This window comes from Triticum aestivum, chromosome 2D (assembly GCF_018294505.1).
Source record: "Triticum aestivum cultivar Chinese Spring chromosome 2D, IWGSC CS RefSeq v2.1, whole genome shotgun sequence".
Classification (NCBI taxonomy): Eukaryota; Viridiplantae; Streptophyta; class Magnoliopsida; order Poales; family Poaceae; genus Triticum; species Triticum aestivum.
The window spans coordinates 224,857,036-224,929,124 of NC_057799.1; positions in this window are offsets into that span (position 1 = coordinate 224,857,036).

The window sequence follows — 72,089 nt, forward strand, 5'->3', positions numbered from 1 at the left end:
ATTTAGTTTACCAGTCTGTTTAAAAACCCAATAGTTTTTGTTGGTGTGATTGGCAGGCTTGTCAGGGGTGCCATGAATCTGGCAAGGTCTCTCTAGTATTTTTTCCAAGTTGGATGGATCATCCTATTACCTTTGAACGGCTTCTTCTGCTAACCGGATTTAGAGCCACTGAATCCGGCGTTTACCGCCGTATCCTCTGTTTCTTTGTTGTTGTTCTGACGCTTGTTTTTGCTGCGTCGTGGCCTTCCATTGCCATCCCTGGCCTCAGACGTGCCGGGGTCACTGGTATTGTTGCTTCTACGAGCCAACCAGCTATCTTCGCCCATGCAGAAGCGGGTCATAAGTGCAGTAAGAGCTGCCATAGTCTTCGACTTTTCCTGACCGAGGTGTCGGGCGAGCCACTCGTCACGGACACTGTGCTTAAATGCCGCTAAGGCTTCAACGTCCGGACAGTCCACGGTTTGGTTCTTTTTAATTAAGAACCAATTCCAAAGTTTGCTAGCTGACTCTCCGGGTTGCTGAATTATGTGACTCAGGTCGTCAGCATCCGGTGGCCGGACATAAGTGCCCTGAAAGTTGTCCCGAAAAGCATCCTCTAAGTCTTCCCAACTTCCAATGGAGTTCTCTGGGAGGCTGTTCAACCAGTGCCATGTTGGTCCTTTCAGCTTTAGAGGGAGGTATTTAATGGCGTGGAGATCATCTCCGCGAGCCATGTGAATGTGGAGAAGAAAATCTTCAATCCATACGGCGAGATCCGTCGTTCCATCATATTGCTCGATGTTCACGGGCTTGAACCCCTCCGGAAATTGGTGCTGCTTCACCTCATCGGTAAAGCACATGGGGTGGTCGGCACCTCTGTACCGGGCGACATTGCAACGGAGTTCGGATGACATCTGTGTTCGGTGCTGACCCCGGACTTGGTTAGGTTTGTCGTGCCAGGCTTGATGGCCGTCATCTCGTGTGGGGGCACGTCCTCTTGATCCATAGATTGATTTGGTCTGGCCGGCTCTATTGGTCATGTCCAGACGCAGGTCGTACGTGTAGCCCGGAGCCGCCACTTCCTTGCCTCTACGACGAGGGGGCACAGGCTGGTGTTCGACATAATTAGCCGTTTTGTCCCGTCCACGTGGTGGTCGGTCTGGTTGATCAGCCTGATTGTATTTTGACGGTATTGGCTCGAAGGCCTCGTCGTCGAATTGTGGCAGTAGCCTGCACTCGGGATAACTCTTTGTTTGGCGCTCAAAGCCATATCCTTCTTCGACGGCTAGGACCTTAGTCCATCTGTCGTTGAGCATATCCTATTCAGCTCGAATCTGCTGTTGTTTGTTTTTCAGGCTTCATGCAGTGGAGTTGAGCCATCGCTTGAAGCGTTCTTGTTCGAGGGATTCCTCTGGGACGATGAAATCTTCGTCACCGAGGCTAACATCCTCTCGGAGACAGGTAAGTAGTTACTATCTTCCGAATCCTCATGATCGGCAAGTTCATCTGTGTTGAATTGACCCTCTTCTCTCTCATCCTGCTCGAATGTAGGCTCAACGGGGTGGTCGGAGTCTTCGGCATTGTCCGGAGTATCATTATTTCCGGTGTCGGTATTGCTTTCCCTTCCCCGACGCGATCGTGAGCGGCGGCGCTTATGCCGGCGCTTTGGTGGTTCATCGACGGGCTTATCCTCAACTGGATCTTGAGTGCCATCGTCGTCCTTCTTCTCAGGCGTGTCCACCATGTATACATCATAAGTAGAAGCAGCCGTCCAACGCCCAGTGATGGGCGGGTTTTGACCTGGTTTGGCTTCAACATCGTCGTCCATGCCATCGATGTCTTTGGAGGCGTTGTCTAGCATGTCGGTTAAATCTTCGACAGTGGCTATTAAGTGGGTGGTGGGTGGGACGTAAAATTCCCTACTCTGAGCCCCCAGTTCAAGCTGGGCGTAGTTCGAAGGTGACACTTCCGTGATGGCGAGAGATTGTATCAAGTCCAGCGTTTCGTTTAAGAGCGAGAGCTGGGTAGGCGTCTGAGGATCTACGGAACTAGGATCAGCGATAACCACTTGATCGAGCCCGAAGGACGCAAACCTCAAGAGTTCAGAGTTCGAGTCTGGAGGTGAGTCCGGCTTCCCGATATCGGGAAGAGTCCCGTTTGACTCCGGGTCCGCTGATGGCGTGGTCGCATCTGGGTCTCCGGCTAGAAGCTCCGTGATGGGAGGGAGTCCGGCGGGGTTCACCCTCCCGTCTTCGGATGAAGTGGTCCGCCCCGGATCTAAGGTCGAGGTAGGCATGAGCGTCGACCCCTGGATGGGATCTGATAGTAGATCCGGAGGGCCTCCTTCATGTGGATGGGGAGCGGCGGCCGAGGCCGTGAACCCCTCGAGGATCAGGTCTCCTCGGAGATCGACGATGTAGTTCAAACATCCAAACCTAATCTGGTGACCAGGTGTAACGCCCACGATGCGGCTATATCTCCCACGTGTCGAGGCACGACTTAGAGGCATAACCGCATAGTGGTTTTGTCGCAAGAAGGGTCATCTTCACACAATCCCATGTAATGAACAAGAATGGGATAAAGAGTTGGCTTACAATCGCCACTTCACACAATACATAAATATCATTCATACATCATCCAAAATACAAACATATAGACCGACTACGGTCAAAATCCAGATGAAAATAAGACAACCCCAAATGCTAGATCCCCGATCGTCCCAACTGGGCTCCACTACTGATCATCAGGAAAAGACACATAGTAACGACCACGTTCCTCGTCGAACTCCCACTTGAGATCGACGCCATCATCTGCACTGGCATCGTCGGCACCTGCAACTGGTGTTGGAAGTATCTGTGAGTCACGGGGACTCAGCAATCTCACACCCGCGAGATCAAGACTATTTAAGCTTATAGGACAAAGAGGTGCAAAGAGGTGGAGCTGCAGCGGCAAAACATATATGGTGGCTAACTTGCGCAAATGAGAGCGAGAAGAGAAGCAATGGAACGGACGTCATCTAGCAATGACCAAGAAGAGGTCCTGAACACCTACTTACGTCATACATAACACAGACCGTGTTCACTTCCCGGACTCCGCCGAGAAGAGACCATCACGGCTACACACGCACTTGGTGTATTTTAATTGGGTCAAGTGACAAGTTATCTACAACCGGACATTAACAAATTCCCATCTGCCTCATAACCGCGGGCACGGCTTTCGAAAGATATTACCCTGCAGGGGTGTCCCAACTTAGCCCATCATAAGCTCTCACGGTCAACGAAGGATAAACCTTCTCCCGGAAAAACCCGATCAGTCTCGGAATCCCGGTTTACAAGACATCTCGACAATGGTAAAACAAGACCAGCAAAGCCACCCGAATGTGCCGACAAATCCCGATAGGAGCTGCACATATCTCGTTCTCAGGGCACACCGGATGAGACATCCTACGAGTAAAACCAGACCTCGAGTTTCCAGGAGGTGGCCCCGCAGTCTGCTCAGTTCGGACCAACACTCGAAGGAGCACTGGCCCGGGGGGGTTAAAATAAGATGACCCTCGGGCTCGCGAAAACCCGGGGGAAAAGGCTTAGGTAGCAAATGGTAAAACCAAGGTTGGGCCATGCTGGAGGAGTTTTATTCAAGGCGAACTGTCAAGGGGGTCCCATAAATCACCCGACCGTGTAAGGAACGCAAACTCAAGGAACATAATCCCGGTATAACAGTAACTAGGGCGGCAAGAGTGGAACAAAACACCAGGCATAAGGCCGAGCCTTCCACCCTTTACCAAAATATATAGATGCATTAATTAAATAAGAGATATTGTGATATCCCAACATATCCATGTTCCGACATGGAACAAACTTCAACTTCACCTGCAACTAGCAACGCTATAAGAGGGGCTGAGCAAAAGCGGTAACATAGCCAAACAACGGTTTGCTAGGAAAGGATGGTTAGGGGCTGACATGGCTAAAATAGGAGACATGATATAGCAAGTGATAGGTAGCGGAGCATGGCAATAGAGCGAACAACTAGCATAGCAAAGATAGAAGTGATTTCGAGGGGTGGTCATCTTGCCTGCAAGATTCTCAGAGTTGTCGAAAGCTTGATCCTCGTAAGCGTACTCGACAGGTTCCTCGTTCACGAACTCGTCTCCCGGCTCTACCCAAGACAAGAACACAAACAAACGGAACCACAATCAACAACGAGAAATGCGCAAGCAACATGATGCAAGACATGTATGATATGCAAGTTATGATATGCGATGCATATGCGTGCTCCGGAAGGAAAATGATGAACATGGCAGTAACTTGACAAACCAAGCATGCCACTGGAAAGATGAGATGATTTCGGTCGAAATCGATATAAAGATCACCGGAATCGGATGCACGGTTTGCAAATGGCAAGCAAAACAAGAATGACACTAATCTGCGATAAACAGCAAGATAGCACTTAAAATGCAACAAGTAACAATGCTACAGCACCCCAACATAGCAACAAAGCACATGGCAGTAATCTACAGGAGATGCTTGACAAAAGATGAACACTGAGCTACTGCTAGTTCACAACATATCAAGCTCAAACAAGCATGGCAAAAGTGCAAAAGATTACAGGTTCACAGACTTAGTGAAAAACTGGACATGGCAGAAATCAGCATCAGGTAGCAATGTTCAGAGCACGAAATCAACATGCTACAGGAACTTAACATAGCAAAACAAGGCATGGTAGTGTTCTACTAAATGCACATGACAAAAGTCCCTTACTGACCATAAGCCAAAAAGGACCAGAAGATATGATGGCAAGCATGTAAACATAGCAAGTTTCGTTATCAGGTTTCAGACTTAGCAGAAAACAGAGCATGGCAGAAATATTAATATGTAGGCCTCTTTGTGAGCTTGATGCACTCACTACAGAGCAATGCATGAAAAACCAAGCATACCTACAGCAAGATGGCATGTTTATGAAGCTATCCATGGCAAGAACAATTACATAGCATGTGTGGATCAACTACAATAAGCTTGGCAAAAATGCATGTCATGTTAAGAATCTGCCAGAAATATTTTATAGCAAAAGTAGAGCAAGATTGAGTCATGCTATGGTACTCTAAAATTGCAAACAATTGCAGGAATGGATCAATTACAACTATAGCTACAAAACATCCTTACTGAACATCTCCAAAATATGCATGGATCTCTCTGTAGCATCCAGTTTACATGGCAACAAAATTACAGCAGACAAGACTTAGAGAAATCACTAAGTCCCTGAAATCAGAAATATTACGGGGCCTACTTTGCATGCTTGTGCTAGTCACCACAAAGATCACAAAAATACATGGACTATACCACTGGAAAGATGGCATGGCACACTTCAAAACACATGTAGAGCTCATGCTCAAAAGATGCACAGAATAAATGATACAAAAATGACAAATCTCCAAGTTCTGATAAGAACCAGAGATTAACAGCAACTAGCCCTCTTCCAACGAGGATTTGGGCATCAAGATGACCTCTAATGAAAATGGTGCAATTGAACAAAATGAATAGCATCACGAGACGAACAATTTGACATATTATACGCGCGAATCGGAGCTACATGCACAAAGTTACGGCATCTCGAACAGAGCAAGATACTGAGAATTATTGAGGACTTAGGCAAAAAACAACCTCGAGGGGGGCGAAGTCAACGCGGGCTCGGGGATCCAGATCGAGCCGAGCTCGCGGCAGAGGCGCGCCGGCGGGGAGACCCGGAGGAGCTCGGGCTCCGGCCGGCGAGAAGGAGGCCGGCGGGGCGTCGTGGCACGGGCGGCGGAGGCGGGGTGGCGCGGCGCCGGCGGGACTCGGCGGGGCGGCGCCGGCGACGGCAGAAGGCGGCGACGGGAGGAGCTGCAGCGGCGGCGGGGTCGGCGGGTCGCCGGAGGCGGGGCGCGGCGGCACCGCGGCGGCGGGGCGGAGGCGCGAGGCGGGCGCCTCGGAGCGGCGGCGGCGGAGATGGGCCCCGCGGGCCCGATCCGGGCCCGGCGGGCCTGGCGCGGCGGAGACGGCGGCGGGGGTGACGTGGCGCGATGCCACTGGCCGGGAGCGGCGGCGCGTTTTGTCCGGCGGCGGCTGGACACGTCCGCCCGCGGAGAGGCGATTTAGGGTTACGGGAGACTGTGATTTCGTTTTCGGGATGCCCACATATAAATAGATAGAGGGAGCTAGGAGACTCCAAATGAGGTGCGGTTTTCGCCCACACGATCGTGATCGAACGACCTAGAGCATGGAAGAGAGTTTGGTGGGTTTTGGGCTGGTTTTGGAGGGGGTTTTTGCTGGATACTCGAATGGACTTTGCGGAGGCCCGGTTAACCGTTGGAGTACCAAACGACCTCCGAATGGAACGAAACTTGACCGGTAGACTCCGGGCGGTATATTAAGACCACTTGACAAGCCTCGGTCCATTCCGAGAAAGTTTGACACACGCACACGAAAGAAAATCTAGAGGGGTGCACCGGAGGAGATAGGAGCGCCGGATTGGAAAACGGACAACGGGGAAAATGCTCGGATGCATGAGACGAACACGTATGCGAATGCAATGCACATGATGACATGATATGAAAATGCATGACATGACAAAATACAAAACGAAAGACAAAACCCGACAACGGAGGGAAAAACAAAACACATAGCCGGAAATGGCAAGAGTCGGAGTTACAAATATGGCAAGTTACATGCGGGGTGTTACAACACTCCACCACTACGAGAGGATCTCGTCCCGAGATCTAGGACTGAAAGAACTCCGGATAATCGGAACGGAGATGGTCCTCGCGTTCCCAGGTGGCTTCCCGGTCGGAATGGTGCGACCACTTCACTTTCAGGAATTTGATAGACTTGTTGCGAGTCTTGCGCTCAGTTTCTTCAAGAATAGCAACGGGGTGCTCATGATAAGACAAATCTTCTTGAAGGTCAATCTCTTCGAAGTTGATAGTGCGCTCAGGCGTCTTGAAGCACTTGCGGAGCTGTGACACGTGGAACACATCGTGCACGTTCGCAAAGTTGGAAGGAAGTTCAAGTTGATAGGCTAGGTCGCCTCTTTTGCCAATGATCTTGAAAGGACCCACGTATCTAGGGGCAAGCTTCCCTTTGATACCGAAACGACGAGTGCCTTTCATTGGAGAGACGCGGAGGTAGACATGGTCTCCGATCTCGAAAGCCAAATCACGATGCTTACTATCATAGTAACTCTTCTGGCGCGATTGCGCGGCTTTGAGATTATCACGGATGACTTTACACATTTCTTCAGCTTCAGTGATTAAGTCATTGCCGAGAAGTTGGCGTTCACCAGTCTCTGACCAATTGAGAGGAGTACGGCACTTTCTGCCATATAAAATCTCGAATGGGGCCTTGCCCGAACTCGCTTGGAAGCTGTTGTTGTAGGAGAATTCAGCATATGGAAGACAATCTTCCCATTTCATGCCAAAGGAAATGACACAAGCCCTGAGCATATCTTCAAGAATTTGATTGACTCGCTCGACTTGGCCACTAGTTTGAGGGTGAAAAGCTGTGCTGAAGCGAATGTTTGTGCCCATGGCCTTCTGGAAGGAGTCCCAGAACTTAGAGGTGAAGATACTTCCACGATCCGAAGAAATCAATTGTGGAATGCCGTGCAAGGAGACAATTCTGGAGGTGTAGAGCTCTGCCAGCTGAGCTGCTGTGATGGATTCTTTGATAGGAAGGAAATGAGCCACTTTAGAAAGCTTGTCAATGACAACGAAGATAGCGTCATTTCCGCGCTTGGACTTGGGAAATCCAGTCACGAAGTCCATTTCGATATGATCAAACTTCCATTCTGGGATAGCAAGAGGTTGGAGGAGACCAGCTGGTCGTTGGTGTTCTGCTTTCACTCTTCGGCAGACATCACATTCATTCACGAATTGAGCAATTTCTCGCTTCATTCGAGTCCACCAATACGACTGCTTGAGGTCATGATACATCTTCGTACTTCCAGGATGAATGGAAAGGAGAGAATTGTGCGCCTCGTTCATTATGACTTTCCTTAGATCACCTTTCGGAACCACAATCCGGTCCTCGAAGAACAAAGTGTCTCTGTCATCAATGCGATAGCACTTGTATTTGGAAAGACCCTTGTCGATACCACGTTTCACCTTCTTCACCATGGCATCAAGGAGTTGTGCCTCACGAATTTGATCTTCCAAAGTAGGAGATACTATGAGGTTGGCAAGAACGCCTTGAGGAACAACTTGGAGATTCAGCTTGCGGAAAGCTTCACAAAGATCCGGTTGGAAAGGCTTGAGAATTAAGCTGTTGCAATAAGCTTTCCTGCTTAAAGCATCTGCAATGACATTTGCCTTGCCTGGAGTATATTCAATACTCGGATTGTACTCTTGAATCATTTCGACCCATCGAGTCTGCCTGAGATTGAGGTTGGGCTGAGTGAAGATATACTTGAGACTCTTGTGATCAGTGAAAATGTCCACTTGTCTTCCCAACAAGAGATGTCTCCATGTAACCAATGCATGGACAACTGCCGCCAACTCAAGATCGTGAGTGGGGTAGTTCTTCTCGTTGGGCTTCAACTGCCGAGAGGTATAGGCCACAACTTTCTTCTCTTGCATTAACACAGCACCGAGACCTTGGAGAGAAGCATCACAGAAAACTTCATACGGCTTGGATTCATCAGGAGGAGTCAAGACAGGAGCTGTGACTAGTTTCTGTTTGAGAGTGTTGAAAGCAACTTCACACTCAGGAGACCAGACATATTTCACATGCTTCTGTAGGAGGTTGGAAAGAGGCTTTGCAATCTTGGAAAAATTCTCAACGAATCTTCGGCAATAACTTGCAAGACCCAGGAAACTGCGGAGCTGCTTGACATTTTGAGGAGGTTCCCAATCCAGAACTGCGGACACCTTCTCGGGGTTAACAGCGATGCCTTTGGCGGATATGATGTGACCAAGGAAAAGAACTTCATCGAGCCAAAACTCACATTTGGAGAACTTCGCATAGAATTGATACTCTCTGAGCTTGTCGAGCACCAATCGCAAATGTTTGGCATGATCCTGCTTATTCTTGGAGAAGACCAAGATATCATCGAGATACACCAGAACGAATTCATTGGTGTAGGGGTTGAAGATGAAATTCATCATCCGAGAGAACACCGGAGGAGCATTGACAAGGCCGAAAGACACGACAGTATATTCATAAGAACCAAAGCTTGTTCTGAATGCTGTCTTGGGAATATCTTCTTCACGAATGCGAATCTGATGATAACCCATACGAAGGTCAAGCTTCGAGAATACTTTAGCACCTTTGAGTTGCTCGAATAGCTCATTGATGTTGGGAAGTGGATACTTGTTCTTGATTGTCTTCTTGTTCAATGGACGGTAGTCGACACAAAGTCGGTCCGTGCCATCCTTCTTCTTGACAAAAAGAACACCACAACCCCATGGAGAAGAACTCGGTCTGATCAAACCCAGACGTTCTTGTTCATCGAGCTGCTTCTTCAATTCCTTCAGCTCGTTTGGTCCAAGCTTGTATGGACGCTTGCAAACGGGTACAGTACCAGGCTCTAGTTCGATAACGAACTCAACTGGCCGGTGCGGAGGCATACCCGGAAGCTCTTCTGGAAAGACATCTTGATACTCGCAAACGACTGGAATTTGAGAGATGGCATCCAATTCGCCCTTCTCATTGAGAGAGAAAAACCGAATGGTTTCGTCACGAGCGGCAAAAATAATCACATCCTCAGACGAGTGTGTCAATTGAATTTCTCTGGCAGCACAATCAAGTTGAGCCTTGTGCTTAGAAAGCCAGTCCATCCCGAGAATAAGATCAATATCCGAGTCACCAAGGACAATTGGAGAAGACTGAAATTTATAGTCGCCCAACTTGATGGATACATCGGGAGCAACCAAACTAGACGACAAAAGCTTACCCGGAGAAACAACTTGCATAACTTTGGATAAAATCTCTGTGTCAACATTGTGCTTCGATGCAAATGGGTATGACAAGAAAGAATGCGATGCACCAGTATCAAAAAGAACTTTTGCAGGAATATCATTAACTGAGAGATTACCCATTATCACATCAGTAGATTCCTCCGCTTGAGCTGCATTCATCATGTTCACCTTGGCAAACTTTGGATTATGCTTGACCACTGCATTGCTGGAAGATCTGACAGGAGGAGGAGGAGGAAGACGCCTCTGGTTGAAGCACTTGTTAGCATAGTGACCTTTCTGCTGACATTTGTTGCAAGTCACCTCTGAGAGTGGACGGTGATAAGGAGCATTGGACTTGGGAGCTTGATTCTGAGACTTGTTCTGATAGCCAGAGTTGGAAGAGTTGGAAGAACTATGGCCACCTTTGTTCTTCTGCTGGTAAGGCTGACGAAACGGAGGAGGAGGCAACCAGAACTTCTGTTGCTTAGCTGACACAAGTGAGGAAGAAGAAGACTGAACTGCGTCCCTGACTCTCTTCTTAGAAGCCTCACACTTGAGCTGAGCAGCCTCTTGCTTCAGTGCCATATTGTAGAATTGATCAAACTGAGTAGGCTCAACAAGAACGAGAGCTAACTGCAGATCCTCTTTAAGGCCACCTCTGAAGTGATAGATCATGCTCTTCTCATCAGGAACGTCTTGCTTAGCGAAGCGAGCAAGTTTCTGAAACTGAATGTTGTATTGATACACAGACATGTTTCCTTGCTTGAGATTGCGGAACTCCTCACGCTTGCTCTCAACAACACTTTGTGGAATGTGGTGCGCTTTGAAGTCCCGACAGAAGTCAGTCCAAGTAATCACACGACCTCCTCTGGAATCTTTGTATTGCTGAAACCAATCAGCAGCTTGGTCCTTGAGCTGGAAAGAAGCGAACTTGACAAAGTCCTCAGGCCTGACATTGCTACATTCAAAATGCTTGTTGATGTCCACGAGCCAATCATCGGCATCCGTGGCCTCGGCACAGTAGCTGAAAGACTTGGGCTGATTTGCGAGAAACTGGTTGAGAGTGGCAAAGTGAAACTGATTGTTGCCTTGACCTTGATTGCCTTGATTGCCTTGCCCTTGAGTACGTTCTTGCAAGAGTTGCAGAATCATCTGAGCATTGGCGTTGGTGGCTGCCATGATTGATTGCCATGCCTCCGGAGGTGGAGGTGGTGGCGGAGGGATCGCTTGACTCCCTTCATTTCGATCCGGATTCTGACGCGTTGGCGGAGCCATCCTGAAGAGGGTGACATCCGTTAGCATCTTGATAGACAAAAGATAAGTAGAATCAACGGATAGAAATTGCAACATATAGTCTTCACAATAAACATTCGAACGAAGATGAACGAATGAATTCCGTAGTAAATCATCACACTTCCATAAGTTGAGAAGCCACTTGAAAAGATATGGAATGAACATATGAATTCGAAGGAACTCGAATACCACAATACAAAATAAAACCAAGTATTGGCTTGCAGAATAAGCCGGAACAAACATATGATAGAAATTTCGTCCGAAGTTTTCGTGGTGGGGCCCACACGGGCTCAATCGTACAGCACCATCATGTACAAGGCTGTGCACATGACATACGAAGCGTCCCCGAGTCGGCAAAGCCATGGACTCTTTAAGACACAACGAGACCACTGTAAAATCAACCGTATACAGGCGGACCACTAGACGTCGAACCCCAATCTCATATCATGCGTCTGTCGGAAAGAAATCCTAAGGCTACTTGAATTCCCACTTATAAACTCCCGAAACTTTCTGGTTATGCAATCTGGTGTAGGGGATACAGGGGACACAAATATATATCACCCAAACTAACAATCCCTAGATCCAGCTGTATCCATCCGTCAACACATAACCAAGAAACCTTCGGAAATCGTTTACCTCAACCTTCGAAAAAACATCCGTTATACAAGTTATGGCAATACTCCCGAACTCCCGCCCCAGTACTGGGTGGCGTCGAGGTGATCTCACCAACAACTGCATAAAAGAGATTTCGATGTCGGCGAAACTCAGGTATTCCAGAACTGCAACGATAAAATTGTGACGACAACACCTCGGAGCTCAACTCCCCGGGACACTGCCACAACCCCTAAATGACAGGAGGCACCAAGAACAATGTTCTCGTCACAAATCGATCGGAACGATTCCAAGATACCCGCGTGATCCTAAAAAAATTTTAGTGAAATTTGAGGAGAGAATAGTCAAAACTTCTACGTCAGGAGACCTCACCAGAGCGACGAAGGGACTGAGGAGTAAAAAGAATCCTACTCTCCGATATATATAATCCTAAGACTCAAAACATTTTTATTCTAGACTCAACAACGCCAGCGATTCGATCAAGCAGGGGGCTCCTAAGTCGGGGATGGCTCTGATTACCAACTTGTAACGCCCACGATGCGGCTATATCTCCCACGTGTCGAGGCACGACTTAGAGGCATAACCGCATAGTGGTTTTGTCGCAAGAAGGGTCATCTTCACACAATCCCATGTAATGAACAAGAATGGGATAAAGAGTTGGCTTACAATCGCCACTTCACACAATACATAAATATCATTCATACATCATCCAAAATACAAACATATAGACCGACTACGGTCAAAATCCAGATGAAAATAAGACAACCCCAAATGCTAGATCCCCGATCGTCCCAACTGGGCTCCACTACTGATCATCAGGAAAAGACACATAGTAACGACCACGTTCCTCGTCGAACTCCCACTTGAGATCGACGCCATCATCTGCACTGGCATCGTCGGCACCTGCAACTGGTGTTGGAAGTATCTGTGAGTCACGGGGACTCAGCAATCTCACACCCGCGAGATCAAGACTATTTAAGCTTATAGGACAAAGAGGTGCAAAGAGGTGGAGCTGCAGCGGCAAAAGCATATATGGTGGCTAACTTGCGCAAATGAGAGCGAGAAGAGAAGCAATGGAACGGACGTCATCTAGCAATGACCAAGAAGAGGTCCTGAACACCTACTTACGTCATACATAACACAGACCGTGTTCACTTCCCGGACTCCGCCGAGAAGAGACCATCACGGCTACACACGCACTTGGTGTATTTTAATTGGGTCAAGTGACAAGTTATCTACAACCGGACATTAACAAATTCCCATCTGCCTCATAACCGCGGGCACGGCTTTCGAAAGATATTACCCTGCAGGGGTGTCCCAACTTAGCCCATCATAAGCTCTCACGGTCAACGAAGGATAAACCTTCTCCCGGAAAGACCCGATCAGTCTCGGAATCCCGGTTTACAAGACATCTCGACAATGGTAAAACAAGACCAGCAAAGCCACCCGAATGTGCCGACAAATCCCGATAGGAGCTGCACATATCTCGTTCTCAGGGCACACCGGATGAGACATCCTACGAGTAAAACCAGACCTCGAGTTTCCAGGAGGTGGCCCCGCAGTCTGCTCAGTTCGGACCAACACTCGAAGGAGCACTGGCCCGGGGGGGTTAAAATAAGATGACCCTCGGGCTCGCGAAAACCCGGGGGAAAAGGCTTAGGTAGCAAATGGTAAAACCAAGGTTGGGCCATGCTGGAGGAGTTTTATTCAAGGCGAACTGTCAAGGGGGTCCCATAAATCACCCGACCGTGTAAGGAACGCAAACTCAAGGAACATAATCCCGGTATAACAGTAACTAGGGCGGCAAGAGTGGAACAAAACACCAGGCATAAGGCCGAGCCTTCCACCCTTTACCAAAATATATAGATGCATTAATTAAATAAGAGATATTGTGATATCCCAACATATCCATGTTCCGACATGGAACAAACTTCAACTTCACCTGCAACTAGCAACGCTATAAGAGGGGCTGAGCAAAAGCGGTAACATAGCCAAACAACGGTTTGCTAGGAAAGGATGGTTAGGGGCTGACATGGCTAAAATAGGAGACATGATATAGCAAGTGATAGGTAGCGGAGCATGGCAATAGAGCGAACAACTAGCATAGCAAAGATAGAAGTGATTTCGAGGGGTGGTCATCTTGCCTGCAAGATTCTCAGAGTTGTCGAAAGCTTGATCCTCGTAAGCGTACTCGACAGGTTCCTCGTTCACGAACTCGTCTCCCGGCTCTACCCAAGACAAGAACACAAACAAACGGAACCACAATCAACAACGAGAAATGCGCAAGCAACATGATGCAAGACATGTATGATATGCAAGTTATGATATGCGATGCATATGCGTGCTCCGGAAGGAAAATGATGAACATGGAAGTAACTTGACAAACCAAGCATGCCACTGGAAAGATGAGATGATTTCGGTCGAAATCGATATAAAGATCACCGGAATCGGATGCACGGTTTGCAAATGGCAAGCAAAACAAGAATGACACTAATCTGCGATAAACAGCAAGATAGCACTTAAAATACAACAAGTAACAATGCTACAGCACCCCAACATAGCAACAAAGCACATGGCAATAATCTACAGGAGATGCTTGACAAAAGATGAACACTGAGCTACTGCTAGTTCACAACATATCAAGCTCAAACAAGCATGGCAAAAGTGCAAAAGATTACAGGTTCACAGACTTAGTGAAAAACTGGACATGGCAGAAATCAGCATCAGGTAGCAATGTTCAGAGCACGAAATCAACATGCTACAGGAACTTAACATAGCAAAACAAGGCATGGTAGTGTTCTACTAAATGCACATGACAAAAGTCCCTTACTGACCATAAGCCAAAAAGGACCAGAAGATATGATGGCAAGCATGTAAACATAGCAAGTTTCGTTATCAGGTTTCAGACTTAGCAGAAAACAGAGCATGGCAGAAATATTAATATGTAGGCCTCTTTGTGAGCTTGATGCACTCACTACAGAGCAATGCATGAAAAACCAAGCATACCTACAGCAAGATGGCATGTTTATGAAGCTATCCATGGCAAGAACAATTACATAGCATGTATGGATCAACTACAATAAGCTTGGCAAAAATGCATGTCATGTTAAGAATCTGCCAGAAATATTTTATAGCAAAAGTAGAGCAAGATTGAGTCATGCTATGGTACTCTAAAATTGCAAACAATTGCAGGAATGGATCAATTACAACTATAGCTACAAAACATCCTTACTGAACATCTCCAAAATATGCATGGATCTCTCTGTAGCATCAAGTTTACATGGCAACAAAATTACAGCAGACAAAGACTTAGAGAAATCACTAAGTCCCTGAAATCAGAAATATTACGGGGCCTACTTTGCATGCTTGTGCTAGTCACCACAAAGATCACAAAAATACATGGACTATACCACTGGAAAGATGGCATGGCATACTTCAAAACACATGTAGAGCTCATGCTCAAAAGATGCACAGAATAAATGATACAAAAATGACAAATCTCCAAGTTCTGATAAGAACCAGAGATTAACAGCAACTAGCCCTCTTCCAACGAAGATTTGGGCATCAAGATGACCTCTAATGAAAATGGTGCAATTGAACAAAATGAAGAGCATCACGAGACGAACAATTTGACATATTATACGCGCGAATCGGAGCTACATGCACAAAGTTACGGCATCTCGAACAGAGCAAGATACTGAGAATTATTGAGGACTTAGGCAAAAAACAACCTCGAGGGGGGCGAAGTCAACGCGGGCTCGGGGATCCAGATCGAGCCGAGCTCGCGGCAGAGGCGCGCCGGCGGGGAGACCCGGAGGAGCTCGGGCTCCGGCCGGCGAGAAGGAGGCCGGCGAGGCGTCGTGGCACGGGCGGCGGAGGCGGGGTGGCGCGGCGCCGGCGGGACTCGGCGGGGCGGCGCCGGCGACGGCAGAAGGCGGCGACGGGAGGAGCTGCAGCGGCGGCGGGGTCGGCGGGTCGCCGGAGGCGGGGCGCGGCGGCACCGCGGCGGCGGGGCGGAGGCGCGAGGCGGGCGCCTCGGAGCGGCGGCGGCGGAGATGGGCCCCGCGGGCCCGATCCGGGCCCGGCGGGCCTGGCGCGGCGGAGACGGCGGCGGGGGTGACGTGGCGCGATGCCACTGGCCGGGAGCGGCGGCGCGTTTTGTCCGGCGGCGGCTGGACACGTCCGCCCGCGGAGAGGCGATTTAGGGTTACGGGAGACTGCGATTTCGTTTTCGGGATGCCCACATATAAATAGGTAGAGGGAGCTAGGAGACTCCAAATGAGGTGCGGTTTTCGCCCACACGATCGTGATCGAACGACCTAGAGCATGGAAGAGAGTTTGGTGGGCTTTGGGCTGGTTTTGGAGGGGGTTTTTGCTGGATACTCAAATGGACTTTGCGGAGGCCCGGTTAACCGTTGGAGTACCAAACGACCTCCGAATGGAACGAAACTTGACCGGTAGTCTCCGGGTGGTATATTAAGACCACTTGACAAGCCTCGGTCCATTCCGAGAAAGTTTGACACACGCACACGAAAGAAAACTAGAGGGGTGCACCGGAGGAGATAGGAGCGCCGGATTGGAAAACGGACAACGGGGAAAATGCTCGGATGCATGAGACGAACACGTATGCGAATGCAATGCACATGATGACATGATATGAAAATGCATGACATGACAAAATACAAAACGAAAGACAAAACCCGACAACGGAGGGAAAAACAAACACATAGCCGGAAATGGCAAGAGTCGGAGTTACAAATATGGCAAGTTACATGCGGGGTGTTACACCAGGGGCGTAGCTGTCGACCTGCTCGAGGTAACCGGTCGAGTTGGCACGTAGCATGAAGCCGCCAAACACAAAGAGTTGACCAGCGAGAAAGGTCTCCCCGGAAACAACATCGCCGTAATGGCTAAACCCTACGTCCTACTTGATTGTATTCTAAGAGTATAGGGGTTACAAGAGTTGATCTACCTCGAGATAGTAATGGCTAAACCCTAGCCGTCTAGCCTATGATTATTCTGATAGCCTCTACAGACTAAACCCTCCAGTTTATATACACACCAGAGGGGCCTAGGGTTGTACAAAGTCGGCTTGCAGAGGAAGGAAATATTACGCCTGGAAGCCAAACTTGCCGTTCTACACACATAGGAGTCCTTCCCGGACATGGGGAGAATCTTTTGCTTTGTCTTCATGGCCCATCAGTCCGGCCCATATCAAATAGTCTGGACACCCAAGGACCCCCTAGTCCAGGACTCCGTCAGCGACCTCACCCTCTACAACTGGTGGAGAGACGCTACTAGCTCCATGCCGATGTCGCTCCGGAAAGCCCTTGCGTCCCTGGTCCTGCTGGTCACTTGGGCCATTTGGAAGCATCGCAACACTTGCATCTTTGAGCTAAGGTAACCCTCCACTAGCTACTTGTTTGCTTCGATCCAAGATGACATGCGCACCTGGGCCACTGCCGGTGCCAAAGGAATCCAAGCTGTAATCGACGCGCTGTAGACCCAATTGTAACTGGGCCGAGAAACCCACTTCTTCTGCTCATGAGGACCCCTGGCACGCCTCATAGTGTACGAGCTAGGAGTCCTTGTATTCCGTCTACCTATCAATGCAATGATACGCCATCTTGGTGTATTGGAGAAAAAAAGCATGAAACAATTAAAATTATACTCCCTCCGTACTAAGCTTGAGACATTTATTTTGGGATGGAGGAAGTAGTAAGTTCGAGACGTATCAGTGTCCCAGATCGGCGAGGAGTTTGACCGGATGATGGAGCTCACGATCAAGAGGTCGCCGCGAGCGTAGCTCGGTGCCGCCATCATCACATCAAGGAGGATCCACGCTCACCATGGTGCCACGCATCAAGGAGTTGCCCACCCCCACCCTCGCACCACCATGTTGTCGAAATCAAATGCTGGTTCAAGGGATTCCCCATCCTCGCCACTCAACCACACCTTAGAAATCATACATTTCATGAAGGGGGTGAAGGAGAAGCCGTCGTCACTGCCTCGGTGGCGTCCGGTGAAGGAGCAACCCGACAACATCACCGCCAACATGCGCGGCCGCATCCTCCACTACCTTTAACGCGGCGGTGGCTCATCATCCTCTCACACACACAGGACGACGGCCAACAGGGCGAAGCCGCGCCGGGATAGATGGAACGCGTCGCGCAAGGCAGCATTCACTGACATGGACCTGACTTTGGGAGGGGCTGAGGACCGGTCCAGGACCACCATGGAAACGTCCGACCGACATTCACGTTGCCTCAGCGACCTGGGTGGGCCAACTAGGGTGGCCTCCTCAGGAGGAGGCCAAAGATGTGTTAGTGGAGCTGGCCATCCAACCGCATGCAGAAAATGTACGCCACATTTCAAACGCGAATTGAAAAAAGGGCCCCAACCTCACTGGAACGGGCCTGTTCCCCTTCCCCTGCTACAGGAGTGCGTGAGGAGATCGAGAGGCGACCGCGTCCTCCCTCCATCCGCCGGCGATCCTGAGGATTCCCCTTCCCTCCGCTGGCTGCTCCAACGGCGGCGGAAGGGGCGGGGAACCCCGACAACTCGCGCCTGGCGTGTACATAGGGTTAGGGTTAGTAATTTGTGTGGTGTCGCTCTAGTGGCGGCGACGTCGCGTTAATCAGGTTTGCCCCATCTCCTGCCTTGCCACAACGGTGTCATTTGAAGTGTCGCCGGAGAGGTGTGGGCCGTAGATTCCTGCCGCCCCAGCAGGACGGTGAGGTTAAGGATTCCGAGTGCTGCTGCCGAGGCGATGGTGATGGCAGCACCATGGAACTTTGTTCTCCGCCTTCGACCTTGTCACATTGATGTCAGCTCTAATGTCGGCGAGAAGAGCGGGACATCTCGTGCTGGAGCAGTCCGGTGCCATTGTTCCTTCTGTGTGCAGCGTCAATGACTTTCGCAGATCGAACTCAAGTAAGGCACAAGGATGGAAGTCCGAGGCAGGCATATCCGGCATGGCTACCCCGAATTATCAGCGGTAGGCGGCAGATCTAGAGCCGGAAGCGCTCCGGGCCTCTCCCTCGCCGACGTGCCTGAATGGATATGGTTTCATTGCTCGACGGCGAACCATCTCATCGGTCATCAAAGCGCGGATTGCGCGAAGAGGTGCTCCATCATTCATATCATATGGAGGTCTATGCCCTTCCTGTCGGCGGCTTTGATAGCGAACGGGGTCAGTGGCAGGCTGTGCGGCGGCTTAGCTCTGAGGTCTCTAGGGACCAAATTATAATTTTGTCTTTTCTAGGGGCGCTCTTTGCTGTTGTGCTATTGGACGTGTCTCTTATGTTTCCTTTTGGATGTCTCTGCGTATCTACGGGGTCTTGCATGATTTCCTTAAGTTGAATATACGCAACGCTTTCTAAAAAAGACAAAATTTAAGAATTCGATATATTACATGCAAATCGGACAAAATCAGACAAGTTAAAACTAAATTCTAAAAATAAAAACTAAACTACGCAAGGTACTCGTCAGTGGCCTCGTACGCGTGACCTCCTTATCCGGTGGCACCTCACTCATCGTCACCTTCGTTATCGGAGTCGCCGTCAGAGTGGTTTTCCTTCCAGCACTGGAAGGGCGTGTAGGGGCCACGTGACGGGGTCCTACACCTAGGGTGACTAACGGAAAGGAGCCAGGCCTCGACCTTGATCAGGGCCCACTAGGCCTAGATAGCATGAATGAACCCTAAGGAGAGGGCGGCAAACGTGTACCGCAAGGCAGACGGTGGTGGGCAGATCAATCCAATATCTTCTTCGTGTAAACCCGAGACCTCTCATGTCTATATAAAGGGAGGTCTAGGGCCCTCATCACGGATCCCTCTAGAACAAACTCTCGATAGACATATCAAACACCATTGTAATCCTCTACACGAGGTATCCCCTCACCATGAATACTAAGACAAAGCAGGATGTATGGTATTACTATTCTGAGGCGTGAACTTGGGTAAACCGTGTGCACAGACTCCGTTCTGGTACTTCTGATTTCGTCATGAACCCTATCGAGGGATCTAACAAGAATTCGCTTCGTCAGTTGGCACGCCAAGAACGGGCGACGTTGATCGGAGAACGAACCCGACGTGGAGAATCATCAGAGGCCGGCGATCTCTCGCCAGGCCAAATCATCATGTTCGGCCATTTTAAGCTGATCGCTGACGGATCGGGGCAATTTCTCAACATCTCACCATCACGCTACATCAAACACATGTATGACATGCAAGGGAAGGCCTAAGAGGTCTATGGTCGACCCGATCACTCCTCTTGGAGACGCATCACACTATATCGCCAGTGCCACGGGGGTGTCCTACGAGACCTCCGTGAACATGATATTCACAATGGCTAACAAGCGCCAAAACCAGAAGCTCGCTAGGCGCATGATCTATGCGGTAGAGGACACGACCAGCTAATGACTATCATTGTCCCAAGAGACGATCATCTTCGACGTCGAGGACCACTCCGAAGACGTCGTGCAACCAGGCAAACAAGTCCTGGTACTAGATCCCATCTTCGGGGGCTGCCACCTCACACGCGTCCAGATGGACGGAGGAAGTGTCCTCAATGTCATCTTCATTGATACCATGGAGAAGATGAACATATCCTTGGCGGGATCGCAGAGGTCAGACGTGGGCTTCCACGGAGCGGTGCCGGGCCGCCCAGTACGCCCTTTAGGCCGAATCAAACTTCAGGTCGTCTTCAGAGATGAGTCGAACTACTGAAGAGAAACAATGCAGTTCGAGGTCGCCCCCTTCTAGAGCGGCTATCACGCGATCTTGGGCAGGCCCACCTATGTGAATTTCATGCTGGTCCCGTCCTACGCCTACCTGTAGCTCAAGACGTTTGGCCCTAATGGCACAATCACTATCCGGGGGAGCAGAAAGAAGGCCTACCAGGCCGAAGTAGCAAACGTGGAACTTGCCCAGGCCGCACTGGCCTCTGCCGAGCTTGCTAAGATAAGAAAGCTGGAAGGATCGATACGGTCGACTAGAAAGGGGGGTGAATAGGAGACTACAAGTTTTAATCTTTCTTGTCAATTTTAAGGTTTAGCGGACAAATAGGGTTCACTAGATATGCAACTAGGTGAACACAACCTATATTACAAGCAAGCTTAAAGCTAAATATGCTAGGAAACGAATTAATTAGCAAGCCAACAAGCATATAAAGCAAAGTAAAGTGCAGGAAAGGATTAACCACAAGTGAGACGAGGACGCGGATTTTATCCCAAAGTTCACTCTTCCTATGGGAAGAGCTACTCTCTGTTTAGAGCGGTGCCGGAGCCAAAGCTTGCGGAACGCCACCGAAGGCTCACCGTAATCTCTTCCGAGTCACCCCCAACAGATGAGCCTCGAATCACTCGGGGTTGGTCTTGAAGGCGACCACCACACCTTTACAAACTTCTCTGGAGCACACCACAAGCAAGGAAGCTTCTAGAGGAACCTCTAACCGCGTATGAGCCCAATCTCCAAGAGTAACAAGTTAATGGTGGATAAATATTGTGGGGAATGCGATTTTGTTTGGTCAAAGTGTAGACTAGGTCTTGCTCTCCCAATCCCCAAAGTTTCAACAACTCTGGGTGGAGGGATTGAGAGTATTGAGAAAAGTGAGGTGTAGCAATGGTGGAGCTCAACAAGACATTAGGGTTAGGCATGGAGTAGGAAGAAGGGGGTTATATAGAGTGTTCTTGGCTGGGTAACTGTTTCTGCCCGTTGGACCCTGTATGCACGGGCTAAGTCATCCCCGTGTGCACGGGGTATCGAGGAACTTACGTAGCACCCCGTGCGCACGGGGTACCCAAAAAGTTCCGGACTATCTCGTGCGCACGGGGGTCAAAAGATCATGTGCACACGGGGTATCCAAAAAACTCTTGTTGCACACTTCCTGGATACCACAACTAGCACACTACGGATATTTGGTGGTAGGAGTGGGAAGGCTAGTGTATAGGTTTTGACGATGGCATTCCCACACGACATAAATCCACAAAGTCCCCTCTTAATAGTGCGGTCTTTCTTAAGACTCGAGTCAAACCAAAAAGAAAACCTTCAAATCACCGGTAAATCACACCTTTGATTTTTTTGAATTGGGGGGTTGCATACCTCCATCAAGAATAACTTGGAACCAATATCCTGAGATATACTTTAGCAACCAATATTAGTTCCACTAACCATATTTTCATCACACCAAAATATAATTTAAGTGACACTTGCATTTTCAATCTCCCCCTTTTTGGTGCATTGATGACAACATGGTTAGGACATGGCATCAAAGATACAACTAAGCAAGTAGACACGCGACAATGGTTGATCATAGGAGCTCCCCCTATATGTGTGCAAGAATAAAATGATATGCTTGAGTATGCACCAGGCACAAGCATATGAGGACATGAGATCAACAAACTAAAACCTATAATGGTGCCTAGATCTCATGCAAAGGTGCGGCGAGCAAGTATCGTGAGACAACACAATAATATCATAAGCATAATAAGCAAATATAGGATCCATGATAAATAAATAGAGTCTCACGAACTAACAACGAGTAGCTCACAACCACACCACCGAAAGAAAATAAGAGTATCTCAAGCCAATTAAACACAAGCAAAAAAGCGAAGAACCATGAGGCTTGAGATCTCAACACAGTTCAAAGAAGACTCCACTGCTACTTGTGAGCTCTGTTGGGATTTCCCCGACGAGGAGAGGATGATACAGTACAATAGAGATATGTATTTCCCTTAGTTATGAAACCAAGGTTATCAATCTAGTAGGAGAACCAAGCAACACTATGTAAACAACACCTGCACACAAACAAGCAATACTTGCAACCCAACGCGTAGAGGGGTTGTCAATCCCTCTACGGCTACGAGTTAGCTTAAAAGCTATAGTTTTTGATAGATAAGTCTGACAAAAGTACAAAGCAAAATAAATAAAATAAAATTTCAGCAAGGTATTTTTGGTTTTAATATATGATGGAAAATTGACCCGAGGGCCATAGTTTTCACTAGAGGCTTCTCTCAAGAAAATAGCATACGGTGGGTAGACAAATTACTATTGGGCAATTGACAGAAAAGCAAATAATTATGAAGATATCCAAGGAAATGATCATGTATATAGGCATCACGTCCGAGAGAAGTAGACCAAAACGAATCTGCATCTACTACTATTACTCCACACATCAAACGCTATCCAGCATGCATCAAGTGTATTAAGTTCATGAAAGAACAGATTAACGCCTTAAGCAAGATGACATGATGTAGACAAGATAAATTAACGGATAAAATAAATCCCATATTGTTACCCTTAATAGAGACGATACATGTGTGTCATGTCTCTTTCTGTCACTGAGATTGAGCACCGCAAGATCGAACCCATCACAAAGCACCCCTTCCCATGGAAAGATAAATCAATCTAGTTGGCCAAACCAAACCAATAAATCGGAGAAGAAATACGAGGCTATAATAATAATGCATAAAAGAGTTCAGAGAAACTCAAATAATATTCATGGATAGATCTGATCATAAACTCACAATTCATCGGATCCCAACAAACACACCGTAATAAGTCTGTTGGCGTTCTGGGAACCAGGGTACCCAGACTTGCCTGCCCGCGGCCCACGGCGTGGCTCACTTGACGGCCTGGTACGACCCATCTACAAGACCGTCAAGAAAAGACCCTCGCGAGGGGCCAAGCCTCACGAGGCGGACGACACCAAGACCTCTCGAAGGAGCGGCCTCCCTAGGAGTGGAGATTTCTATGCAGGTACCCAGCCTCATGAGGCTACCATGACGCAAGCCATGACGACCAAGGCAGGCGAGCGCCGGTGGGCGTAGAGGAGGCACTTTCATCTTTGGTGCTAAGGAGGCAAGGACAGGCGTTGGTTCCTGAGGAATCTGGCAAAGGTTTCCATTCCGGTGCAACGAGACCAAGACCACCAGTGCGGCAGGACGAATGTCATTGTCGAGCCCACCACTTCGTCACGACCAGAAGCTTTGAATGCGAAGACCACCTTTCGTCAGGATAAGATTTACTACTTGCCCCCTTTGAAATTGGCCACTGTGGGATCCCTTCCCGCCTACATTTTGGGGGAAGAGGACCGAGGCCACCATAAATAAAGTTTAGCCACCACCGTAGAAGGGGGTCGACTCATTCCCTCACCCTTGAACCTCGTGAGGTTGTTCTGAAGGAAATATACCCTAGAGGGAATAATAAAGTTGTTATTTTATATTTCCTTATATCATGATAAATGTTTATTATTCATGCTAGAATTGTATTAACCGGAAACTTGATACATGTGTGAATACATAGACAAAACAAAGTGTCCCTGGTATGCCTCTACTAGACTAGCTCGTTAATCAAAGATGGTTAAGTTTCCTGACCATAGACATGTGTTGTCATTTGATGGACGGGATCACATCATTAGAGAATGATGTGATGGACAAGACCTATCCGTTAGCTTAGCATAATGATTGTTAAGTTTTATTGCTATTGCTTTCTTCATGACTTATGCATATTCCTCTCACTATGAGATTATGCAACTCCCAAATATCAGAGGAACACCTTGTGTTCTATCAAACGTCACAACATAAGTGGGTGATTATAAAGATGCTCGACAGGTATCTCCGAAGGTATTTGTTGTGTTGACATAGACCAAGATTAGGATTTTTCACTCTGAGTATCGGAGAGGTATCTCTGGGCCCTCTCGGTAATGCACATCACTATAACCCTTGCAAGCAATGTGACTAATGAGTTAGTTACGGGATGATGCATTACAGAACGAGTAAATAAACTTGTCGATAATGAGATTGAACTAGGTATGAAGATACCGACGATTACATCTCGGGCAAGTAACCTACCGATGACAAAGGGAATGACGTATGTTGTTATTGCGGTTTGACCGATAAAGATCGTCGTAGAATATGTAGGAACCAATATGAGCATCTATGTTCCGCTATTGGTTATTGATCGGAGATGTGTCTCGGTCATGTCTACATAGTTCTCGAACCCGTAGGGTCCGCACGCTTAACGTTCGATGACGATTTGTATTATGAGTTACGTGTTTTGGTGACCGAAGATTGTTCGGAGTCCCGGACGAGATCACAGACATGACGAGGAGTCTTGAAATGGTCGAGAGGTAAATATTGATATATTGGACAATAGTATTTGGACACCGGAATGGTTTCGGGATGTTTCAGATATTTATCGGAGTACCGAGGGGTTACCGGAACCCCCCAGGGAAAGTAATGGGCCTACGTGGGCCATAGGGGAGAGGGGAGGCAGCCCACAAGGGGTGGCCGCGCCCCCTCCCATAGGGAGTCCGAATTGGACTTGGGGAGGGGGCGCGCCCCCCTTTCCTTCTCCTCTTCCCTCTCCCTTCTCTCTTTCCCCCTCCATGAGAAGGAAAGGGGGGTGAATCCTACTAGGACTGGAGTCCTAGTAGGACTCCCCTCTCCTTGGCGCGCCCCTGGTGGCCGGCCTCCTCCTCTCCCTCCTTTATATACATGGGAAGGGCACCCCTTGGAGACACAACAATTATTCTCTTAGCCATGTGCGGTGCGCCCCTCCACAGTTTACTCCTCCGGTCATAGCGTCGAAGTGCTTAAGCGAAGCCCTGCGTAGATCACATCACCATCACCGTCACCACACTGTCGTGCTGATGAAACTCTCCCTCGACCCTCTGCTGGATCAAGAGTTCGAGGGACGTCATCAAGCTGAACGTGTGCTGAACTCAGAGGTGCCGTACATTCGGTACTAGATCGGTTGGATCACGAAGACGTTCGACCACATCAACCGCGTTAACCTAACACTTCCGCTTTCGGTCTACGAGGGTACGTAGACACACTCTCCCCTTCTCGTTGCTATGCATCTCCTAGATAGATCTTGCGTGATCGTAGGATTTTTTTTGAAATTGCATGCTACATTCCCCAACAATGGCATCCGAGCCAGGTCTATGCGTAGATGATATGCATGAGTAGAACACAAAGAGTTGTGGGCGATAATAGTCATACTGCTTACCACCAACGTCTTATTTTGATTCGGCGGTATTGTTGGATGAAGCGGCCCGGACCAACCTTACATGACCACGTTCATGAGACCGGTTCTACCGATTGACATGCAACTTGTTTTACATAAAGGTGGCTGGCGGGTGTATCTTTCTCCAACTTTAGTTGAATCAAATTTGACTACGGCCGGTCCTTGTTGAAGGTTAAAACAACACAGTTGACGAAAAATCGTTGTGGTTTTGATGCGTAGGTAAGAACGGTTCTTGCTAGTAGCCCGTAGCAGCCACGTAAAACTTGCAACAACAAAGTAGAGGACATCTAACTTGTTTTTGCAGGGCATGTTGTGATGTGATATGGTCAAGACATGATGTGATATAAGTTATTGTATGAGATGATCATGTTTTGTAGAAGTTATCGGCAACTGGCAGGAGCCTTGTGGTTGTCGCTTTATTGTATGAAATGCAATCACCATGTAACTGCTTTACTTTATCACTATGTAGTAGTGATAGTTGTAGAAGCAATAGTTGACGAGACGACAACGACACTACGATGGAGATCAAGGTGTCAAGCCGGTGACGATGGAGATCATGACGGTGCTTTGGAGATGGAGATCAAAGGCACAAGATGATGATGGCCATATCATGTCACATATTTTGATTGCATGTGATGTTTATCTTATATGCATCTTATTTTGCTTAGTACGGCGGTAGCATTATAAGATGATCCCTCACTAAATTTCAAGGTATAAGTGTTCTCCCTGAGTATGCACCGTTGCTACAGTTTGTCGTGTCGAGACACCACGTGATGATCGGGTGTGATAAGCTCTAGGTTCACATACAACGGGTGTATGACTGTTTTGCACGTGCAGAATACTCAGGTTAAACTTGACTAGCCTCGCATGTACAGACATGGCCTCAGAACACTGGAGACCGAAAGGTCGAACGTTTATCATATAGTAGATATGATCAACATAGAGATGTTCACCGTTGAAGACTACTCCATCTGATGTGATGATCGGACATGGTTTAGTTGATTTGGATCACGTGATCAGATGACTCGAGGAATGTCTATCTAAGTGGGAGTTCTAAGTAATTTGATTAATTGAACTTTAAGTTATCATGACCTTAGTCCTGATAGTATTTCCAAATTATGTTGTAGATCAATAGCTCGTGTTGTAGATCCCCTATGTTTTTTGATATGTTCCTAGAGAAAACTAAGTTGAAAGATGATAGTAGCAATGACGCGGACTGGGTCCGTGATCTTAGGATTATCTTCATTGCTGCACAGAAGAATTATGTCCTTAATGCACCGCTAGGTGACAGACCTATTGCAGGAGCAGATACAGACGTTATGAACGTTTGGCAAGCTCGATATGATGACTACTTGATAGTTTAGTGCACCATGCTTTACGGCTTAGAACCGGGACTTCAATAACGTTTTGAACGCCACAGAGCATATGAGATGTTCCAAGAGCTGAAATTGGTATTTCAGACTCATGCCCGTGTCGGGAGGTATGAGACCTCTGACAAATTTTTGCCTACAAGATGGAGGAGAATAGCTTAGCTAGTGAGCATGTGCTCAGAATGTCTGGGCACTACAATCACTTGAATCAAGTGGGAGTTAATCTTCCAGATAAGACAATGATTGACAGATTCTCTAAGTCACTATCACCAAGCTACTAGAACTTCGTGATGAACTATGATGTGCAAGGGATAACGGAAAAGATTCCCGAGCTCTTCACGATGCTGAAATCAGCGAAGGTAGAAATCAAGAAAGAGCATCAAGTGTTGATGGTTAACAAGACCACTAGTTTCAAGAAAAAGGGCAAAGGAAAATAAAGGGAATTTCAAGAAGAATGGCAAGCAAGTTGCCACTCCCATGAACAAACCCAAAGTTAGACCCAAGCCTGAAACTAAGTGCTTCTACTGCAAAGGAAATGGTCACTGGAAGCGGAAGTTCCCTGAATACTTGGCGGATAAGAAGGATGGCAAAGTGAACAAAGGTATATTTGATATATGGATCATTGATGTGTACTTTACTAGTGTTCGTAGCAACCCCTGGGTATTTGACACCGGTTCAGTTGCTAAGATTAGTAACTCGAAACGGGAGTTGCAGAATGAACAGAGACTAGTTAAGGATGAAGTGATGATGTGTGTTGGAAGTGTTTCCAAGATTGATATGATCATCATCGCACACTCCCTATACTTTCGGGATTAGTGTCGAACCTAAATAAATGTTATTCGGTGTTTGCGTTGAGCATGAATATGATTTGATCATGTTTATTGCAATACGATTATTCATTTATGTCAGAGAATAATTGTTGTTCTGTTTACATGAATAAAACCTTCTATGGTTATACACCCAATGTAAATGGTTTATTTCATCTCGATCGTAGTGATACACATATTCATAATATTGATGCCAAAAGATGCAAAGTTGATAATGATAGTGCAACATACTTGTGGCACTGCCGTTTAGGTCATATTGGTGTAAAACGCATGAAGAAACTCCATGTGAATGGATTTTTGGAATCACTTGATTATGAATCATTTGATACTTGCGAACCATGCCTCATGGGAAAGATGACTAAAACTCCGTTCTCCTGAATAATGGAGCAAACCAATGACTTATTGGGAATAATACATACCGATGTATGAGGTCCGATGAGTGTTGAAGCTCACGGCGGGTATCGTTATTTTCTAACCTTCACAGATGATTTGAGCAGATATGGGTATATCTACGTGATGAAACACAAGTCTGAAACATTTGAAAAGTTCAAAGAATTTCAGAGTGAAGTGGAGAATCATCGTAACAAGAAAATAAAGTTTCTATCGTCTGATCGTGGAGGCGAATATTTGAGTTACGAGTTTGGCCTTCATTTAAAACAATGTGGAATAGTTTCAGAACTCACGCTACCTGGAACACCGCTGCATAATGGTGTGTCCGAACGTCGTAACCGTACTTTATTACATATGGTGCGATCTATGATGTCTCTTACAATTTACCACTATTGTTTTGGGGTTATGCATTACAGACAGCTGCATTCACTTTAAATAGGGCACCGTCTAAATCCCTTGAGATGACACCGTATGAACTGTGGGTTGGCAAGAAACCTAAGCTGTCGTTTCTTAAAGTTTGGGGTTGTAACACTTATGTCAAAAGGCTTCAGCCTGATAAGCTCGAACCCAAATCGGAGAAGTGCGTCTTCATAGGATTCCCAAAAGAAACTGTTGGGTACACCTTCTATCACAGATGCTAGATCTTTGTTGCTAAGAATGGATGCTTTCTAGAGAAGGAGTTTCTCCCAAAAGATGTGAGTGGGAGGAAAGTAGAACTTTAAGAGGTAATTGTACCTTCTCTCGAATTGGAAAGTGGCACATCAGTGAAATCCGTACCCGTGATGCCTACACCAACTAGAGAGGAGGCTAATGATGACGATCATGAAACTTCAGATCAAGTTACTACCGAACCTCGTAGGTCAACCAGAGCATGTTCTGCACTAGAGTGGTATAGTAATACTGTCCTGGAAGTCATGTTACTAGACCATGACGAACCTACGAACTATGAGGAAGCGATAATGAGCCCAAATTCCAATAAATGGCTTGAGGCCATGAAATCTGAGACAGGATCCATATATAAGAGCAAAGTGTGGACTTTGGTGGACTTTCCCAATGATCGGCAAGCCATTGAGAATAAATGGATCTTCAAGAGGAAGACAGACGCTGATGGTAGTGTTACTATCTTCAAAGCTTGAATTGTTGCAAAAGGTTTTCGACAAGTTCAAGGTGTTGACTACGATGAGATTTCTTTTCATTCGTATCGATGCCTAAGTCTGTCCGAGTCATGTTAGAAATTCCCGCATTTTATGAAATATGGCAAATGGATATCAAAACTGCATTCCTTAATGGATTTATTAAATAAGAGTTATCTATGATGCAACCAAAAGGTTTTGTCAATCCTAAAGGTGCTAAAAAAGTGTGCAAGCTCCAGCGATCCATCTATGGACTGGTGCAAGCATCTCGGAGTTGGAATATACGCTTAGATGAGTTGATTAAAGCATATAGTTGTGGGGACCCCGACTCATAAGTCGTGATCACCGAATGCACGTGTACATTGATCCCAGAGATCAATGCTCACTGAACACATAGAAGCTGAATAACAAGAGTCTTACATCCATACATATCTACTTACAGAAATTATGACCATTATGGTCAAGTCTTACATAGATAAAGCCACAAGGGCTGAATACCAAATAAACTTAGGCAGCGGAAATCTTCGTCGATAAATAGAACCCATGCCATCTGCCTTAACCCTACAGGCATTCTGACTGGGAAACGTCCTAGTTCGCATGTTCGTCTCCAAAGAACTCTTCTTCGAACTCCTGTTCTTCCATGCCTGGCCAATTAAATAACGAGTGGCAAGCCAATGAGTACTTTGAATGTACTCGCAAGCAACCCATGTTTTGGCTCAAGATACAACAATGCATGACATAGGTAATTTTTTGCAGAAAGCTAATTTTGTTGTGTTATGACATGTTCAATAATTTGGTAAAACATGCATCGTACGGAATTCAAGTAACCATAGGACTGGTTACAGATATCAACAAAATGGGTGGGCATCAACCCAACTCAATCATGTCAAGTCCTTTGACTTGACCCCAAGTAGTTCTTCCCACTTATCCAAACACCACACACTGGTTTGCAAACATGTGGATGTAGCCTAAGAGCGATTACCCAACTGTCCTTGACCGTGGACACGGCTATTCGAATAGTTTACACTCTGCAGAGGTTGCACACTTTACCCACAAGATCCGGGGAACTTCCATGTCATCCACGACCCGCGGTACCTCAAGTACCCGGGGTAAGCACCTGATCACTATCTTTCCCTAGACGACACTAGCATAGAGTCCACTCGATTGGTAGTAACCCCCGTGCCCAACATTAACACATAACACTTTCGTGAGCCACGCTCCATAATCATCTCACATCACAGGCACGGGTACCAACGGTGTGTCTGGTGCCCTGTGAAAACAGTCATGGCCGCCCTACCTGGCATGACCCCGTCCGAGGAGAGCGCAACAACAACTCTCCCGTCACAGTAATGCGGGCTCCAAGCTAGTATCGGCCTAGGTAATCAATAATGCCCTTTCCCATATAAGGGTAGAGTGGTTGCGCATGTAAGGTTGGAATAACGGTCGCAAACTTAAACCAATCCGTTTTGAAAACAACACACACACTTGCCTCGGTACACCACGTTCGTCATCAAGTGGTTACCCAACTCATTACTCCCTCGGGCATACGTGGCACCAGATGGGGTTTTCGAAAAGTTTGTTGAAAACAATCTTGCTTCCATCACCATGCATTATACCCAACCCATTTGCGTAGCAGCTACTTAGCATCCTAACTACACCCACTCGCATAACCCTCATAGAAAGGTAGGGTCATGCATCATGCAAGTGTCAACGAGAAAGGCAGCGGAGGCAAACCACCTCAAGTGGTCACCAACATTATCATGACTTCGATGCAAGCAATAAAAGTGCCATATGACATGCAAAAAGGGTCTCTTAGACATGGTCAAAGGGCTGCTGCCTGCTCAGCAAAAGTCTTTCTGGGTCTTTCAAAAGTCTTCTGGTCCAACTCCTTCGTCAGCAACGCAATCTATCGTCGCAAAATAATAACGAGAAAAATAAGCAATAATAAAACAGAAAAACCAAAGTGCTCAGAAAAATGTCAACTTATTTTGGTTAAGTAACTAGGGTGAAAACTAAGAGGGGAAAATTCCTAGTTTTTTGGATTTGGAGTGGCAGAATAGGAGAAACAGATTTTCAGAGGGGTTTTAAAATATATTCAATTTGAATTGAATATGAACAGTGCATAAAAGTTGTTTGGACATGAGTGAAAGTTATACCATTAAATAGGTGGGATTTTTAGAAAAATATGGGAGTTGGAAATTATTGCATTTGGAATGAATATTTAATCCTGTGGAATTTTTGCAAGTCTAACAGAAAAGGAAAAAGGAAAAGGAGCATTGTGCAACTGGGCCAGAACAGCCGCAGCGCAGCAGGCCTAGTCCGAGAGGTGGCCCAGCGCACTGGTGCACGCGCGCGCGCCAGGTTTAAACCTGATGGGCGGGGCCCAGGCGTCAACGAGAGAGAGAGAGGCGATGGAGGGGAGAGGCTGACGGGCGTGGCCCGCCTGTCATCCCTAACCCCGAGTCCAGACGGCCGGCGAGCTCACCGGTGACGATGCAGGGCACGGCGAGGTCGGACGAGGGCACGCTGGGCTCAGCGTCGTGTCAGCATTCGGGTGGAGGTGGAGTTGGTCGCCGGGGTGGCCTGGTTCACCGGCGATGAGGTCATGCGGCGGAAGAGCTTCGGGTGGTGGTGGTTCCGGCCGTTTCTGACTGCAAAATGAGTGGGAAATAGGGGGAAGCGATCAGTGGTGTTCGGGAGTTCCAGATCGAGAGGAAAGAGAGGCGGGGACGGCCTGTACCTCGCGAACTCCGGCGAGCCGAAGCGGCGGAGCTCGAGCTCGATCTCGAGCTCGGGCGACTCTGGATAGGAACTGGGGGTGCAGGGGGATGAATTGGTTTTGTAGAGGGCGAGTGGTGAGCAGAGGAGAGCTCGGGGAGGCCCTTAAATAGGCGGGCGACGGTCCATCGAGGACCCGTGTGCCGGCGAGCATGTTGCGGTTGCTACGGGTCACGGGGACTCGCAAAGAGGTGTCTGGGGTGCTCGTGGGGTTGGTTTAGGGCGAGAGGAGTGAAGAGAGAGAGCGGGGAGGGGTCAGAGATGCCGCGTGTGTGAGCTCGCTCACTGGAGCTATCGGGCGGCCGGTGCGCGTGCGAGCAGGGGCAGGAGAGAGAGAGGAAGGAGGGGGACAGAGGCGTGGCGTGTCGCAGACGTCAAGGCGCATCGTCAGGCGTGCTGGGGAGGCCCGAGGTGGCCGGAGGCGGTTGGAAGGGGGCGGCTATAGTGCCTGGCCGCACTGTAGAGCGCTCCAGAGCGCCCAAATGGTTGACATGCCATTTTCTAAGCAATGTGGGCACCCCCAAGCATGTCTAGAAGGTCTAGGAGGGAGTAAAGAAAGGGGGAGGCGCTTTGGATGCCCTGGGTGGCCACTGGAGTGAGGAGGGAGGTTGAGGGAGAGAGAGAAGCTGCTGTCCAGGGAGGTAAATGGGGGGTGTTTACCCCTCAATCATTGAGCAATGGCCAGAGAAAGTTACTGGGGTAGAAGAGGGTCAGGAGAAGCTGTGGTACAAAGTTGAAGCCCATGGAGATTAGTGGAAGAGGTCAACAATGGCATTTTGGAAAAGTGTCATAACGTGTTTGATAATGGTTTGGGCAAGTAGATGATATCCATTTGCCATGAGACTCGACAGGGTGAAATGACACATATAATTAGGGCCTTCCACCAATTTGGACCTTATTTGGCAAGTTGCCGATGCAACTTTTGTAAACCCTAGAAATTAGCAGAATCGAACTTGTGTAGATCTAGTTGATCAAAATCACTCCCCTTGATGAACCACTTGGTTTAGTGGCCTCATTGGTCATGTGAACATGCTCACAAAAGTTGGGTCAAGGAGAGAAAGTGGTAGTACAAAGTTGTTCAAATTTGATTCTGGTCAGAGAGGGTTTTGGGGCATTTTGGTGGAACCAAAATGACCTTGATTGATATGATGCTTTGCAAGGATCACAATATGCATTTGTGACTTGCTGGATTTCCTTGGATTTTTAGAAAATAGTTCCTGTAGAAATATTTTCAAATCCTTTGAAATGGGCAGAAATGGTTTTGGGAGGTTTTGTCCAATATTTTTAACATGACCATGTGTTGAAACTCTTATATATGGAAAATATATGTCCACTAAGTTTCCCTGATTTTTTGTCAAATATTTTGAAACAATAAATAATTTTTCCCTACTAAAGACCATTCTGGCCTTAAGAAAAAGCTTTTAAATAAAATAGGAAAATAACTTTTAAAAATATATTTTTGTGGTTTATGGGAATCCTATATCTAATAGGTTTCAAATATACTCTTTGAAATATTTTTCATACCCCAAATCAAGTACTTGTAGTGCAAACCTCAATTCAGGGGTTCATGGAAAACTAATTTTTGAAAATACTATTTGGCCAAATTATTTTTGTAAGAAAATACTATATTGCACTATACACATGGCATGATCATTGGGCAGAAGTTTGGGGCAAGGAGATGAAGTACAGAAGGTGGAGTAGTTGACTTCAAAGAGCACTTCAAAAACCACACAGAGAAAACCAACTCCAAAATAAAAGCCAAATAATGCAAACGTTTTTGTTGGTCCAAATTTTCATGCTTTATTAATGCAAATGACATGTTACAAAATACAGGGTGTGACAATAGTTCTATACAGATTTGCGGTGAAGCCTATATTTATAAGAAAGTGAGTGGGAGCACGACAACCTTTCTGATAGGTATATGTGAATGACATATCATTGATTAGAAATGATGTAGAATTTTCTAGAAAGCATAAAGGAGTTTTTGAAAGGAGTTTTTCAAAGAAAGACTTCAGTGAAGCTGCTTACATATTGGGCATCAAGATCTATAGAGATACATCAAGATGCTTGATAAGACTTTCAACAAAATACATACCTTGAGAAGATTTTGAAGGAGTTTAAAATGGATCAGTCAAAGAAGGAGTTCTTGCCTGTATTCTAAGGTGTGAAGTTGAGTGAGACTCAAAGCCCGACAACGGCAGAAGATAGAGAGAGAATGAAAGTCATTCCCTATGCCTCAGCCAAAGGTTCTATAAAGTATGCCATACTATGTACTAGACTTGTTGTGTGCCTTGCCATGAGCTTAGCAACGGGTACAATAGTGATCCAGGAGTAAATTACTAGACAACGTTCGAAATTATCCTTAGAGGACTAAGGAAATGTTTCTCGGTTATGGAGGTGATAAAGAATTCGTCGTAAAGAGTTACGCCGATGCAAGCTTTGACACTGATCTAGATGACTCTAAGTCTCAATCTAGATACGTATTGAGCGTGGGAGCAATTAGTTAGAGTAGCTCTATGCAGAGCATTATAGACATAGAAATTTCTAAAATACATACGGATCTGAATGTGACAGACCCGTTGACTAAACTTCTCTCACAAGCAAACCATGATCACACCTTAGTACTCTTTGGGTGTTAATCACATAGCGATGTGAACTAAATTATTGACTCTAGTAAACCCTTTGGGTGTTGGTCACATGGTGATGTGAACTATGGGTGTTAATCACATAAATATATGAATTATTGGTGTTAAATCACATAGCGATGTGAACTAGATAATTGACTCTAGTGCAAGTGGGAGACAGAAGGAAATATGCCCTAGAGGCAATAATAAAGTTGTTATTTTATATTTCCTTATATCATTATAAATGTTTATTATTCATGCTAGAATTGTATTAACCGGAAACTTGATACATGTGTGAATACATAGACCAAACAAAGTGTCCCTGGTATGCCTCTACTAGACTAGCTCGTTAATCAAAGATGGTTAAGTTTCCTGACCATAGACATGTGTTGTCATTTGATGAACGGGATCACATCATTAGAGAATGATGTGATGGACAAGACCCATCCGTTAGCTTAGCATAATGACCGTTAAGTTTTATTGCTATTGCTTTCTTCATGACTTATACATATTCCTCTGACTATGGGATTATGCAACTCCCGAATACCGGAGGAACACCTTGTGTGCTATCAAACGTCACAACATAACTGGGTGATTATAAATATGCTCTACAGGTATCTCCGAAGATATTTGTTGGGTTGGCATAGATCAAGATTAGGATTTGTCATTCCGAGTATCGGAGAGGTATCTCTGGGCCCTCTCGATAATGCACATCACTATAACCCTTGCGAGCAATGTGACTAATGAGTTAGTTATAGGATGATGCATTACGGAACGAGTAAAGAGACTTTCCGGTAACGAGATTGAACTAGGTATGAAGATACCGATGATCGAATCTCGGGCAAGTAACATACCAATGACAAAGGGAATGACGTATGTTGTTATTGCGGCTTGACCGATAAAGATCTTCGTAGAATATGTAGGAACCAATATGAGCATCCAGGTTCCGCTATTGGTTATTGATCAGAGATGTGTCTTGGTCATGTCTAAATAGTTCTCAAACCTGTAGGGTCCGCACGCTTAACATTCGATGACGATTTGTATTATGAGTTAAGTGTTTTGGTGACCGAAGATTGTTTGGAGTCCGGGATGAGATCACAGACATGACAAGGAGTCTCGAAATGGTGGAGAGGTAAATATTGATATATTGGACGATAGTATTTGGACACCGGAATGGTTTTGGGATGTTTCAGATATTTATCGGAGTACCGAGGGGTTACCGGAACCCCCCGGGGAAAGTAATGGGCCTACATGGGCCATAGGGGAGAGGGCAGGCAACCCACAAGGGGTGGCCGCGCCCCCTTCCATAGGGAGTCCGAATTGGACTAGGGGAGGGGGCGCGCCCCCCTTTCCCCCTGTCCCCTCCATGAGAAGGAAAAGGGGGGGGCAAATCCTACTAGGACTGGAGTCCTAGTAGGACTCCCCACTCCTTGGCGCGCCCCTGGTGGCCGGCCTCCTCCTCTCCCTCCTTTATATACGTGGGCAGGGAACCCCTTGGAGACACAACAATTATTCTCTTAGTCGTGTGTGGTGCCCCCCTCCACAGTTTACTCCTCCGGTCATAGCGTGTAGTGCTTAGGCGAAGCCCTGCCCGGATCACATCACCATCACCGCCACCACGCCGTCGTGCTGACGAAACTCTCCCTCGACCCTCTGCTAGATCAAGAGTTCGAGGGACGTCATCAAGCTGAACATGTGCTAAACTCGGAGGTTCCGTACGTTCGTACTAGATCGGTTGGATCGCGAAGACGTTCGACTACATCAACCGGGTTAACCTAACGCTTCCGCTTTCGGTCTACGAGGGTACATAGACACACTCTCCCCTTCTCGTTGCTATGCATCTCCTAGATAGATCTTGCGTGATCGTAGGAATTTTTTTGAAATTGCATGCTATGTTCCCCAACATGTCCCTTGTACTAGTTCATCCTCAGCCCCTCGAGAGGCCAATCCACCACAAAGCAGGAGTATGGTCTTACATCGCAAGGTGGCCCGAACCTGGGTAAAATACCATGTCATCTTCTTCCTTGTTCATGCGAATCGAGCTGGGCTGTGGGGCGACGAGCTGGTAGGCTATATAGGTTGAGTTCTTCGCACATGCCCCACAGTTCAAACCTTTCTTGGGTCTGCGGAGCCCTGAATCTGACATTTGGCATGCCAGGTAGGGGCATGTCGAAGCCCTTCTTCCACCGTTCGTTTCCCTTCCATTCTGTCGCTCCCATGGCCGACGCTCGCTGTGTCCGCGCCAAGCGTCGGGCCTCCCGTTTCGCCCAGACGGCACCCGCGGGCAACGACACTGCTCGCCGCTCTGCCTCCCCTGTGGCTAACGCCACCACTAACCCTGCTGCTCGCGAGCAGCAGGATTCGTTGCTGCCACCTTCTATGCGTCATGATGGCCACACCGCGACTCCATCGCCCACGCCGGCCACGGTATCGTCCTCCCATGCTCGCCGTGGGACGGCGAACGTGCAGGCTGCGTTGCTCATGGCGCGCGAGCTCCTGCGTTATCGCCCTGCCAATGACGACTGGCTCGGCCGCACCGTTGAGCTCGTCAACGCCGCCGGCGAGGCTCCTGCGCCGTCCCACTCACTGCCTCCCCCGCCATCCCAGGTGGGAAACGTGGCTCACGGCGCGCCTCCTCCTCCTCGGCGCAATGCTGACCCGGAGCCTAGGCGTGATGCGCCCCTGCGCGACCCACGGCGTGGGGCGCTGGCAAGAGATGAAGCAAGCTGCCAGGTGGTGCAGCGGCCGCAGGCCGATGCGCGTGCTCCCAGCGCCTTAGCGCCAGCACCAAGACCTCGCGCCGCCGGAGCCTGTGGCGTGTGGGTGTCGGGACCGAGCTCCCCGAGTGCGTGTCGTGCCTGTGAGCGCGGCGGCCTGTCGTGCCTTCACCCCGGAGCTGCGTCGTGTCGTGTGGCCCGGCAAGTTCAAGCCAGATCTGCCTCCGCGCTACGATGGCACCCCCAACCCCGCAGAGTTCCTCCAACTTTACATGCCAAGCATCGAAGCGGCGAGCGGTGATGAGAAGGTTATGGCCAACTAGTTCCCCATGGCCCTCAAGGACGGCGCGCGCTCCTGGTTCCTGAACCTCCCGGAGGGGTCGATCTCCTCCTTGGACAAGCTTCGCGAGCACTTCATCGCCAACTTCCAGGGCACTCGCGACCGTGCTCCTACAGTGACTGACCTACGGTGCGTGAAGCAGCAGCCGAGCGAAACTTTGCACAAATACATCCAGCGCTTTACGAGCGTTCGCCTCAAGACCCCAAAGGCGTCAAACGAGGCCATCATCTCGCCGTTCACTGATGGCGTCCGGGATTTCAACATGAACGAGGAGCTCTCCATCCACAAGGACCTGTATTCAGCCCTAGAGATGTTCAACCTGGCGACCAAGTGCGCAAGGGCTGAAGAAGGCCGCCTCTCCCTCCTTGACCTCCCGGAGCCCGATCCTGAAGACAAGAAGGCCAAGGCCAAAGAAGCAAAGCGTAAGGGCCCCGTAGTGCTGGTTGTGGAGCCAGAGATGAAGCGTGGCCGTGACCATGATGAGCCTCCTAGGGGCAACCGCCCATTCTGCGTCTTCCACAACGTCCACAACCACAACACCAACGACCGCGAGGAGATCAGGGAAATCCGAGACGGGCACCTTGGCCGACACCCCGAGCACAGCGACCGCGGCTACGACCCTGTAGGAGGCCGTGGTGGAGGCCGCTGGGACAACCTCGACCCTCGTCAGGACTGGCGCGACCAGCCCCACGAGGACCGCTGGCAAGGCCAGCCTTGTGACGGCCCATGGCGGGACCAACCTCATAAGGACCGTCCTCAAGGCAACGCCGGCCTCCCTCCGCCACCGTCGCCGCCAAGGAGAAACGACGACAACCGACAAGATGATAGGGCTGGGGGCTTCCAAGAGCCTCGCGCGATCGCCTGCACCCTGGGTGGTGCTCAGGCTCCCGCCTCCCAACGCATCTTCAAGCAGTTCGCTCGTGAGGTGAACGCGGCCATCCCCAAGCTTGAGGCGTCGTGTCCCCTCAGGTGGTCCAAGCACGCCATCACCTTTGACTCCATGGACTAGTCAAGTGCTCAGCCACCGCTAGCGCGCTCCCGATGCTCTACACACCAACCATCAGTAACGTCCTCTTCACTAAGACCCTCATCAACGATGGTGCGGGGCTCAATGTCCTCTCCGTCGAGACGTTTGAGACGCTCCAGGTGCCCTATGGCCAGCTCCTCCCCACCAAGCCTTTCTCAGGAGTGACCGACGGCTCCACCGTTCCCCTGGGGCAGGTCCAGTCACCTTCGGCAAGCGCGACAACTACCACACCGAGCTCATAGACTTCGACGTCGCCCACATCCGTCTCCTGTACAATGCCATCCTCGGGTACCCGACCCTCGCCAAGTTCATGGCAGCAACTCACCATGGTTACAATGTCCTCAAGATGCCAGGATGCGGCGGCATCATCACGGTCGCTTGCGACGAAAAGGATGCAATGTGCTCTCTCGAGCGTGCCTACCAGGCTGCAGTGGTCGAGAACTCTGACGATGAGGGCGCCATCCTGCCTCCTGAGGCCGTCCCCAAGAAGAAGAAGCAGCTCCTCCTCAAGGGTCATCAGGAGGCTGGGGCGCCTGCTGATGGTGCCTCACGCCCCGCGTCCACTGCTGGGGCGCCGTTCCCTCTTGCATAGGAAGGCATGCCCAGCGCCCCCCTCAGGACGGGCTCGAGGGCTCTCATCTAGAGGGAGGCGTTCGGGCACCACGTGGAGGCGTGCTTCGACGCGTGCCTCCGTGAGAAAGGCGCAAGGCGCGAGGCGCGCATGAGTTCATCACCAAGGCAATCGAAGAGCTTCAGGAGGCGCGAGCCATGCGTGGCGAGCGTCACCCCGCACCGCCAGGCGCAGCCGCGGCCCCTGACATGGGCGGCGAGCTGCGCATCTGCGTCAACATCCCAGGCCTCAACAGGGCTGCTTCTCAGGGCCTCTTCTGGCCATCCCGAGTCGGCCGGAGTGGGGGCTACCCCTACAGCTACGTCCGCATGCCGTTTGGCCTACTGAACGTGGCCGCCTCATACCAACTCTTCGCGCAGGGTGCCATGGCGGCCCATGAGGCCAGGTGCTAGACGGTCCTGACAGAGGAGGTGCCGGACCCTCGCGAGCTCTCCGGGCTTCCAGAGCCTCCCGGGCCTCAGGAGCCGGCCGGCTCGTGAGGAGCGATCCCTGCAACGCGCGTCTTCAGCTAACCCAACGCTTCTACGACGATGGTGCCAGGTGACTTTTTGGTTTGTTCAACTAAGGGCGCCCCTCGGGTTGCATCATCCTCAGGCTGACGGACCTGTCCCAGCGGCTGCATCATTTTGATTCATGTACTCTGGACCAGTTATGCCTGCTTGAGTTATTATGGTTGTTAACATGATGCTTGACAATCTACCATCTCTGGGATTACCCTTGTGGTCCCTGCATGTTGCTAGCCTGCCTCTTGCTTGTCCCGCGAGGGGGCTGTTGGCATGGCGTCTGTGCTCGAGTCCGTCCCTGCAGTGCTGATAGATCTAAGAGACCGAGCTCTCGCGCGCGGCCAGCCCCGCGCACATCACCTCACCAGGTCCTTAGTGCCTTCGTCTTCTCGCGGAAAGATCACGGGCAGGATAGCAACCGTGACTGCCCTTTGTGTTTCGTGACTAACTCGCAGGAACCTCCGGAGGCAGGACTTCGAGCGGCTTCGCCAACACCCCACTACCTTAGAAGGACGCCACACATCGTACCGTGGGGCGCAACCCCTCCTAGGCACCTCCATTGGGCGAGCTGCTCCCTCTCATGCAAGTCGCTTGCATGTTAAAAGGGGGGCCCTTGAGCACCACACCTCCGGGGCTCCTACTGGCTCTCAAGCCCTCACCCCCTGGCCTTGACCACGGCATCGCGACCTAGCATACCAGCGGTGGCTGAGCCCTGCTCGAGGGCCAGGTCCTGAGGATGTAGAGCACCATGACGAGTGAAGAGAAGAGGGGTCACAAAGCCTTGCGAGGGGATGCCAAGGCAGGGCGTAACCCGATGCCGGTGGCACTCTCCTCTCAAAATATAATGGACGCTAGTGTTCTCTCACACCCTACGCGGGGTTCACCTTGATTTATTTCAAGAAAAGGAGCTCACCCTCGTGATCGCAAATCTTGAAGGCTCGCCCTCATAACGAGAGAACCATAGCAGGCTGCAAGTTTGCTAAGCTAAGTCGCCTCGCATGAATAGGCGTGAACCCCATAGTCGGCATTTTGTTTCCCATGATCTCGCTCTGGCAGGGAAACCTCCCTTTTAGTCCCTCGGGGGCCGCTTGCGCGCCGAAGGGGACCTCCCGAGCATCGTGCCTCGGGGGCTCTTACCGGACCTCGCGCCGCTCACCTCCTGGCCTTGACCACGACATCGCGACCTGGCATACCAGTGATGGCCAAAGCTTGCCTGGGGACTGGGTCCTGTCGGCGTAGCAATAAGCTACCGTGAGAGTAAAAGACGGGCCCGTGCCCAAGCGAGGGACGCAATTGCGACATATGTTGGGAACATCAACATTAAGGCACAAGCGTCACGGTCTTTACACACCCCCGCGGGGACCGTCATGATTTTTGTGCAGGAATGAACCAAAGGAAAAGACCTCTTGAGGATCGCGGCCCAGGCAACGTCGCCCACAACGTCTAGCTGGCACCATTCCTCTCCTAAGCCCGGGTGGGGCGACGCGGAGGCTCTTAGTAGTCGTCGTCACTCGAGCTTGGTCCGGAGGAAGCACCGCTGCTGCTGGAAGAATCACGGACAAGGCCAAGGGCAAGTTCACCGTCGGCGGCTTCGTTGCCTCGCCGGCCTGTAGGGGGGGTCGCCGTCTCGATTTCCTCCCATAGGGAAGCACTCCAGACGTCGGCCGTCCTCTCTGAACACCTTGAAGAAGTGCATCGACGCCCCGTCGTACTCGAAGTGGATGGCATGCCTCCCCTCCGAGTTGCAGGCGCGGGCGATCGCTCCCCATACCTGGGTCATGAACACATCACCGGAGTAGATGGCCTCAACCTCCGCCTCCGAAGCTTGTTGCTGCAGCCTGATACGTCTCCAATGTATCTATAATTTTTTATTGTTCCATGCTATTATATTATCCATCTTGGATGTTTTATATGCATTTATATGCTATTTTATATGATTTTTGGGACTAACCTATTAACCTAGAGCCCATTGCCCGTTTCTGTTTTCTCCTTGTTTTTGAGTTTTACGGAAAAGGAATACCAAACGGAGTCCAATTGACGTGCCAATTTTTGATGATTTTTTATGGACCAAAAGAAGCCCCCGGAGTAAAATAGTTGGGCCAGAAGAGTCCCGAGCCATCCACGAGGGTGGAGGGTGCGCCCTACCCCCCTGGGCGCGCCCCCTGCCTCGTGGATGACTCGAAGACTCCGCTGACGTGAGACCGATGCCAAAACTTCCTATAAATACATAAACCCCCGAAACCTAGATCGGGAGTTCCGCCGCCGCAAGCCTCTGTAGCCACCAATAACCAATCGGGGCCCTGTTCCGGCACCCTGCCGGAGGGGGAATCATCACCGGTGTCCATCTTCATCATCCCGTCGCTCTCCATGACGAGGAGGGAGTAGTTCACCCTCGGGGCTGAGGGTATGTACCAGTAGCTATGTATTTGATCTCTCTCTCTCTCTCTCTCTCTCTCTCTCTCTCTCTCGTGTTCTTGATGTGGCAAGATCTTGATGTAACGCGAGCTTTGCTACTATAGTTGGATCTTATGATGTTTCTCCGCCTCTATCTCCTTGTGATGAATTGATTTTTCCCTTTGAATTTATCTTATCGGATTGAGTCTTTAAGGATTTGAGAACACTTGATGTATGTCTTGCGTGGGATACCTGTGGTGACAATGGGGTATTCTATTGAATCACTTGATGTATTTTTTGGTGATCAACTTGCGGGTTCCGTGACCTTGGGAATCTATGCATAGGGGTTGGCACATGTTTTCGTCTTGATTCTCCGATAGAAACTTTGGGGCACTCTTTGAAGTTCTTTGTGTTGGTTTGAATAGATGAATCTGAGATTGTGTGATGCATATCGTATAATCATACCCGTGGATTCTTGTGGTGACATTGGAGTATCTAGGTGACATTAGGGTTTTGGTTGATTTGTGTCTTAAGGTGTTATTTTACTACGAACTCTAGGGTTGTTTGTGACACTTATAGGAATAGCCCAATGGATTGATCGGAAAGAATAACTTTGAGGTGGTTTCGTACCCTACAATAATCTCTTTGTTTCTTCTCTGCTATTAGTGACTTTGGAGTGACTCTTTGTTGCATGTTGAGGGATAGTTATATGATCTAATTATGTTATCCTTGTTGAGATAACTTGCACTAGTGAAAGTATGAACCCTAGGCCTTGTTTTGACGCATTGCAATACCGTTTCGCTCACTTTTATCATTAGTTACCTTGCTGTTTTTATAATTCAGATTATAAAAACCTGTATCTACCATCCATATTGCACTTGTATCACCATCTCTTCGCCGAACTAGTGCACCTATACAATTTACCATTGTATTTGGTGAGTTGCGGACACAAGATACTCTTTGTTATTTGGTTGCAGGGTTGTTTGAGAGAGACCATCTTCATCCTACGCCTCCCAGGGATTGATAAACCTTAGGTCATCCACTTGAGGGAAATTTGCTATTGTCCTACAAACCTCTGCATTTGGAGGCCCAACAACGTCTACAAGAAGAAGGTTGTGTAGTAGACATCAAGCTCTTTTTTGGCGCCGTTGCCGGGGAGATTAGTGCTTGAAGGTATATCTCTATATCTTGCAATCGAATCTTTTACTTTCTTGTTTTATCACTAGTTTAGTTTATAAAAGAAAACTACAAAAAATGGAATTGAGGGTGCCTCATATACTTCATCTTTTTAATATCTTTCGTGAAAATGATGGAAAGGAAAATTTTGCTCAAGTGTTAGAAGAAGAATGCATTAAAATGTTTGGCACTAAATATTTGAATGATGAGCATGATTGCAATGTTGTTAGTATGAATTCTATGAATATCCATGATGCTAATAATATGCAAAGCCACAAGCTTGGGGATGCTATGTTTGATGAAGATGATATTTTTTGTCCCCCAAGTTTTGATGTGCAAATTTACTATGATGAAAGTGAGTTTGGAAGAGTGTCAACTTTATTTAGTAATGGTTCGACTATCTTGGAAGAGGTTTCAATTGATTATGATGTGAAAAAAGTTGCTACTTATGATGATTATTGTGATGACACTTATGCTATAAAAAGTAGTGTTGAATATATTTATAAAACTTGTCATGATTATGATTACCCTTTTTTTGAACACTACTCTTTTAATGTGGAAATAATTTATAGTATTCGAGTTTCTTATGATACTCCCACTATTCCGAATGAAGAATTTTGCTTATGTCGAGAGTAATAAAATTTATATGCTTGTGCATCATGAAAATAGTGCTTTATGTGATAGTTATACTGTTGAATTCATTCATGATGCTACTGAAATTTATTATGAAGGAGGAACATATGCTTGTAGGAATTGCAATAATATCAAGTTTCCTCTCTATGTGTTGAAAATCTTGAAGCTATGCTTGTTTTGCTTTCCTATGCTAGTTGATTCTTGTTCCCATAAGTTGTTTGCTCACAAAATCCCTATGCATAGGAAGTGGGTTAGGCTTAAATGTGCTAGTTATATTCTTTATGATGCTCTCTTTATATTTCAAATCTTATCTTTTAGTTGTTTGCTCACAAAATCCCTATGCATAGGAAGTGGGTTAGGCTTAAATGTGCTAGTTATATTCTTCATGATGCTCTCTTTATATTTCAAATCTTATCTTTTATGTGAGCATCATTGAAATCATCATGGCTAGCTAGAAAGGCATTAAAGAAAAGCGCTTGTTGGGAGACAACCCAATATTTACCCCTACTGTTTTTGTGTGTTCACATGATTAAGCTGCTGTAGTAATCATGTTTTATAGCTTTTGTTTCAATAAAGTGCCAAGTAGAACCTTTGGGAAGACTTGGGTGAAAGTTAATGTGATCTTGCTGTAAAAAACAGAAACTTTGCGCTCACATGATTAGCTGTGTTTTTTTAACAGAAGAGTGATTTTAAGTTGAATATTTTTGCAGAAGATTAATAGACAAATTCCTCAGGTCCACCAATTTATTTCAGAACTTTTGGAGTTACAGAAGTATTCGAGAGTTACAGATTACTACAGACTGTTCTGTTTTTGACAGATTCTGTTTTCATTGTGTTGTTTGCTTATTTTGATGAATCTATGAGTAGTATCGAAGGGTATGAACCATAGAGAAGTTTGAATACAGTAGATATTACACCAATATGAATTTAGAATGAGTTCACAACAGTACCTAAGTGGTGATTTATTTTCTTCTACTAACGGAGCTTACGGGTTTTCTGTTAAGTTTTGTGTTGTGAAGTTTTCAAGTTTTGGGTAAAGATTTGATGGACTACGGAATAAGGAGTGGCAAGAGCCTAAGCTTGGGGATTCCCAAGGAACCCCAAGGTAATATTCAAGGACAACCAAGAGACTAAGATTGGGGATGCCCCGGATGGCATCCCCTCTTTCGTCTTCGTTCATCGGTAACCTTACTTGGAGCTATATTTTTATTCACCACATGATATGTGTTTTGCTTGGAGTGTCATTTTTATTTTTATTTTTTTGCTTGCTGTTTGAATAATATCCCAAGATCTGAAATTCTTAAATGTTAGAGAGTCTTCACATAGTTACATAATTATTCGACTACTCATTGATCTTCACTTATATCTTTCAGAGTAGTTTGTCGTTTGCTCTAGTGCTTCACTTATATCTTTTAGAGAACGATGGTGGTTTTATTTTGAAGAAATAGATGAACTCTCATGCTTCACTTATATTATTTTGAGAGTCTTTAGAACAGCATGGTAATTTTCTTTGGTTATGAATTTAGTCCTAATATGATGGGCATCCAAGAGGGATATAATAAAAACTTTCATATAAAGTGCATTGAATACTATGAGAAGTTTGATTCCTTATGATTGTTTTGAGATATGAGGATGGTGATATTAGAGTCATGCTAGTTGAGTAGTTGTGAATTTGAGAGATACTTGTGTTAAAGTTTGTGATTCCCGTAGCGTGCACATATGGTGAACCGTTATGTGATGAAGTCGGAGCATGATTTATTTTTTGATTGTTTTCCTTATGAGTGGCGGTCGGGGATGAGCGATGGTATTTTCCTACCAATCTATTCCCCTAGGAGCATGCGCGTAGTACTTCGTTTCGATAACTAATAGATTTTTGCAATAAGTATGTGATTTCTTTATGACTAATGTTGAGTCCATGGATTATACGCACTCTCACCCTTCCACTATTGCTAGCCTCTCTTGTGCCGTGCAACTTTCGCCGGTACCATACACCCACCATATACCTTCCTCAAAACAGCCACCATACCTACCTATTATGGCATTTCCATAGCCATTCCGAGAAATATTGCCATGCAACTTTCCACCGTTCCGTTTATTATGACACACTTCATCATTGTCATATTGCTTTGCATGATCAAGTAGTTGACATCGTATTTGTGGCAAAGCCACCTTAATAATTCTTTCATACATGTCATTCTTGATTCATTGCACATCCCGGTACACCGCCGGAGGCCTTCATATAGAGTCATATTTTGTTCTAAGTATCGAATTGTAATTTTTGAGTTGTAAGTAAATAAAAGTGTGATGGTCATCATTATTAGAGCATTGTCCCATGTGAGGAAAGGATGATGGAGACTATGATTCCCCCACAAGTCGGGATGAGACCTCGGACGAAAAATAACAAAAATAAAAGGAGAAAAAAAGAGGCCATAAAAAAAAGAGAAGGCCCAAATAAAAAAAGGAAAATAAAAAAAAAGAGAAAAAGAGAGAAGGGGCAATGTTACTATCCTTTTACCACACTTGTGCTTCAAAGTAACACCATGATCTTCATGATAGAGAGTCTCCTATGTTGTCACTTTCATATACTAGTGGGAATTTTTCATTATAGAACTTGGCTTGTATATTCCAATGATGGGCTTCCTCAAAATGCCCTAGGTCTTCATGAGCAAGCAAGTTGGATGCACACCCACTTAGTTTCTTTTTGAGCTTTCATACACTTAGAGCTCTAGTGCATCCGTTGCATGGCAATCCCTACTCACTCACATTGATATCTATAGATGGGCATCTCCATAGCCCGTTGATACTCCTAGTTGATGTGAGACTATCTTCTCCTTTTGTCTTCTCCACAACCACCATTCTATTCCACCTATAGTGCTATGCCCATGGCTCACGCTCAAGTATTGCGTGAAAGTTGAAAAAGTTTGAGAATACTAAAGTATGAAACAATTGTTTGGCTGAAACCGGGGTTGTGCATGATTTAAATATTTTGTGTGATGAAGATAGATCATAGCTAGACTATATGATTTTGTAGGGATAGCTTTCTTTGGCCATGTTATTTTGAGAAGACATGATTGCTTTGTTCGTGTGCTTGAAGTATTACTATTTTTATGTCAATATTAAACTTTTGTTTTGAATCTTATGGATCTGAATATTCTTGCCACAATAGTGAAGATTACATTGATAAATATGTTAGGTAGCATTCCACATAAAAAATTCTGTTTTTATCACTTACCTACCGGAGGACGAGCAGGAATTAAGCTTGGGGATGCTTGATACGTCTCCAACGTATCTATAATTTTTTATTGTTCCATGCTATTATATTATCCATCTTGGATGTTTTATATGCATTTATATGCTATTTTATATGATTTTTGGGACTAACCTATTAACCTAGAGCCCAGTGCCAGTTTCTGTTTTCTCCTTGTTTTTGAGTTTTACAGAAAAGGAATACCAAACGGAGTCCAATTGACGTGCCAATTTTTGATGATTTTTTATGGACCAAAAGAAGCCCCCGGAGTAAAATAGTTGGGCTAGAAGAGTTCTGAGCCATCCACGAGGGTGGAGGGCGCGCCCTACCCCCCTGGGCGCTCCCCTGCCTCTTGGATGACTCGGAGACCCCCCTGACGTGAGACCGACGCCAAAACTTCCTATAAATACAGAAACCCCCGAAAATAAACCTAGATCAGGAGTTCCGCCGCCGCAAGCCTCTGTAGCCACCAAAAACCAATCGGGACCCTGTTCCGGCACCCTGACGGAGGGGGGAATCATCACCGGTGGCCATCTTCATCATCCCGACGCTCTCCATGACGAGGAGGGAGTAGTTCGCCCTCCCAGGGATTGATAAACCTTAGGTCATCCACTTGAGGGAAATTTGCTACTGTCCTACAAACCTCTGCACTTGGAGGCCCAACAACGTCTACAAGAAGAAGGTTGTGTAGTAGACATCACGGCCACAGCTCGAAGGGCCCCTTAGATGGCATCTCCCCTGCCAGGGACCGCGGGAGCCGGATCCACGTGCACGGCGGCATTGCCGTCCACACCACGAAGTCGCGGGCTGTGCCGCAGGCATGGGCCTGCGAGCAAGGTGGTCGCGCAGCCATCGCCTGTCCTCCCCTGGTTCCGTCGTCTGTGACTTCCGCGGCTTGTCCCGCAGGCGGGGCCCTGCGCACGAACGCTCGCACTGACGGGGAAACCTGGCGGAGCGCGTTCGTGCCAGGGTCGCGCAGCCATGGGCGCTGCGGTGGCCTCGCGAGGGCGACCGTGCCTTTTCTCCAGCGGGAGCAACTCCGGCTCCACTGGAGGGGCCTTGCCCTTCTCATCAGCCGAAAACCTCCTCACAGGCGCCATGGATGCCCTGGTAAGATGGCGGTGTGGCAAAGAAGGAGAAGAAGCGAGCAACAAGAAGATGAAGATGGGCTGGGGGCTCCGCCCCCTTCCCCATTTATAAGCGGAAGAAGGCTGACCGGTGGCCTCTCACGTTCCAAGCAGTGGTGGCCCCACTGCATGCACCAGGCAGCTGTCAAGCCGGGCAGTTGCCGAGGTGACATGGGGAAGCGGAGATGCCCACGTCCCGTCAAGCGCCACACATCAGCTTGGCCCGCAGGCGATTGGGACCGCGGTGCTTTGCCCCTTGGCTTTGCCTCGAAGCCAAGCCCGAGCACGCCTTGGGCCCGGGGGCTACTGCCAGTGTTCTGGGAACTAGGGTACCCAGACTTGCCTGCCTGCGGCCCACGGCATGGCTCACTCGATGGCCTGGTATGGCCCATATACAAGACCGCCAAGACAAGATCCTCGCGAGGCGGACGACACCAAGACCTCCCGAAGGAGCGGCCTCCCCAGGCGTCCTCCCGAGGAGCAGATATTTCTATGCATGTACCCAGCCCCATGAGGCTACCATGATGCAAGCCATGACAACCAAGGCAGGCGGGCGCCTGCGGGCGCAGAGGAGGCAGTTTCCTCTTTCGTGCTAAGGAGGCAAGGACAGGCGTGGGTTCTCGAGGAATCTGGCAAAGTTTTCCATTCCGGTGCAACGAGACCAAGACCACCAGCATGGCAGGATGGATGTCATCGTCGAGCCCATCGCCGCGTCATGACTAGAAGCTCTGCAGGCGAAGACCACCTTTCGTCAAGATAAGATGTACTACTTGTCCCCTTTCAAATTGGCCACTGTGGGATCCCTTCCCGCCTACATTTTGGGGGAATAGGACCGAGGCCACTATAAATATAGGTTAGCCACCACCGTAGAAGGGGGTCGAGTCATTCCCTCAGCCTTGAACCTCGCGAGGTTGTTCATCCCTTGTACTAGTTCATCCTCAGCCCCTCGAAAGGCCAATCTACCACAAAGCAGGAGTAGGGTCTTACACCGCAAGGTGGCCCGAACCGGGGTAAACTACCGTGTCATCTTCTTCCTTGTTCATGCGAATTGAGCTAGGCTATGGGGCAACGAGCTGGTAGGTTCGATAGGTTGAGTTCTTCGCACACACCCCATAGTTCGAACCTTTCTTGCGTCTGCGGAGCCCTAAATCCGACAAAGTCATTACATCAAATAGATCTCCAAGAACACCGAGGAGAACATTGTATTGAAGATCAAAAAGAGAGAAGAAGACATCTATCTACTAACTATGGACCCATAGGTCCATGATAAACTACTCACGCATTATTGGAGGGGCATCAAGGATGATGAAGAACCCCTCCGTGATCGCTTCACCCTCCGGCAGAGTGCCAGAAAAGGCCTCTAGATGTGATTTCATGGTTCTGTAACTTGCGGCGGCAGAAAAAGTATTTCGTAGACTCCTTGGTGGGTTTTGGGATTTTAGAGTATTTATAGAGGCAGAGGTAGGTCAAACAGAGGCTTGTGGGCCCCACTACACACCAGGGCGCGCTAGAGGCCCCTGGCTGGCACTAGTGCTTAGTGGGCCACTCCTTCGTCTTCTCGTTCCCTCCTAAAGCTTCCAGGGTCTGTTATTGCCAGAAAAAAAATCTCCAAAAAATTTCATGTCATTTGGACTTCGTTTGGTGATTTCAATGGCTTTTTTGGCTTATAAGCAAAGGCAATCTCATCTTTGTGGCGCTGCCCACTTTCACAAACACGGCCAAACCCTCATTTTCCGCCTCTTCATCAATGAATGGGTATGGAATAATCTCAGAGAACTTGGCCATAGAAGCAGAGTACCAATACGTCCCAGACATCCAAGTGAGGTGTGAGCAGAGTCATTGGAAAAGAACAAAGTGGCAAAGAACTGCATCACCAGATCGTCATTGTACGGGTGGTTGATGTCGGTGTTCTGGGAACCAGGGTACCCAGACTTGCCTGCCTGCAGCCCACGGCGTGGCTCTATCGGCTGCCTGGTACGGCCCATCTTCAGCATCAACAACACAAGCCCCTCGCGAGGGCCCAAGCCTCACAAGGTGGGCAACGCCAAGACCTCCAGAGGGAGCGGCCTCTCTAGGCTGGCTCCCGAGGAGCGGAGATTCCTATGCAAGCGCTCACCTCGTGAGGTTAAGGTGACGTAAGCCCTGATGACCAAGGCCAGGCGGGTGCGAGCGGGCGCAGTACAGCAGGTTTCCTCTTTGGTGCTAAAGAGGCAAGCACAGGCGCGGAGTCCCAAGGAATCAGCCAAAGGTTTCCATTTCCGTGCTACAAGACCAAGACCGCCAGGACGACAGGATGGAGGTCATCGCCGAGCCCACCACAGCGTCATGGACAGAAACTTTGCATGCGAAGACCACCTTTCGCCAGGATAAGATGTACTAGTTGTCTCCCTTCGAATTTGGCTGTTGTGGGATCCCTTCCCGCCTTCGTTTTGGGGGAAGAGGACCAAGTCCACTGTAAATATAGCCTAGCCACCACCATAGCAGGGACGGATCATTCATACCATCCTCACCTTCACCAGCTCCCACCAAAACAAGAACACACCTCCTAAGGTTGCTCTTCCACTGTACCAGTCCGTCCTCAGCCCACCTCGAGGCTAATCCACCACGAAGCAGGAGTAGGGTATTACACCGCAAGGTGGCCAGAACCTGGGTAAACTGCCATGTCCCGTTCCTTTCCAGTTCATTGAGCTAGGCCATGAGATCGACAAGTTGGTAGACTGGGGATATTGAGTTCTTCGCACGCACCCCAGAGTTCGAATCTTTCTTGGGTCTGCGGAGCCCCGAATCCGGCATTTGGCGTGCCAGGTAGGGGTACATCGAAGCGTCTCTTCCGCCGGCCAATTCGCCACCGTTCCGCCGTTCTCATGGCCGACGCTCGTCGAGTTCGTGCTGAGCGCCGGGCAGCTCTCACTGCCCGCGATGCCCAGATGGTGCCTGCGGGCGATGGTGACCCCACCGTTCCCCATCGCCTGCTGCGAACACCGCCACCAGCCCTGCCGTTGACGCTCAAAAGTGGCACAATCGTAAAAGCTATTTAAAGCTATGTCAAGATTAATTCAAACTTATGATTGGAAGTCACCATGGGATGGCTCTCTTCAAGAAGGTCAAGATGGATAAGAAGATGGTCTAAAACGGAGCTCGGACGCAAAAGTTATGACAAGTTCAGAGATGCTCATGTTGACACCAGAGTAAAGAAAGGCATGAAACTCAATCAATAAAGCCTCTGATGGAAACTGTTTCAACATGAAAGTTGTGCGTCTCGTCTTAACGATTGATTTTGATATAAAAATCGTCTTAATCCAAGTTCGGATGCAACCTATGGAGGCAAAAAAGGTCAGAAACAGAAGCTGCAGAGTCATTTAGGGCCGACCGAGTTGATTTGATCGGTGAGACCGAGTTGGTCCGGAAAATTACCAGAGAGTTGGCAACGTTCACTCGATGGGACCAAAGCAAACCAATCGGTGAGACCGAGTTGATCCAAGAAATTACAGAAAGATACAGAGAGTTGGCAACGTTCACTCGGTGGGACCGAAACGAACCACTCGGTGGCTCCGAGTTGATCCGGAAAATTGCCAAAGATTCCTGTCCGAGTTAGGTTAGGGTTTTTTATGTTTTGGACGGATTTTTTAGTCTTTTTTTTGTACAGAAAGTCCAGCCGCCTCATAAATAGATGAGAGGTGACGGCCGATTGAATAACACACAATCGACAAATCAATATACTAGTTTGTACCCTAGTTTTTACATCTCTCCCTTGTTCTTTCTCTCTCGTTCTTTGTTCGTTCTTCATGTTGAAGGGCAGCGATCCTCGAGGCTCTAGGGGCGAGCGAATCAACCTAGGGCAGCCCATAGCCGCCGTGCGTCCAGACAGGCCCCGGGCTCGTGGTGTTTCGGGTCCTCAAAATCACCCGCCGGATTGCTTGCGTACCGCGCTTCCGGACGGGTCTCCTTCGACGTGAGTTGCGGTGCATCACCCTCGGTGTTGGAGGTACACGATGACGTGTTCGTGTGCAAACACACTTTTTGGCGACTCCGCTGGGGAAGAAATATCAAGAATCATCATCAACCATGTCGGATCTCCCCAAGTCCTCAGAAGTTAGCGCCGATAACATCATTAAGCCCGGTCTTTATGAACTATTGGATGAACATCGCCAAGCCTATGAAGCACGCAAGAAGCAGCGTGAAGAGGCTTTTGAGGCACTCAAGAAGAAGCGCGAGGAGGAGGATTTGGAGGCGTTTCTTTCAAGTTTCAAGAAGGACCGTCAAGGCAACATCAGTCCAGTTGGAAACGTCAATTTCCCTCCTCTCATTGATGAACAAGATGAAATCACTGTGAGTAAAGTTTTTTCTCCAAAGCAATTGGCTGTGATTGAGAGTCTTGTTAGTAAAGGTAATGTTATGGCATATAATTCTTTTGTGGCTAGTGCTAATGCTCAAAAAAATATGCCTCCGTCATCTAGTGGTACTATTAGTATATCTGAAAACCCTAGTCCAACTTTACCTATTTCATCGGCACCACCTATGCAGCAACAATATAATATGCCGTTGAATTTTTACCCTACTCAAACCAACCAGCTTGTGGCTGCACCTATATATCCTAATCCTTTTATGAGTGTGCCCAATTCAGCATCAACGCCGAATCACTTTGTCACACCACCTACAGGCGCAAGCCTGTTTGGTCTTCCGCCGAATTACGGTTCGGCGCCCATCCCACAAGTTGCACCACTAGCTAGTGCTCAGGTTGCTCCTATATCATTGCCACAAACATCTTCGTCTACCTCGGATACAATTTTAGCCAAATTAAGGGAGGATTTGCATAAGATGTTTCAAGAAACTTCCAGAAACGAGCCGAAAGTAAAGAGTCGTGTATACCAAAAGCCTTATCCTGAACACTTTGATGCAGTTTTGTACCCTCAAGGGTACAAGGTTCTTGATTTTGTTAAATTTAGTGGGGAGGGCACGAGAACAACTTGGGAGCATGTGAGTCAGTATCTAGCACAGTTGGGTGAAGCAGGTTCCATATAAGAGTTGAAAGTGCGTTTATTTCCCTTGTCTTTAACTGGCACCACTTTTTCATGGTTTGCTTCTTTGCCACATGGCTCAATTCTCTTATGGTCGCAATTAGAGCAAAAGTTTCATGATCACTTTATAGCAGCGATAATGAGCTGAAGTTGTCACATCTTACATCGGTTAGGCAAAAATATGATGAATTGGTCACCGATTATGTCAAGAGATTTAGAGATATAAAAAATCGATGTTATAGCTTAGTGATAACCGAGAGAGACTTGGCGGATCTTGTTTTTAATGGTTTGAAAACTCACATTAAAGAGAGGCTAGAAAGTTATGAGTTTTTGAGCATTAATAAAGTCTTACAAAAAGCTTTGGCCCAAGAGAGTCGAAGTAAAGAGGCCCGTAGGTCTACAACCGATCGTCCTAGAATGCATATGGTTGAACACAATGATGATAATTCAGATGATGAGGTTGATGTCTATACTACTGAATTTGTTTGGTCCTCAAAGGCCAAACCCTATACGTGCAATGCTCTTAAGCCGGTTCGCAAGAATCGTGATGAGGAGATGAGGTTTACTTTTGATATATCAAAGTGTGATAAAATATTTGATGCTCTCTTGCAAGACAAGGTGATTAGAATATCACACACCATACTGCCGTTTGAGGAGCTAAAACGGCGTGCTTATTGCAAGTACCATAATTCGTTTTCTCATGCTACTAACGATTGCAATGTTTTCCGGCGACAGATACAATCGGCCATTAATGACGGACGATTGAATTTTGCTGAGAGGCAAGTTGATAAACAACCCTTCCCAATAAACACCATAGACTTGGAAGGGAAGAAAATGTTAATTCGGCCTAACATAGCCGAATCCGCTAATAAAGATAATGTTGTTATTGGTGAACCCATGAATAGCAAGGAGGGCAACAAGGTCTTGGGAAGAAAGATTGTGCTTGAGAAGCAACCCGATGGCAAGGAAGTGTTGAAGATCACTATAAAAAATGCTACACTCGGGGGGCAACCACAAGTACAAGAGGATACTCATGTTAAATTGATCAAGCCCAAGAATTCAGAAGTTGGCAAGTGGAAAACGAATGAAACTAAGCACAAGAGAATCAAGCCAACTTTTGATATGTTGCTATCCAAATATGCAAATCAAGCAGCCGGTTCTAGCTCTAATCGGCCATCACATTCGAAGCGTTCAAGATCGCCTCTGGAGCAAGAGTTTCAACGCCATGCAAGGCCATATGGGTCATGGGCACCGACACCATGGATGTCACAACCCCCCTATGCGCCGTATTACATGGGAGATTTCAATGGAGGATGGGGGCAGCCCCCAATGGCTCCTTATGCTTTTCGTATGGGGTGGGAAGCACCTAGAAGGCCTGCTCGTGAGAGGCTTTATTATCCCACACAAGGCCGTTCGATCCATGTTGCTAATCGGCCAACAAAAATTTCTCCAAGAAAGGTCAATAAAAAATATGGCGTGTTAAGTCACCTAATGCGGAAATTTCAGAATGCGACAAGCAAAAGGAGATCACAAAGCCGATTGGTGGTAATCCGGCTAGTTCTAATGGTGATATACTTATTGTCCAACATGGTTCCATGGCTAATGATCATGAGGCTAGCACAAGCAGGGCCAAACATAGGGATCCCAAATGTATTCAACCTAGGTGGTGTCCTCCAGGTTTAACTAAGACAATGAAAAGGAGATTACAATGCATGAGGAACCACGAGAAGGTAGAGCGCCAAGTTCAGAAGCAAAGGGACGAATTGTTCAATGAAATTCGGCCCATGGCGCTCAGAAAACAAGTGTGGAGGCCTAAAAAAAAGAAAATACAGATGTTTCTACATTAGCTGCAGCAACACCTTCACCACCAAAAGAGGATGATGCGACCCCTATTACATCGTCCACACCACCTGAAACATCCCCTTCAATTGAGGAAACTTTAAGCCCAATATACACATTGGGAGATGAAGATGAGATGGTGGATTACGAATCTACGCCGATTCGGGAAGGTATGGATATTAATATGGTGTATTACTTACGTGTCGAGTTTCGTGCTATAGGTAAAGAAGAGGATGTGGCCCAGCTGGATTTTGGTCCTAAGAATTCTATCTTCGAGAAGCCAAAAGAACCAGTGAAACACTTGAAGCCATTGTACCTCAAAGGTCATATTAATGGATCGCTGGTTGCTAGGATGCATGTTGATGGTGGTGCTGTGGTAAATCTTATGCCCTATTCCGTCTTCAAGAAGTTGGGGTTAGATGATGATGCATTGATGAAGACCAATATGGTACTTCATGGATTTGAGGGTAAAGAAAAGATAGAGGCCAAAGGTGTGATGTGCCTGGAACTCACTATGGGAAGCAAAACTTTGGCCACCACATTCTTCATCGCCGACGTGCAAGGTAACTATAATGTTATATTAGGCCGCGATTGGGTTCATGCTAACGAATGTGTGCCATCTACCATGCATCAATTCCTAATACAATGGGTCGATGATGAGGTAGAAGTCATTCACACGGATAATTTGGCTTGTGTTGCTTTGTCCGATGCATCAGTGGATTGGAGTCATCCTGATGTTACTTGCTTAACAGGGAGTGACCTCTCAGAGTTTGATTTCCTTAGTGCTACAAGGAACGGGTTCATTCCCATCTCTTTAAAGCCGATTGGTGGTAATCAGTTCCAAGGTATGATGTAAACAAGAAGCTAAAATCAATGGCCGATATAGAATTATCGCCGTAAGCATGAACATGGCCGATATAGATTTATCGCCCTAAGCACCTATAAATGGCCGATGGAGTGTTGACATCGTCCTTATAACAAACATGGTACAAGTTATTTTTCGGCACGCTAGTTTTGCCGAAAAACAGGGGGGCATGTGTTGGCGCTCAAAAGTGGCACAATCGTAAAAGCTGTTTAAAGCTATGTCAAGATTAATTCAAACTTATGATTGGAAGTCACCATGGGATGACTCTCTTCAAGAAGGTCAAGATGCATAAGAAGATGGTCTAAAACGGAGCTCGGACGCAAAAGTTATGACAAGTCTAGAGATGCTCATATTGACACCAGAGTAAAGAAAGGCATAAAACTCAATCAAGAAAGCCTCTGATGGAAACTGTTTCAACATGAAATTTGTGCGTCTCGTCGAAACGATTGATTTTGATATAAAAATCTTCTTAATACGAGTTCAGATGCAACCTGTGGAGGCAAAACAAGGTCAGAAACAGAAGCTGCAGAGTCATTTCAGACCGACCGAGTTGATTTGGTCGGTGAGACCGTGTTGGTCCGGAAAATTACCAGAGAGTTGGCAACATCCACTCGATGGGACCGAAGCAAACCAATCGGTGAGACCGAGTTGATCCGAGAAATTACAGAAGGATACAGAGAGTTGGCAACGTTCACTCGGTGGGACCGAAACGAACCACTCGGTGGCTCTGAGTTGATCCCGAAAATTGCCAAAGATTCCTGTCCGAGCTAGGTTAGGGTTTTTTATGTTTTGGACGGAATTTTTATTCCTTTTCTTGTACGGAAAGTCCAGCCACCTCATAAATGTCGGGACCCCGATTCCAAGTCACACCGATCTAGCCTGTAACACCTCATATCACTTTGCGGCCTCACGCACGGTACTCCCACGGGTGTCGCCTTACCATGGCCCGGGACCGTTTGCGCCTTTTGGCTCACGTATATGACAATGTCGCTAGCATCCATATGACAGAGAACCCGGGCCGACATGGCTAGTCGTGAACCCAAAGCGGTACTAACGTATGGGGACAGGCATACATGAATCAACATCAAACGTGTCGGTCAGCAGCGTGCGAATCCGGGCTGTAGCACTGGGCTAACAGGACTCCGGGAACCCGGGCTGTAGCAGGCTAGGCAGAACTCCGGATGTCACCGCGTGACATTTCCCCGAAGGGACAGACACAGGAACGATATGAAACACATGCCGGCCAGTCAAGTGTCCAGAGCAGTAGTGCTGGGCTAGCAGGACTACTATGGCTCAAGGAGGCACTAGACTACATTTCCCCATACGAGAGGCTGCTAAGGATAGACAACTAGATTGTCGGATCCCACACATACCAAGAATTTAAATCATACACACAATATGCTCGATATGTGCAAATACAACATGGCATCACAACAAGACTCTACGACTCAGAGTATTTATTCATTAGGCTCCGAAGAGCCAGATATTACAAACATGGGTCTCATGACCCAACATTCAGAGCATACAAGTCAAAGCACATGCGGAAGCTTAACATGTCTGAGTACAGACATCTACAAATGAAAAAGGCTGAGAAGCCTGACTATTTACTAGATCCTGCCGAGGGCACAAGATCGTAGCTGAGGTATCAAGCTAAACGTCAAAGTCCACATGGAACTAGTAGCGAGACTGACGTCTCTCTGCAAAACATAAAATAAGCAAACGTGAGTACAAATGTACCCAGCAAGACTTACATCAGAACTATCTACATATGCATCGGTATCAACAAAAGGGGTGGTGGAGTTTAACTGCAGCAAGCCAGCTTTGACTCGGTGGCTATCCTAAACTATGACTGAAAGTAACTCTTTTGAGGTGGCGCACACGAGTCCACATATTCACCATATCAATACACCACTATGGATCCGCTCCCGTCTCCCTACGAGAACGCCATCCACAGCACTCACGCTTATCTTGCGCATTTTAGAGTATCCACTTTCACTTGTCTATGAACTGTACAGGCAACCCAGAAGTCCTTTACCACGGACACGGCTATTCGAATAGATCATATTAACCCTGCAGGGGTGTACTTTGTCACACACGCTCTCGCCACTTACCACCATGTACACGTCATGTACCTCGGCAACCTTCAAGCGGAAGCCTGGCGAGGGAGTCGGCCACGACCTGACTAACCACACAAGTCTCTAGTCCAGGTTTATCGCCTATTCGGGTTCCATCCGCAAGGAGATCCGGCCGGGGTGTCGCTCACGGCCCCAAACGATGTGTGCAGGGTTCCCGAGCCCACCATCCGGGTGCCACTCGGTACACCAGGCCACGTGTGCCTAGTCTGTCCCAAGCCCACCTGTACCGGGTGCCACTTGGTAGACTACTAACACTACCTACAAACACCAGAGACTAGTTGCAACTCCTGGACAGAGATCGAGGCGGTTAATAAGCCGAGAGGGGTCGAGTTACCGGAACCCAATGTGTGGTAGTAACTGTTCATGGATCACAAACACAGAACTCAGTTCCTGAGGACGGTTTCAATGAGACAACCCACCATGTACTCCTACATGGCCTCTCACCGCTACCTTTACCAAATCGTGTTCACACACTTAGCTCTCAACAGTAGGACATGTTCACCATATTCCAATTCATTCCCGATGAATCAGACCTGACTCAACTCTAAGCAATAGCAGGCATGACAAACAAGCATGAATGAGTAGGCACATCAGGGCTCAAACAACTCCTACTCATGCTAGTGGGTTTCATCTATTTACTGTGGCAATGACAGGTCATGCAGAGGATAAGGGGTTCAACTACCGCAACAAGTAACAGTTGAATCGTTGTTGTCCTAATGTAGTAAAAGAGAGCAGGAGCGAGAGAGTGGGATTGTATCGGAATGAACAAGGGGGTTATGCTTGCCTGGCACTTCTGAAGATAGCATTGAGTCTTCATCAGTGTCAACGATCACAGCGTCGGAACAACGTCTACCGAGGGGAACAAATACCGGCAACAGAGAGGAAAACCAATCAATGCAATGCAACGATATGATGCATGAATGTGACATGGCAATATGCTGTGAATTGAGCTAATGCAGCTAGCAACAAGTGCAAGGGAGTCCATTTGAACCAAAGGTTCAAATGCAAACTCTAGTTTGAGCATTTAAGGTGCCATTTGAATGTTTTCACTTATACAGCAGGTATAAGTTGGTTTTTCATGCATGAAAGTAGCATAAATGGATAGATTGGATTTTTCTGACAATTTTTCATATATAAATCTTTTCAATCTGAGTTATAGATTATTTTCTATGATTTTTAGAAGTTTATAGGATTTTCTGGAATTTTCTGTATAAGAATAAATCCAGAAAATGATTTATAGCGTCAGCATTATGTCACAGTGACGTCAGCAGGTCAACTGGGCGGTCCAGGTCAAACCTGGACGGTGGGGCCCGCATGTCAGTGTCACTGGCTGGTTTGGGTGGATGACAAGTGGGACCGGTCAACGTTGACTTGACCAAAGTCAAAGCTGACATGTGGGGTCCACGACATTAGCTTAATTTAAATAGGAAATAACCCTGTGGTTAATTAAGGGCGGGGCCCGTCTGTCAGTGAGCTAGGGGGGTTAGTTAGTGGCGTCATTAGCCGCTAATGATGTCGCCATGTCAGCCTCGCCGGAATATGGCCGGCGGCAAGCATTCCGCACGGCGGAGGCGTCGGGTTTTGCCATCCGGCGACCATTGGGCTCGGGGTTTGGCCCTACGGGCTGCTGGACATGCACCGCATCCAACGGAGCAGGCGGCTGGGCGAGGGGAGGTCGGGAACTACGGTGGCGACCACTTGGGCGGCGGCCGGAGCTCGGGCAACGGCGGAGATGGCGCTACAGGGCACGGCAGGGCGAACCCGTGGGTGCTTCAGGTTCACAGGAGCGCGGCGAGCACGCTGGTGATGCTCGGGCGAGCCGCCGAGCTCGGGAGCACGGAGCTCGTTAGCAATGGCGGCGGCGAGCTTCGGCGGAGATGGGGAACGAAGGTAGAGCATGAACGCGAGTAGGAGAGGAAGGGGAGTAGGTCCGTGAGCTCACAGTAGTTGCAGCAGAGGCTACGGCGAGCTCGGAGGAGGTCCGAAGCGAGCGTGGCGGCGGAGGCGATCTCGGCGACCCGAGGAAGAAGAAGGCGTCGGCGGCGGTGCTTCGAGGCGTCCGGCGTTGTGTAGCTCAGCGAGGGGGTCGAGGACGAAGTGGCGGAGCTTCCGGGCGCGTCGGTGAGGCGAGGGGGAGGCGGTGGCCGCGGTGGTGGCGAGCGGCGGCGACGGCTGTGTTCGGGTGGACGCGCGTGAGGGAGACAGAGGAGGGGATGAGCTCGAGGGAGAGGTCGAGGCATCGAGGGGGTGTCGTGGCGCCGTCTAGGTGCATCGGGGAGGAGCCAGGTAGGCTGGAGGTGGCATGCGGTGGCCGTGCGCGCGTCGGGCACGCGCTATGCGTCCGACTGGCGGGAGGAAGAAGACCTCCCTGCCCCTGGTGGGCTGGGCCGGCCAGATGGGCTGCCAGGTAAGCGCTAGGTAAATGCGGGTAGGTTTTCTGTCCTTTATTTTTCTTTCTATTTTCTATTTCTTTTGCTCTATTTTGATTTAGTAATAATACTAAACCATTTCATAAAATCCTGGAAATAATTATGGGTGACTTCTGAATCATTCCAGTGACCCTTAACAATTTCCAACATTTTTGGAGCATCTGAAATATCTATAGCATTCAAATAGCTCCAATTCAAATATGTTTGAATTAATTCAAAGACCATAAATGCCTTGGAAAAATGTGCATGACCTCTGGTAAAGGTTTTAACCTTTTTCCATAAATAATGAACATTTTTGAAGGGCATTTTGGGTTTAATGAAAATATTTTTATTTTGAACCTACTTGAATTCATTTGGTGCTAGGGTTTGGTCATCCCCAATTCAACTTTAAATGAAATTTAGACATGATGCAGCATATCTAGCTAGCCTAAGTGCATACCAGACTAGGGATGTGACAATAAATAGATGAGAGGTGATGGCCGGTTGAATAACACACAATCGACAAATCAATATACTACTTTTTACCCTAGTTTTTACATCTCTCCCTTGTTCTTTCTCTCTCGTTCTTTGTTCGTTCTTTGTGTTGAAGGGCAGCGTTCCTCGAGGCTCTAGGGGCGAGCGAATCGACCTAGGGCAGCCCATAGCTGCCGCGCATCCAGACAGGGTCCCTCCCGGGCACGTGGGGTTTCGGGTCCTCAAAAGCACCCGCCGGATTGCTTGTGTACCACGCTTCCGGACGGGTCTCATTCGACGTGAGTTGCGGTGCATCACCCTCGGCATTGGAGGTACACGGTGACGTGTTCGTGTGCGAACACCTGCGGCCCATGAGCAGCGGGCTTCGTCGCTGCAACCGTCTATGCGGTGTCATGGACGCACCGCCACTCCATTGCTGACTCCGGCGGCTGCTTCGTCTTCCCATGCTTGTCGCGGGCCGGCAAACGCGCAGGCTGTGTTGCTCATGGCGCGCAAGCTTCTGTGCTATCGCCCGACCGATGACCTCTACGAGGACTGGCTGGACCGCATCGTCGAGCTCGTCAGCGCTGCTGGAGAGGCCCCTGCACCGTCTTGCTCGCTGCCTCCCCCACCGCCTCTCACGGGCGACGTGGCCCACGGTGCGCCTACTCCACCTCCCAGGCAAGACGCCGTCCTCGAGCCAAGGCATGAGGCCCCTCGACGTGATCCGCCACGCAGGGTGCCGGCGTGCGACAAAGAAAGCTGCCAGGTGGTGCAGCGGCCCCAAGGAGAGGCGCGTGCGCTCCCAGCACCGCCACGTCAAGACCACGTGCCGCTTGAGGCGGTGGTGCGCGAGCGCCAAGACCAGGCTCCTCCTCAACAGCGGGCTCCGGTGAGCACGGTAGGTTGCCGTGCGTTCACCCCGGAGCTGCGCCGCATCGTTTGGCCTGGGAAGTTCAAGCCAGATCTGCCTCCATGCTACGACGACACCCCCGACCCTGCTGAGTTCCTTCAGCTCTACGAGCTGAGCATTGAGGCGGCCAGCGGTGATGAAAAGGTCATGGCGAACTGGTTTCCCATTGCCCTCAAGGACGGCGCGCGCTCGTGGCTCCTGGACCTCCCTGCGGGATCGATCTCCTCCTGGGATGAGATGCGAGAGCGTTTCATCACCAACTTCCAAGGCACTCGCGACCGCACCCCTGCCGCGGGTGACCTGCAACGCATCAAGCAGCAGCCAGTGGAGACGTTGCACAAATTCATCCAGCGCTTCACCAATGTTCGCCTCAAGTTTCCCAAGGTGTCGGACGAGGCCATCATTTCGGCGTTCACTGATGGCGTCCGGGATGTCCAGATGAAGGAAGAGCTCGCCATACACAAGGACCTGTGCTCGGCTCTGGAGATTTTCAACATGGCAACCAGATGGGCGAGGGCCGTGGAAGGCCGCCTCTCCCTCCTTGAGCTCCCGGAGACCAATCCAAAAGACAAGAAGGCCAAGGCCAAGGACGTGTAGTGCAAGGGCCCAGCTGTGCTCGCGGCCGAGCCTGAGATGAAGCACGGCTGCGACCACCCAGAGTCCTCCAAGGGGAGCCGACCGTTCTGCGTCTTCCACAACATGCATAGCCACAACACCAACGACTTCCAAGAGCTCAGGGCCATCCGAGACGGGTGCCTTGGTCGTTGCCCTGAGTGCAACGACCGCGGCTATGGCCGTGGAGGCCGAGGTGGGGGACGCTGGGACAACCGCGACCCCATCCGGGACTGGCGCGATCAGCCTCGTGAGGACCGCTGGCAGGGCCAGCCTCGCGAGGGCCCCTGAAGAGATCAGCCTCATGAGGACCGTCCTCAGGGCAATGCTGACCCCCTCCGCTGCCGCCACCACCAAGGAGGAACGACGACCACCACCAAGATGATGGAGCCAGGGGCTTCCAAGAGCCTTGTGCCGTTGCTTGCATCCTAGGTGGCGCTCAGGCCCCTACCTCCCATCGCATCTTCAAGTAGTCGCTCGCGAGGTGAACACAGCCCTCCCCAAGCTCGAGGAAACGCGTCCGCTCAGGTGGTCCAGGTACGCCATCACTTTCGACTCTACTAACCAGATCAAGTGTGCGGCCAGTGCCAGCGCGCTCCCGATGCTCTGCTCGCCTACCATCAGCAATGTCCTCGTCACCAAGACACTCATCGATGGCGGAGCGGGACTCATGTCCTCTCCGTCGACACATTCGACAGGCTCCAGGTGCCGTACGACCAGCTTCAGCCTACCAAGCCTTTCTCAGGGGTGACCGACGGCTCCACTACCCCCATAGGGCAGATCCGCCTCCCTATCACCTTTGGCAAGCGCGACAACTACCGCACTGAGCTCATCGACTTCGACGTCGCCCACATTTGCCTCCCATACAACACCATCCTTGGGTATCCGGCCCTGGCCAAGTTCATGGCTGGTACTCACCATGGCTACAATGTCGTCAAGATGCCAGGGAGCGGAGGCATCATCACGGTCGCCTGCGATGAAAAGGATGCGGTGTGCTCCCACGAGCGTGCCTACCAGGCTGCGGCGGTCGAGAACCACATGATGAGGGCGCCGTCTATCCTCCTGAGGTCGTCCCCAAGAAGAAGAAGAAGAAGAAGAAGAAGAAGAAGAAGTTGCTCCACCCAGGATCTCAGGAGGATGGGGCGTCCGACGATCATGCTTCAGGCCCAGCGCCCACTGATGGGGCGCCTTCCCCTCTCGCATAGGAAGGCATGGCCGGCGCCCCTCTCAGGTTGGGCTTGGGGGCTCTCCTTTGGAGGGCCTCGGACCTGGCCAGCGTCACGAGGGAAGCGCTCGGGCACCATGTGGAGGCGTGCTTCAACGTGCGCTTCCGCGAGAAGAGCGCAGGGCATGAGGCGCCAGGAGCTTAGGAGTTCATCACCAAGGCAATCAAGGAGCTTCAGGAGGCGAGGGACATGCGAGGCGAGCGTCGCCCCGCGCCACCAAGTGCAACTCCCTCCCCTGACGAGGGCAGCGAGCTGCGCGTCTGAGTCGACATTCCAAGGCTCAACAGAGCCGCGTCTCAGGGGCTCTTCTGGCCGTCCCACGTTGGCCGGTGCGAGGGCCCCCCTCATAGCTACGTTCGCATGCCTTTCGGGCTGCTGAACGGAGCTGCCACGCATCAGCGCCACATGCGGGCCGTCCTGGAAGCTCACGAGGCCAGGCACCAGGTGATCCTATCGGAGGAGGCGCTGGATCCTCGCGAGCCCCCCGGGCCTCCGGAGCCTCACGACACTCAGGACCTGGATGGCCCGTGAGGAACGACTTCTGCAGCACGCGTTTTCAGCTACTCCAACACCTGTTAAGCAACGGTGCCAGGTGACATTTTTTGGGTTGTTCAGTTGGGGGCGCCCATCGGGCTGCATTATCCCCTAGCCGTGTGGGTCCGTCCATGCGGCATGTATCGCTTTTCACATATATCAGAACTGGCCTTACTCTCTCATGAATTGCTTTATGATTATCACCTATCTATCTGGTGCCTCGCCGCCATGAACGTCGTGCGCCCTTGCAAACCCGCCCACGACCGCCTCATGATTAAGGACTGGCACGATGTCTGTGCTTGGGTTTGTCCCTGCAGCGTTGCTAAATCCAAGTGGCTGAGCTCTGGCTCGCGGGCCAGCTCCTATGCACGTCTCCTCCCATGGTCCTTGGTTCCTTGTTCTCGCATGAGCTAATCGGGAGTGGATAAGTTAGGGCGCGTGACCTGGTGGCCTCGCCGCCGCGGGAGCCGCGCGCTCGCTGTCTTTCTTCAGGACCTTCGCATGAGAAGACTAGGCATGGCGTCTATGCTCGGGTCCGTCCCTAGAGCGTCGACAAACCCAACGGATGAGCTCTGTCTGGTGGGCCGGCCCCGTTCACATCACCTCCAGGGGTCGTTGGTGTTTTGGCCTTCTCATGCGATATCCTCTAGGAGATTCACTCGGTGCAGGCCACCTAACCATCTTGCAGGACCCATGCAAATGTTTCGAACCAAATTCAGGCACAACCCGCCTTGAGGTAGGGCCTCGTGAGTCCCACGCTGGCTCACGAGTGCCCATATACACCTCCTCTAGTCCTGCCATGCAAGCCACGTCTCAGGACGGGGCTGTACACGCCCTGGAGTCTCCCCTCAGAGGGAGCTCCCACCCACGAACCAGTGGAAGCCCCATGCTCTGCGCTGGCAGACGACACGGTCGAGGAGCGGCTATGCCCGTCCAAGAGTGGAAGCACCATGCTTCGTGCAGGTGAATAAACAACTGAGGGCAATCTAGTGGCTGCAGTAACCTCAGGAGAGCTACCAGGCTCGCTACTCAGCCTCACCGCACTGCTTTCCCTTGAGAAGGTCGCGTGAGGGGGCTGGGCACGGGGGCTACGCTCAGGTCACGCCTGGCGTACGCCACTCACCAGGTCCCTTGGACCGGTCTTCTCGCGTCCCTCCCGAGCGAAAGCCCGACAAGGAAAGGTATGGAGAGCCGTTCATACGTCAAGGGGGACCCCTGAGCATCGCGACTCAGCGGCCTAACTGGTCACGTAGCCCCTCACCCCTTGGTCTCGTCCTGGTGATCCAGACGCCCCAACGGCGGCTGAGGTATCGAGGGGTTGGGCCCTGCTGACGTAGAACGCTATTACCAGCACTCACATCTCCTTCCCGAGGGCTATTCGTACGTCAAGGGGGCCCCCTGAGCATCGCGACACAAGGGCCTCATTGGTCACGTAGCCCCTCACCCCTTGGTCTCGTCCTCGTGATCCGGACGCCCCAACGGCGGCTGAGGTATGCGTGGGGCTGGGCCCCGCCAATGCAGAATGCTAAGACCGACACTCACATCTCCTTCCCGAGGGCTGTTCATACGTCAAGGGGACCCCTGAGCATCGCGAGTCAGGGGCCTCACTGGTCACGTAGCCCCTCGCCCCTTGGTCTCGTCCTGGTGATCCGGACGCCCCAACGGCGGCTGAGGTATGTGATGTCTACTACGCAACCTTCTTCTTGTAGACGTTGTTGGGCCTCCAAGTGCTGAGGTTTGTAGGACAGTAGCAAATTTCCCTCAAGTGGAGACCTAAGGTTTATCAATCCGTGGGAGGTGTAGGATGAAGATGGTCTCTCTCAAGCAACCCTGCAACCAAATAACAAAGAGTCTCTTGTGTCCCCAACACACCCAATACAATGGTAAATTGTATAGGTGCACTAGTGCGGCGAAGAGATTGTGATACAAGTGCAATATGGATGGTAGATATAGGTTTTTGTAATCTGAAAATATAAAAACAGCAAGGTAACTAATGATAAAAGTGAGCACAAACGGTATGGCAATGCGTTGAAACAAGGCCTAGGGTTCATACTTTCACTAGTGCAAGTTCTTTCAACAATAATAACATAACTGGATCATATAACAATCCCTCAACATGCAACAAAGAGTCACTCCAAAGTCACTAATAGCGGAGAACAAACGAAGAGATTATGGTAGGGTACGAAACCACCTCAAAGTTATTCTTTCCAATCAATCCGTTGGGCTATTCCTATAAGTGTCACAAACAGCCCTAGAGTCCGTACTAGAATAACACCTTAAGACACAAATCAACCAAAACCCTAATGTCACCTAGATACTCCAATGTCACCTTGAAAGAACATGTGGTGCCCCCATGTTTGGTTTTGGTAATTGACGACAATCTCTATGGACTAATGGTTGCCTTGAGTTATTGTTGAAGGTTTTGTCCATAGGCTTTTCTTGGAGTACATGTGTTGGTTTCAAGGAGAGTTTCTGTTGACCAAGGTGCTATTAAGGAATTATCCAAAGATTGGTCATGTGAGAGTTGATCTTATTGCAAGCATGTCTTGAAGAAGAAGATTGTGTGATCATTCATGTTTACCTTCAAGACATCATCCAAATGAAGAGAGTTGGAAAGATTCTAGGTTGATGAAGACTAAGTCAAGAGTGAATCAAGTTGATCAACTCACAAAGCGTAGAAGATGTATCGAGAGGGATCAAGTGATCCCATGGTATGGTAAGCATTGTCCATTGTGCTTTGTGTACTAACCCATGGTCTATGTGAGTTCTATGTGGGGTTAGGTACGTGTTCATGGGCTTGCGTCAAGAGGAAGATATCACTCAACCCATGGATAGGATGACATCAAGTGGTGATCATCATCAAGATTGCCGTGTGCAAGTTCAAGTGGAGCATCATGAAGAGATCAAGTGCTTGAAGCTTGTCGTCCATTGTGGTGACAATGGACTTGTGAAGATGTGACGAAGAGTGGCTCACCCATAGTGGACTATGGGGGAGTAATCATCTAGTCTTCATCGAGCCAACGCAATCAAGAAAGGTGGTCCAACTTCAGGGAGTCAAGATCGTCATCATCTAGCTCAAGTGGACCATGTGCAAGGCAAAGGTTTGCCCTTGATAGGTTTTCTATTTTACCGGTCTCATGGTGGTAGTTGGGAGACCGGGTTATAGGATCGATAGCCGTACTATCAAGGGGGGCTCTCAAGTGAGTAGCTTGATCGTATCGTTCGTCGAGAGCTCAAACCATTGCATCCTTGCATCATGTTTCTTTGTTCTTGTTTGGTTCTCTTTGTGAGTCTTAGAGCTTATGGTCATCTTGATGACAAGCTTGAGTTCATCGAAAACAGAGTTTGCATGCGTCTTCTATGATGTTTTCGATGTTGGAGGTTTTACCGGTCTTATCCGAGGAAGGGTTCTCACCATTTTCTTTTGGGCCTTTTCTCATTTGCTTCTTATTGGTATTTCTATCAAGATTGTGTTAGCCCTTTTCGCTAGCTTTCCAACAAACTTGGTTTCGTCGAATTCGGAGTCCGTTTGCAGACGTTGTGTCAGTTTTGGTGTCCTTTAAAGGGGCTGCTGCGGATGTAATTTTTTAGTACCGCTCTTGGGAGCGGTACTACCGTGGCTCCTGAGCGGTAGTACCGCTGCAGAGCTGTACTACCGCGGCTCCTGAGCGGTAGTACCGCTCCGGACCAAAATCTCGTGTTTTGCTCAGCGGAAGTAGGTACGGAAGTATTTTTTTTGTACCGCTCGCAAGCAGTAGTACCGCTACCACTTGTGGTAGTACCGTGAGGTCGAGCGGTAGTACCGTGGGGATGAGCGGTAGTACCGCTCCGGCGGTCTACTGGCCTTTTTTCCTCCTCGCTGTTGTTTTTCAAAGGGGTACTACCGCCCTAGCGGTAGTACCGCTCCTTGGAGCGGTAGGTTTTTTCCCCACCTATAAAAGGAAGGTCTTCTTCCCCATTGAACCTTATCCTTTAAGCTCGAGTTCTTCCCCTATTGTTGACCTTCTTCAAGCTTGCTAACTCTCAATCCCTCCATGGATTCTTGCTAGTTTTTGAGGGAAAAGAGAGAGGAGATCTAGATCCACATTTCCACCAATCACTTTCTCCTCTATGTGAGGGGAACCCCTTGGATCTAGATCTTGGAGTTCTTGGTGTTCTCCTTCTTGTTCTTCCTCTCATTTTCCTCCCTAGCATTAGTTGCTTCAGTGGGATTTGAGAGAGAAGGACTTGGGCACTCCGTGTGCCCTTGCCATTGCATTTGGTGCATCGGTTTGAGTTCTCCACGGTGATACATGGAAGTTACAAGTTGAGAAACTTATTACTCTTGGGTGCTTGGTACCCTTGAGCTTGTTCCTCTTGGGTGCTTGGGCGCCCTAGACGGTTGGTGGTGTTCGGAGCTCAATCATTGTGGTGTAAAGCTCCGGGCAAGCGTCGGGGTCTCCAATTAGGTTGTGGAGATCGCCTCGAGCAATTTGACGGGTTCCGGTGACCGCCCCCAAGGGTTGCCAAAGTGTACGGGTTCGGTGACCGCCCCCAAGGGTTGCCATTTGTACGGGTTCGGTGACCGCCCTCAAGGGTCCCTTAGTGGAATCACGGCATCTTGCATTGTGCGAGGGCGTGAGGAGATTACAATGGCCCTAGTGGCTTCTTGGGGAGCATTGTGCCTCCACACCGCTCCAAACGGAGATTAGCATCCGCAAGGGTGTGAACTTCGGGATACATCGTCGTCTCCGCGTGCCTCGGTTATGTCTTACCCGAGCCCTTTACTTATGCACTTTACTTTGTGATAGCCATATTGTTTCTTGTCATATATCTTGCTATCACCTAAGTAGGTTTTCTTGCTTAGCATAAGTTGTTGGTGCACATAGGTGAGCCTGGTTGTTGTAGGTTTTGTGCTTGACAAATAACCGCTAGGTTTATTCTGCATTCGTTCAAGCCTCAACCGTAAATACTTTAAAGCGCCTATTCACCCCCCCCCCTCTAGGCGACATCGACGATCTTTCAATTGGTATCAGAGCCTCGTGTCTCTTTATAGGGCTTAACCGCCTAGAGAGTAAGGATGTCGACTAGGGGTTTAGGATTCTCTGACACTCTTAGTTTCGATGGCACAAATTTTGATGTTTGGGTAATTCGCATGCTTAATCTCTTTAGGGTCATGGACCCAAATTTAGAGCGAATTGTAGATATGGGTTTTTCTCCTCCAAAGGATCCACAAAGATCATCTTTAGAGGATGAGAAAAATTCTTATCTCAATGCTCAAGCTTCTAATGTGCTATTTGATGCTTTGAGCAATGTAGTTATATTTCAACTCATGTCATTTCGGGATGCTCATGAGTTGTGGACAAAGCTTCAAGACAAATATGGCGTGTCCGAGATTTGTGGAGATGATTGTCCTCCTTCCACCTCCAGTCGTATAGTATTCTCAACTTCTTCTACTTCACCTACATGTGGTTTGCCACAAGATAATGATATGGTGAGTAGTGGTGTTCATTGCAATGATTATAGTGAGCTTATTTTTGATGATCCTTCATCACTTTATTATTGCAATGCTTCACCTTTGGATTTTAACACTTCGAGCACTCTAAATGTTTCACATGCTTGTGTTAAAAGTTCTTGCATATCTTGTAGAAATTGCTTGCTCAAATCTCATGATGATATGCTTGCTATGTCTTGTTGCCATGATAAAAATGTATCTATTTCCTCGAATTGTTGTGCTAACAATGTAGAGGAAACCCAACACTCCATGGAACAAGATGTGGTCTTGCACGGTGCTTCAAGGGATCCTACATCATCATCGATTGCTTTTTGCCTTATGGCCAAGGCTTCAAAGGTATCTCCCACTTTGAATCCCAATATATCTTGTGATAATATTGATGATGGCAAGAGTGATGATGATGTCGATTATGATGAAGAGAATGATGATGTTGCCTCCTTAAAAGTTAAGGGGGAAATAATTTTTAAAGCTCTTCTTAAGAATAAAATTGCTCGTTCCAACTTCATGGAAATCATGTCTATTGCTATTGAGGGCAAGAAATATATTGATCAGTTGGAATCTCGTCTTGAGGAGCATGAGGTCACCATTGATAAAATGGAAGGTCATGAGCGTGATTACGCTAATGAGATTGCGGACCTCTCTCAAGCTCTTGAACTTGAACAAACCACCAAGGAATCTCTTGAGGAGACTTTTGCTCTAGAGTTATCTAGAGTGAAGAAATCTCATGATAGAGCTCTTGAGGTGGCCAATGTTTTTGAAACTAAAAATGCTAAGCTTGAAGTTGCTCATGCTAGACTCCTTGAGGATTTTGAGCACCTCGAAAATGGCTCAAGGGTCATCAAGGGTGAGCTCATCAAACTCACCGAGTCTCATGCTCAACTTGAAGCTTCTTATTTAAAAGAGCTTGCCAAGTAGCCTTCTCCTCTTGTTTTTAATGATGATGCTTGTGCTACTAACTCTATTTCTTGTGAAGCGTCCATTTTAATGGAGAATGTTGAGCTAAGGGCTCAACTTGAGTTGCTATCTAGCAATTATGGGAAATTGGAAGAAAGTCATGGAAAGCTTTCTAGCTCTCATGATGATCTTATTGTATCCCATAATGTGCTAAACATAGCTCATGAGGCTATGATTGCTAAGGTAACATCTAGTGAGCCTCATGTGGACATTAGCACTACTTTTAGTCAAAATGCTATATTGCCTTGTGCTAGTCCTCGTAATTCGTCTATGCATAACATTGGTACATCTTGTGATGAATTTCTTTCCTTGCCTTGTTACTCCAATGATGAAGCTTATACTTCCTCTAGTACTTGTGTTGAGACTAACCATGTAGAGGAAATCAAAGAGCTCAAGGCCCAAGTCACTTCTTTGAAGAAAGACTTGGAAAAGTGTCATGAAGGGAAATCCACACTCAACAATATCTTGAGTGTGCAAAAATCCCCCAATCATAAAGGTGGACTTGGATTCAACTCCAACAAGAAGAAGAAGTCCAAGAAGAACAAGAAGAAGGGCCAAGAACACGTCAAGGATTTGGCCAAGATTATTTGCTTCAAGTGCAAAATTGAAGGGCACCATGTTAGATCTTGCCCATTGAAGAAGAAGGCCATTAGTGACAAGCAACAAGGGAAGCGGCTACAAGTGCATTCTCATGCTCAACCTCAAATTGAAGAAAGGCCTCTTCCCAACAAGACTCAATCTAACGCTTCTCAAGTTGAGAAATCAAGTGAGAAGAAAGTGAAGAGTAGACGTTGCTACCTATGTCGTGAAAAAGGTCACGTCGCTTCTTCATGCACGAATGGTACCTTATCCAACCCTACTC